The 72,089-nt window shown below is 46.4% G+C and overlaps 1 protein-coding gene across 1 annotated transcript; it reads right to left on the minus strand.

Annotated features, from left to right (window-relative positions):
• Positions 1–1,420: 1,420 nt before the first annotated feature.
• LOC143767244 (uncharacterized) lies at positions 1,421–45,548 on the minus strand. Its single transcript, XM_077255440.1, has 7 exons — positions 45,379–45,548; positions 43,130–43,279; positions 42,821–43,000; positions 42,613–42,736; positions 42,432–42,529; positions 41,347–41,437; positions 1,421–3,106 (listed from the first exon to the last, which is right to left on the minus strand). Exons 2-7 carry the CDS (start codon positions 43,205–43,207, stop codon positions 1,599–1,601), a joined length of 2,079 nt encoding a protein of 692 aa, XP_077111555.1. The 5' UTR covers positions 43,208–43,279; positions 45,379–45,548; the 3' UTR covers positions 1,421–1,598.
• Positions 45,549–72,089: the final 26,541 nt, after the last annotated feature.

Below are 72,089 nucleotides of genomic sequence, written 5' to 3' on the forward strand. Positions count from 1 at the left end.
TTTACACACTGATTGCCATCCAATCTACTCTATAAAATGATGGATCTCCTTTTCTTTTTGTTCTCCTTACTTCCCATCATTGAAGTGTCTTGCTTATCCATATACTACATCAGCTTCTTGATATCTGTGTCACGATTATCCCTCTTTGTTCATATGCCTTGATGCTTTATGTATAAAGGTTTAAACTGTGGCACAACTGTTGCTGGTGTACAAGTAGGGTCCCAAACCGTAATCCAATTGTAAATAATATGTTCTTCCTGTCAGTGCACGCACAGAACTTCCGGTCCTGGAATGCACACTACATATGAACCGCAGAGCGATACATTTCCTGCATCCGGAATGCAGGGCTGCATCATATCCGGTACAAAAGACAAAAAACTGACTGGCACATCCAGACTAGTGTGAATAGGTGCATACTAGGAGGAGCTACCTCCATATACAATATACAAAAAAAGGTTGCACTCTATCATGCTAAAGCATGTCAATTTGGAATATGTGAAATTTGAATAGCAATGCGGCTTTGGAGGATTAGGAAAAAATATGAGACACTTAGCATAAAATTTGGCCAAATATTATGTGCCCATCAAGCATTGTCAAGGTGGTCCTCCAAAGCCATATTGCTGTTCAAATTTTACATATTCCAAATTGACATGCTTTAGCATGATAGAGTGCAACTTTTTTTTGTCCATCATATCCGGTGACATCACTTACGGTCACGGCGTCACACACCGGTAACACCTCCACTCCTCCCCAAACATATATATACCCAGCGTGACAACCACTATACCCACGACTAACGGTGGACACCGCGTCTGGATTCGGTTTCCAGTATCTCATCACGATAGGGTAGGTACTTAATTTAACTGTTTGCCAGCCAGATATCAACACTTACTATCTACCTGACCACAGGCAAAAAGAAGTAAAATTGTGTATCCCAATTTTACTAGGCCAGTCACAACGACAAAGCACCTACGGGTAGGCACTTCCATAGTTCAGTCCTGTACTCTTATTTTGGACAACACAGACGTTATATGGTTAGCAACATACATGTGCTGTTTTTCCCATAGGACAGGCCAGCAAGAGACTCTTGGAGTCCTGTGACAAAATTCTATACTACCACCTATCAAGCAGTAGGGTAGGTCTTTTTCCTTCCCTCTTTCCCCTACCCCTTTTTTTGTTCAGAGATGTTATGGAATAGTCACTACATATTTCTTGCCCCCTGACTGAAGGGTGTTATACTATTTGACCAATAATACTTTAATGTTCTCTGCAAATATACCTATATCGAAAATGCGACCGATAAGTCTATTGAAGTATATACTTTATTTTTTTGTTTCTATCTTTACTGTAGTACACTGAGGAAGGTCGGAGGGACCGAAACATCTGTTGTACATACACTACTTACTCTGGACTGCATTAAAAAAATTTCTACGCATCATTTAATTGAGTGCCAAGTTTATTTACAAATTGATGCTTTATGTAATGAAGTCTATGTATCGCTTTTTTCTGTTCTTCCTCTTCTAGACTTTCATTTTCTGTTTATTTTTACATAATGCTGTTACAAAATCAATAACACTTTGAATTTGAAAAGAAACTGGCTACCTTCCTGTGTGTGTTTTTAAATGTGCAACAAGATTTGCTTTCTGATTAAAACATTTCCCACATTCTGAACATGAAAATGACTTTGCCCCTGTGTGTATTTTCTGATGTCTAACAAGTACTGATTTTATTCTAAAACATTTCCCACATTCTGAACATGAAAAAGGCTTCTCTCCTGTGTGAATTCTCTGATGTGTTAGAAGTTTGGATTTCTCACTATAATGTATCCCACATTCTGAACATGAAAACGGTTTCTCCCCTGTGTGAATTTTCTGATGATTAAAAAGTACAGATTTTTTACTATAACATTTTCCACATTCTGAACATGAAAATGGCTTCTCACCGGTGTGATTTTTCAGATGTGCAACAAGATTTGTTTTCTGAATAAAACATTTCCCACATTCTGAACATGAAAATGGCTTCTCACCTGTGTGATTCTTCAGATGTGCAACAAGATTTGTTTTCTGATTAAAACATTTCCCACATTCTGAACATGAAAATGTCTTCTCACCTGTGTGATTTTTCAGATGTGCAACAAGATTTGTTTTCTGATTAAAACATTTCCCACATTCTGAACATGAAAATGGCTTCTCCCCTGTGTGAATTCTGTGATGTGTTACAAGTCTTGATTTTGTTGCAAAACAGTTTCCACATTCTGAACATGAAAATGGCTTATCCCCTGTGTGAATTCTCTGATGTATAACAAGGTGTTGTTTCATTGTAAAACATTTACCACATGCTGAACATGAAAATGGTTTCTCCCCTGTGTGAATTCTCTGATGTATAACAAGGTGTTGTTTCATTGTAAAACATTTCCCACATGCTGAACATGAAAATGGTTTCTCCCCTGTGTGAATTCTCTGATGATTAAAAAGTACAGATTTTTTGCTATAGCATTTTTCACATTCTGAACATGAAAATGGCTTTTCCCCTGTGTGATTCTTCAAATGTGCAACAAGATTTGTTTTCTGATTATAATGTTTCCCACATTCTGAACATGAAAATGGCTTCTCACCTGTGTGATTTTTCAGATGTGCAAAAAGATTTGTTTTCTGATTAAAACATTTCCCACATTCTGAACATGAAAATGGTTTCTCCCCTGTGTGAATTCTCTGATGTCTAACGAGGTGTTGTTTCATTGTAAAACATTTCCCACATGATGAACATGAAAATGGTTTCTCCCCTGTGTGACTTTTTTGATGTCTTACAAGCATTGATTTGTGTGTAAAACATTTTCCACATTCCAAATATGAATATGGTTTCTCTCTTATGTCATCAATTTCATGTTCAGCAGCCTTTCTGTGACTTTTGTTTTGCATATTTGTCTTTAACGGAGCAGAGAAAAGGACCTGATGAAAAGTATTAGATGACAGTTTTTTTCTGATAAAGTCTTGAGGTGTATCTGATATATTGACACGTTCTTCATAAGTATCGGGTGTCATACCAAGATTATCTGCTGAAAAATCTGACAGTATCAGATGTCTCTCTGTGCTCCTGGTACAGTCACCTGGTAAGAATACAAATTATTTTATTATTTGTCAGTAACATTGCAATCATATTACTATTTATAATCATATATTTTATAGCATTTTCAAGCAAACTGTAATACAATTAAATCGACAGACTAAGACATTCTCTGACAGGTACAAGCACCCTAATACAGAGCAGAGCACATTGGAGTAGACTGGTCATGTATACAAGTCATGGCTTTTGATAAAAAGTAGTTTTGTATATATATTTATTAATGTAACTAAACAATGGATTCAAGAAAGGATAACAAGTCCTACATATTCTTATACATGTCATACAAGCCAACAGAAACATTGTCTGAATATGGGAGCACTGGGAAATCTGAAAAAGTGTTTGCAGCAGTGTCCTCTGCAAACATAGTTCTCCATCCTTGGTTCTTTTGTAGATTGCTTAGCCTTAAGGCCCCGTCTCACATAACGACGCTTAAGCGATCCCGACAACGATACGACCTGTCCGGGATCGTTGCTGCATCGCTGTGAGGTCGCTGGTGAGATGTCAAACAGTGCGATCTTCACAACGACGCAGCAGCGATGCGGCGACCTGTAGCGACCTGTACAACGATGTCGTTGGTCGTTGTGACCCTGTCACATGGCTGCTATTATAACGATACAGACCTCGATGAGGGATGTCTTGTGTGACGTTGTAGTCACACAGGCGTGCCTTTGCGTTGTCTGTACCGCCCCCATTCAGTTACGATTGGTGGTCGCTACTGCGTTCTGATTGGTCGGCGGCCTTGCCATATGAGGCGACACGATAGCTCTTCCGTCGTTTGTTCCTGAGCGCGTGGTGGATTGCAGATCGTTGTAGAGTTCTCCGGCCTGCACTCTTCCGTCCTTTGTTCCTGAGCGCGTGGTGGATTGCAGATCGTTGTAGAGTTCTCCGGCCTGCACTCTTCCGTCCTTTGTTCCTGAGCGCGTGGTGGATTGCAGATCGTTGTAGAGTTCTCCGGCCTGCGACTTCTATTCGTTTGTATTCTTCAACGGTTCTTCGGATATCGATTATTTGTGCACGGTAAGTATCTTTGGGGTCTCAAATGCGTTTCCATTTCCTTTCCATTCCCTATGGTACACTGGGTACCTATTAATCTGCTATCTTTGTTCTGGAAGGAGGGAGGGAGGCCTTTGTTGGTATGTGTGTACATATACTTTTCCACATGGAGCCATTTTAGGTAGTCTTGTGGGCACAGAGTGACCGCAGACAGGGTTACAAGGCCTTATTTTTTAAATAATAGATTTGGCTCTATGCCGGTTCCATTTGCATGGCAGGGGTACACAGGCAGCATTGGTGTGGTCAGTGGAGGACTATTGGAAGGAGGGACTGCAGACTGGCAGATATTATTAGCAGTCCAGGCACATTGTTCTCTATTTTACATTCACAGTAGTGTGGCTCATACATAACTCTTAAAAATGTTGTTAAAAATTTTCCATATATGCTCACTGTATGCTATTCTTTCTTTCAGATGTCTTTCAATACCGAGGAGTTTGTACGGGAACTAATTGATATGTATCGATCCCTGCCCTGCCTTTGGCAGATTAAATCCGCTGACTACAGCAACCGAAATAAGAAGAGGGAGGCATTTGCACAACTGGTTGCTCTATTTAAGCAGCATGACCCCAGCGAGAAGGTGGATGAGAGTGTTGTCCGCAAAAAAATCCAGTGTCTACGCACAGTTTATAAAAAGGAGCTCAACAAGGTGGTGAAGTCCAAGAAGTCTGGTGCCGCCACAGACGAGGTTTATGTGCCATCATTATGGTACTTTGACTTGCTTGGCTTCACCCGTGACCAGGAGCTCCCGCGCAGAATGGCATCTTCAATGCGGCAGACCACGGATGTAGACCCTGTGATCCCAACTGACACCCCTGTTGGAGATGTAAGTACCTTCTTTGCTTGCTTCCATGTAAAAAGCTTTTAAACTGTGTCTCTCATGCCATAGTAGAGTAGAAAATAGTAACCAAGTTTTTCCCTCTTTTATTATGCTGCATTTTCTCCAAGTTATCCCTTCCACTTCAGATAAGTACAATCCTTTACTTTTTGGCCCCACTCAGTGCTCATACCGTTGAATGAAAAATCCTATCCTGTACTACTAGTTCCTCCCCTTAATTCTTAATTTTCTGTTCCTGCAGCAAGATCGGCATGATGATCTATCCACCCCGTCCAGTGACGACCTGCTGGGAGATGAACCGAGCCGGGCGGAGGCTACTGAGGGGTCTAGTGAAGACCCTGCACCCTCAACCCCCAACTCAGCTTATGTACCACGGCGGATTAACAATGGTTGTCGAAGACAGGACACCGTGTCGCCATCAACAGAGTTGGTCACTTTGGCAACACAAATGTTAAGCCAGCAGAGCAACAGGACTGTGGACACCTTTGCCAACTTTGCCGCTGATCGGCTAGGGAAGCTGCAAGCCACACAAAGGGTCCATGCCGAGAGGGTGATTTTTGAAACTTTGAGCAAAGCGGCAGCAGGACAGCTGGATGAAAGGTCAAGTGTGCACAGTTTGATGGACCGTGAGCCTTGTTCATGGCAGCCAATGAATGAAACGCCTGAGGCAATGCGTGGCACACCAGCACACCATCAATTTAGATCTCATCCAAACATGCCGCTTGCCCCTCCACCACAATATCCCCGGTTTACCCATTCTTTCCTTGGGCAATTAGCATCTCCGTCCAGCCAAGGATTTTCGAATGGTGAAAACCATTATGAAGAACTTTAGTTCCATTTAATATTTCGGGTTATAAGTATAATTGTTGTATAGTTAAGTTTTTTTCTATTAGAGAGTTAAATTAAAATGTTAATTTATGTTAATAATTGTTATAAATAAAATTGTTTTGATGATTCAAACTTGTAGCCTGCTTTACTGAATTCAGCATATAGTTATTTGCAGGTCTAGTAGGCGGGGTAATGGGCTGCGTGCATGTATACAGTTGCATATATATTATGAGTGTGAGTGATGAAACATGTTTGTTGTTTTTAACAAAGCGTACACATCAGGGGATATAAACTGTAATTTTTTTTTATAAACAATATAAAGATAACAACAACCTAATAAACGTAAATAGTAAAAAACCCTAAACAAAAAAAAAATTAATGGCTGCCGCTCTGCTGTTGTGCAGCCACAAAACGAGCCAGCATCACTCCGTGCTGTTTGACTGTCGCCATCATCCTCCTGTGTGATGCCTGGAGGTCCTCTAATGTTGGGATTTCTATGGAGTGAATGGTAAAACTTAGTTTGTACTTGCATCTAAAGGCCCCGTCTCACATAGCGATTTACCAACGATCACGACCAGCGATACGACCTGGCCGTGATCGTTGGTAAGCCGTTGTGTGGTCGCTGGGGAGCTGTCACACAGACAGCTCTCCAGCGACCAACGATCAAGGAAACGACTTCGGCATCGTTGAAACTGTCTTCAACGATGACGAAGTCCCCCTGCAGCACCCGGGTAACCAGGGTAAACATCGGGTTACTAAGCGCAGGGCCGCGCTTAGTAACCCGATGTTTACCCTGGTTACCAAAAAAAACAAACAGTACATACTCGCGTTTCGGTGTCCGTCAGGTCCCTTGCCGTCTGCTTCCTGCTCTGACAGTGCCGCCGTACAGTGAGAGCAGAGCGCAGCGGTGACGTCACTGCTGTGCTGTGCTCTCACTGTACGGCCGGCAGTCAGTCAGAGCAGGAAGCAGACGGCAAGGGACCTGACGGACATCAGATGGTGAGTATGTACTGTTTGTTTTTTTTTACATTTACGCTGGTAACCAGGGTAAACATCGGGTTACTAAGCGCGGCCCTGCGCTTAGTTACCCGATGTTTACCCTGGTTACAAGCGAACACATTGCTGGATCGGTGTCACACACACCGATTCAGCGATGTCAGCGGGACCTCAACGACCAAAAAAAGGTCCAGGCCATTCCGACACGACCAGCGATCTCACAGCAGGGGCCTGGTCGCTGCTACGTGTCACACATAGCGAAATCGCTACTGAGGTCACTGTTGCGTCACAAAACTTGTGACTCAGCAGCGATCTCGCTAGCGACCTCGCTATGTGAGACGGGGCCTTTAACTATCATGTACGTGTTTGTTATTTAACACTTACGGTTTCCGGGTAAATCGGGTGATGAAGAACTAAGGGACCACCCGGATCCTCTGGCATCACCGCCTAGGGAAAGATACAACACTTTATAGTACATGACAATCCTATCCTTTACGAGCTGTATGGACCTTTTTTTTAAGTGCAAGAATTACCGGGGGACAAGGCTTCACCCATGTCACGGAGTGATGCTGGTGACCCTGTTGTTGACGAGCCTGTCGTTGACTCCTGCTGGGGCTCTGGGTCAGCTGGGGCTGGAGAAAAAATAAATTATAACATTATTACATACCTGAGGTGCTGCACTGTAATTACTGTTGTAACAAATGTGCCGCCATATACTGGGCCGTATTTTGGGTCATATGATCAGAGGCCTCATTGTATGCAGGACTGTGCAGTGCCGGGTGTGCACGAGAAACACAGAGCGTAGCCGGGTGTGTCCGAGGCGTGTGGAGCCTAACCGGGTGTGTACGAGGCGTGCCGAGCCGAGCCGGGTGTGTACGTACGGGGCGTGCGGAGCCGAGCATTATGTGCTGCCAATATACAAGATGGAGCACTGTGAGGTGTATACGTATATGTGTGTATACATGCCCCTCATTTTACAGCCGGGCGTGTACAAGGCGTGCCGAGCCGAGCCGGGTGTGTACGTACGGGGCGTGCGGAGCCGAGCATTATGTGCTGCCAATATACAAGATGGAGCACTGTGGGGTGTATACGTATATGTGTGTATACATGCCCCTCATTTTACAACGGTGTGTCTGACGTTGGGTGCACGCCACCCAAAAACTGTTGGATCTGCCATGAATGTGCTGACAGTCTGTGCATACTCATCAACTGGGGAGGCAGCACAAAAATTGCCAAGGGCAGCAGAAACACTCAAAACGGTCGTGGCCATATACTATGCTAACCTATCTTAACAACACTCACCACGATGTGGAAGGCTCTGTGACCGGATGCTGGCTAGGCGTTCACTGGACCTGTGCTGCAGATCCGCCAGCTTCTTCCGGATCTGGGTACTGGAGCGCTGCACTCCAAATCTCTGTGCTAGGCCCCAACTGATCCTCCGCAGCACAGCCTGCTTATGGAGGACGGGATGTTCTTGGTGATTATGACACGCATAATCACGGGCATCTACCTCAGCTATTAGGTAACACACTTCTGCGTCACCCCAAGGTGTTGCACGTCGCCTGGCCGCCATTTTGCCGCCACTAGGTAAAAGCAAGGCCGCAGCACTGTCATTTAACACGCCCACAAAGCATCAGCGCCGTAAACCACGCCCACGACGCATCAACGTCACTGCGGTTATTAGAGGACGCTACTGCGGCCTGTATTGTAATCTCCAGGTCACACCGACGACGCTACTGCGTTCTAATTGTAACGCATAAGCAATATAGCGTCTCCGGTTGCACTGGAAGACTGGAGTGTTGGTGGTTTCATGTCTGGATATGTATGAATGTTTAGATAGGTATTTATATTTGTATGTCTGTGAGCAGCGTCGGACTGGGGTGTCTGGGGCCCACCAGAGGAATGGACTCTAGGGGCCCACCCTACAGCTATATGCAAATATCTGTCATTATAGTGGAGCATCGGCTGTAAACTGGGATGTATAATTACGGTAGTTTACATTAATGTGGTTCTTGGTAAAACAAGTTATCACTGATCCATGGGCTCCACAGGATAGGTGGTCGCTTAGATCCGACCATTAGAAACTGGGGAAGTTTTATCCCTGACAGGACACTTTTATCACTATTTTAAAATGCAGCGGCAGGTGGGATTTCTGCCCCAGTGTGTCTCCAGCATTCTGCCCCAGTGTGTCTCCAGCATTCTGCCCCAGTGTGTCTCCAGCATTCTGCCCCAGTGTGTCTCCAGCATTCTGCCCCAGTGTGTCTCCAGCATTCTGCCCCAGTGTGTGTCCAGCAATCTGCCCCAGTGTGTCTCCAGCAATCTGCCCCCAGTGTGTCTCCAGCATTCTGCCCCAGTGTGTCTCCAGCAATCTGCCCCCAGTGTGTCTCCAGCATTCTGCCCCAGTGTGTGTCCAGCATTCTGCCCCAGTGTGTCCAGCAATCTGCCCCAGTGTGTGTCCAGCAATCTGCCCCCAGTGTGTCTCCAGCATTCTGCCCCAGTGTGTCTCCAGCATTCTGCCCCAGTGTCTCCAGCATTCTGCCCCAGTGTGTCTCCAGCATTCTGCCCCAGTGTGTCCAGCAATCTGCCCCAGTGTGTGTCCAGCAATCTGCCCCCAGTGTGTCTCCAGCATTCTGCCTCAGTGTGTCTCCAGCATTCTGCCCCAGTGTGTCTCCAGCAATCGGCCCCCAGTGGGTGTCCAGCATTCTGCCCCCCCCCCCCAGTGTCCCCCACTGCTCCGGGGGCCCCCCGGCCGCCACCCTCCTTGAAGACGATACTCACCCTGCTGCCTGCTCCAGCGATGGTCTCGGCGTCTGCTCTGCACTGCATCTTCTTCCTGCTTGTGCTTGTGCGGTCATGTGATACTGATTAAGGTCATGAATATGCGCATATTCATGGCCTTAATGAAGCGGTACCACGTGACCGCAAAAGCAGGAAGAAGATGCAGTGCAGAGCAGACGCCGAGACCATCGCTGGAGCAGGGTGAGTATCGTCTTCAAGGAGGGTGGGTGGGGGGCGGCCAGGGGGCCCCCCGGAGCAGTGGGGGCCCCTGGAGCAGTGGGGGCCCTGCCAGCAGGTGTCAGTGCCTGGGCCCACCGGAGGATCCTCCGGTTCTCCGGTGGGCCAGTCCGAGCCTGTCTGTGAGTATGTATGTGTATATGTAGGTATATGTGTAGATTTCAAAGTTGATGTATATGGATGTATATGTATACATAGGAATACACATATGTATATACGGGCCCTTACTGCAGAAAGAATGAGAAACAAAGCTTTTGCAAAGTAAAACACACAGTTTATTAGACAAATCAGTACAATAAGTAAAACAGTGTATAAATGTCAGTAGTAGCCCACTATAAGTTCTGATGCTGCCAAGTAACAGCACCAGGACCGTTAAAATATTGGCTGTAGTTGTCTCGGCAGGTCTTCGCATCGTGGGTGTTTCTGCCAGGTCCCAATGGTTGACGGCCTGCAATTGCGGGATTGTCTGCGCGCCATTCACCTAGCTGCACTTCCCCATTTACTAGGCCCACAGAGTCCACGAAGCCAGGTGGACTGTACGCCAAAGCATCGCGACGGCGAAGGAAGTTGTGAAGCACACAACAAGCCAAAACAACGGAGTCTATCGATTCAAGCTTCATGTTAATAGGCGTGTGGAAAACTCTGAAGCGATTAGCCATGATACCGAAGGCATTTTCTACAACCCGACGTGCCCTTGACAAGCGGTAATTGAAAATTCTTCTTTCCTCTGTTAGACTTTTTTGGGGGAACGGTTTGATAAGATTGGGATGAAGCGGGAAGGCCTCATCACCGACAAAAACAAAATTAAGGTTGCCTCTAGTCTCAGAGTTGGGGGGCAAGTGAAGGTCACAGTTGTTCAAACGCTCTCCAAAGAGTGTGTGCTCTAAAACACCACCATCGGAAACCCTTCCGTTCATGCCAACATCTACATTTATAAATTCGTAATTCGCGTTAACAAGGGCCATCAGGATTATGCTGAAATAGCCCTTATAATTATAGAAATAGGATCCGCTGTTAGGTGGTTGAGTGATCCGGACATGTTTCCCGTCCAAAGCCCCACCACAGTTAGGGAACTGCCAAAGCTCCTCAAAATCGGAGGCAATCTTTTTCCATTCCTCCTCCGTATTGGGAAACTGCATGTAGCTACGTAGACTGTGGAAAATCGCATTACAGGTCTCTGGAATTAGAACGCTGAGCAGGGGCCTTGAAATGGCTGAAGAAAAATGCAAGTCTTGTAGCGAGCGCCCGGTGGCCAGGAATCGCAGCGTGACTGCCAATCTTTCATCTGCCGGGATGGCAGCACGCATCGCTGTATCCTTCCGTTTAATCAGTGGAGTAATGCTTTCCAGTAAATGTTTGAAGGATTCCTCAGACATCCGCAGATAGTTGCGGAAATCATGAGGATTGTTATCCTGAAGCTCTCTTACAAGTTGCATGTGGGACAAATCAGATCTCTTCTGCAGCCACTCTCTGGTCCACATGCGACGCTTTCGTTTGGAACGCCTCTCTAGCATCCGTGCCTCATCTTGACGCCGAGCTTCCTCAACCAGCAATGCAGCAAACACAACAGCACACTGCGCATTGTTCATGATGCTGCAAACTGAAACACATAAAATTATAAAAGATGAGAAAGTTATAAAAAAAAAAAAATATATAAATAAATAAAATAATAAAAAAATAAATGCACTCCATTCCGTTACCATGCATGGCAGAAAACATGCTGTATGGGTGTGCACGCAGAAGACACCCCAAAAATAGCAGCCTGTGTAAAAAGTATATGTACACAGATAGCAGCCAAGCCCTCACTCCCTCCCTCCAGAGCAATAATAGCAGGTAATTAGTAAGTGCCCTTTAAAAATTTAGGAAAAAATGAAAACGCATTTGAGACCCCAAAGATACTTACCGTGCACAAAGTATAGATATCCGAAGAACCGTTGAAGAATACAAACGAATAGAAGTCGCAGGCCGGAGAACTCTACAACGATCTGCAATCCACCACGCGCTCAGGAACAAAGGACAGAAGAGCTATCGTGTCATCTCATGGCAAGGCCGCAAACCAATCAGAACGCAGTAGCGACCACCAATCGGAACTGAATGGGCGCAGAAAAGGCACCGCAAATGCACGCCTATTGTCGGTGTGTGAGTCGTCAACGAGGTCGTTGGTAAGGTGTCAAACACTGCGATGTGTGCTACCCAGCGGGACCTCAACGACCAAAAAAAGGTCCAGGCCATTCCGACACGACCAGCGATCTCACAGCAGGGGCCTGGTCGCTGCTAGGTGTCACACATAGCGAGATCGCTACTGAGGTCGCTGTTGCGTCACAAAACTTGTGACTCAGCAGCGATCTCGCTAGCGATCTCGCTATGTGAGACGGGGCCTTTAGGCTGGCGTCACACCTAGCATAGGAAAATACGGTCTGTTTTTTACGGCCGAGATATGCAGAAAAGTTCCTGAACAGTGATCCGTATTCAACGCGAGGATGCAATTTTTTCTCAAAAATTTTTCTGTGTGTCATCCGTATGGCATCCGTACTGCGAGATTTTCTCACCGGTTTGCAAAATGGACATAGAATGGATCCATGGGCTCAAATATTCATGAAAACATATATACGTGTGTCAGTGAGACATATATATATATATATATATACATATATATATATATATATATATATATATATATATATATATATATATATATATATATATATATATATATATATACATACATACATACAGTGGGGCAAAAAAGTATTTAGTCAGTCAGCAATAGTGCAAGTTCCACCACTTAAAAAGATGAGAGGCGTCTGTAATTTACATCATAGGTAGACCTCAACTATGGGAGACAAACTGAGAAAAAAAAAATCCAGAAAATCACATTGTCTGTTTTTTTATCATTTTATTTGCATTTTATGGTGGAAAATAAGTATTTGGTCAGAAACAAAATTTCATCTCAATACTTTGTAATATATCCTTTGTTGGCAATGACAGAGGTCAAACGTTTTCTGTAAGTCTGCACAAGGTTGCCACACACTGTTGTTGGTATGTTGGCCCATTCCTCCATGCAGATCTCCTCTAGAGCAGTGATGTTTTTGGCTTTTCGCTTGGCAACACGGACTTTCAACTCCCTACAAAGGTTTTCTATAGGGTTGAGATCTGGAGACTGGCTAGGCCACTCCAGGACCTTGAAATGCTTCTTACGAAGCCACTCCTTCGTTGCCCTGGCGGTGTGCTTTGGATCATTGTCATGTTGAAAGACCCAGCCACGTTTCATCTTCAATGCCCTTGCTGATGGAAGGAGGTTTGCACTCAAAATCTCACGATACATGGCCCCAATCATTCTTTCATGTACCCGGATCAGTCGTCCTGGCCCCTTTGCAGAGAAACAGCCCCAAAGCATGATGTTTCCACCACCATGCTTTACAGTAGGTATGGTGTTTGATGGATGCAACTCAGTATTCTTTTTCCTCCAAACACGACAAGTTGTGTTTCTACCAAACAGTTCCAGTTTGGTTTCATCAGACCATAGGACATTCTCCCAAAACTCCTCAGGATCATCCAAATGCTCTCTAGCAAACTTCAGACGGGCCCGGACATGTACTGGCTTAAGCAGTGAGACACGTCTGGCACTGCAGGATCTGAGTCCATGGTGGCGTAGTGTGTTACTTATGGTAGGCCTTGTTACATTGGTCCCAGCTCTCTGCAGTTCATTCACTAGGTCCCCCCGCGTGGTTCTGGGATTTTTGCTCACCGTTCTTGTGATCATTCTGACCACACGGGGTGGGATTTTGCGTGGAGCCCCAGATCGAGGGAGATTATCAGTGGTCTTGAATGTCTTCCATTTTCTAATTATTGCTCCCACTGTTGATTTCTTCACTCCAAGCTGGTTGGCTATTGCAGATTCAGTCTTCCCAGCCTGGTGCAGGGCTACAATTTTGTTTCTGGTGTCCTTTGACAGCTCTTTGGTCTTCACCATAGTGGAGTTTGGAGTCAGACTGTTTGAGGGTGTGCACAGGTGTCTTTTTATACTGATAGCAAGTTTAAACAGGTGCCATTACTACAGGTAATGAGTGGAGGAAAGAGGAGACTCTTAAAGAAGAAGTTACAGGTCTGTGAGAGCCAGAAATCTTGATTGTTTGTTTCTGACCAAATACTTATTTTCCACCATAAAATGCAAATAAAATGATAAAAAAACAGACAATGTGATTTTCTGTTTTTTTTTTTCTCAGTTTGTCTCCCATAGTTGAGGTCTACCTATAATGTAAATTACAGACGCCTCTCATCTTTTTAAGTGGTGGAACTTGCACTATTGCTGACTGACTAAATACTTTTTTGCCCCACTGTATATATACTAGACTGTGGCCCGATTCTAATGCATCGGGTATTCTAGAATATGCATGTCCCCGTAGTATATGGACAATGATGATTCCAGAATTCGCAGCAGACTGTGCCCGTCGCTGATTGGTCAAGGCAACCTTTATGACATCATCGTCGCCATGGCAACCATTATGACATCTACGTCGATACTGTGCCCGTCGCTGATTGGTCGAGGCCTGGCGGCCTCGACCTATCAGAGACGGGCACAGCATGGCGACGATGATGTCATAATGGAAATCCCGAGTCTCTGATCAGAGACGCGGGATTTCCAGGACAGACAGACAGACAGAAAAACCCTTAGACATATATATACATACACACATACATACACAGTTATATAAAAAAGTTTGGGCACCCCTATTAATCTTAAGCTTAATGTTTTATAAAAATTGTTTTTTTTGCAACAGCTATTTCAGTTTCATATATCTAATAACTGTTGTTGTTAATGTTACTGCCTTGAAATGAGGTCTATTGTACTAACAGAAAATGTGCAATCTGCATTCAAACAAAATTTGACAGGTGCATAAGTATGGGCACCTCACCAGAAAAGTGACATTAATATTTAGTAGATCCTCCTTTTGCAAAAATAACAGCCTCTAGTCGCTTCCTGTAGCTTTTAATGAGTTCCTGGATCCTGGATGAAGGTATTTTTGACCATTCCTCTTTACAAAACAATTCCAGTTCAGTTAAGTTTGATGTTCGCCGAGCATGGACAGCCCTCTTCAAATGATCCCACAGATGCTCAATGATATTCAGGTCTGGGGACTGGGATGGCCAATCCAGAACAGTGTAATTGTTCCTCTGCATGAATGCCTGAGTAGATTTGGAGCGGTGTTTTGGATCATTGTCTTGCAGAAAGATCCATCCCCTGCGTAACTTCAACTTTGTCACTGATTCATGAACATTATTGTCGAGAATCTGCTGATACTGAGAGGAATCCATGCATCCCTCAACTTTAACAAGATTCCCGGTGCCGGCACTGGCCACACAGCCCCAAAGCATAATGGAACCTCCACCAAATATTACTGTGGGTAGCAAGTGTTTTTCTTGGAATGCTGTGGTTTTTTGCCGCCATGCATAACGCCTTTTTGTATGACCAAACAACTCAATCTTGGTTTCATCAGTCCACAGGACCTTCTTCCAAAAAGAAATTGGCTTCTCCAAATGTGCTTTTGCATACCTCAGCCGACTCTGTTTGTAGCGTGCTTGCAGAAACGGCTTCTTTCGCATCACTCTCCCATACAGCTTCTCCTTGTGCAAAGTGCGTTGTATAGTTGACCAATGCACAGTGACACCATCTGCAGCTAGTTCATGTTGCAGCTCTCTGGAGGTGGTCTGAGGATTGTCCTTGACTGATCTCACCATTCTTCTTCTCTGCCTTTCTAATGTTTTTCTTGGCTTGCCACCTCTGCCCTTAACAAGAACTGTATCTGTGTTCTTCCATTTCCTTACTATGTTCCTCACAGTGGAAATTGACAGGTTAAATCTCTGAGACAGCTTTTTGTATCCTTCCCCTGAACAACTGTGTTAAATAATCTTTGTTTTCAGATCATTTGACAGTTGTTTTGAGGAGCCCATGATGCCACTCTTCAGAGGAGATTCAAACGGGAGAACAACTTGCAAGTGGCCACTTTAAGTAGCTTTTCTCATGATTGCATACACTTGGCTATGAAGTTCAAAGCTCAATGAGGTTACAAAACCAAAAAATGGTGCTTTAGTAAGTCAGTAAAAAGTAGGTAGCAGTATTTAAAACAAGAAAATGATAAGGGTGCCCATACTTATGCACCTGTCAAATTTTGTTTGAATGCAGATTGCACATTTTCTGTTAGTACAATAAAACTCATTTCAAGGGAGAAACATTACTGTGTCCAACAGTTATTAGATATATGAAACTGAAATCGCTGTTTCAAAAAAAACCAACAATTTTTATAAAACATTAAGCTTAAGATTAATAGGGGTGCCCAAACTTTTTCATATAACTATATATTTATTTATTTAATACAGAGCTAGATGGCTTTTGCTATCTCCTTATCAAACCCGACAGGATATGAGACATGGTTTACATACAGTAAACCATTTCATATCCCTTATATTTTTACATATTCCTCACTAATAATGTTAGTAGTGTGTTTGTGCAAAATTTGGGAGCTCTAGGTGTTAAAATAAAGGGTTAAATCACGGAAAAAACTGGCGTGGGCTCCCACGCAATTTTCAGAGTGGGAAAGCCAGTGACTGAGGGCAGATATTAATAGCCTAGCGAGGGACCATGGTTATTGCCCCCCCTGGCTAAAAACATCTGCCCCCAGTCACCCCAGAAAAGGTGCATCTGTAAAATGTGCCTATTCTGACACTTAGCCTCTCTCTTCCCACTTCAGAGTAGCTGTAGGATATGGGGTAATAAAGGGTTAATGTCACCTTGCTAATGTAAGGTGACATTAAGCCTGGTTAATAATGGCGAGGTGTCAATAAGACACCTATCCACTATTAATCCAATATTAATAAAGGGTTAAAAAAAACACACACACATTAGGAAAAAAGTATTTTAATGAAATAAATACACATGGTGTTGTAATAGCTTTATTATACGCTCAATTCAAATGACGACCCTTGTCTTCTGATAAAAAGTTAAAATAAAAAAAACAACAATATTCCATACCTGTCCGCTGTACAGTCACGTAGCTTCGTGGACTTGCGGTGCTGCACCCCCTGCTGTCATAACCTCATATGAACTCTAGCATGGGAATTTTTAAGAATATTTTCTCACGCTAGAGTTAATATGAGGTTATGCCAGCAGGGGGCGCAGCACCGCAAGTCTAGGTAGCTACGTTCCCCTGCATTCCATTAATTCCCCAGTTTTTACAGTCAGGGACAGCTGCATTAGCAGGCTCCTGGTTGTACAATTATTTAACCCCTTCAGATGGACTTACATCGTGGTACATGACTGTACGGCCGACAGGTATGGGATATTGTTGTTTTTTTATTTTAACTTTTTTTCAGAAGACAAGGGTCGTCATTTGAATTGAGCATATAATAAAGCTATTACAACACCATGTGTATTTATTTAATTAAAATACTTTTTTCCTAATGTGTGTTTTTTTAACCCTTTATTAATATTGGATAGGCGTCTTATTGACACCTCTCTATTATGAACCAGGCTTAATGTCACCTTTCATTAGCAAGGAGACATTAACCCTTTATTACCCCGTATCCCACCACTACTCGGGAGTGGAAAGTGAGAGGCTAAGTGCCAGAATAGACACATCTAACAGATGCGCCTTTTCCGGGGTGACTGGGGGCAGATGTTTTAGCCGGGGGGGCGCAATAACCATGATCCCTCTCTAGGCTATTAATATCTGCCCTCAGTCACTGGCTTTCCCACCCTTTATTTTAACACCTAGAGCTCCCAAATTTTGCAAACACACACACACACACACACACACACACAACTAACATTATTAGTGAGGAATATGTAAAAATATAAGGGATATGAAATGGTTTACTCTATGTAAACCATGTCTCATATCCTGTCGGGTTTGAGCTAAGGAGATAGCAAAAGCCGGCAATTGAATTACCAACCAGCTTTTCTGCTACAAATATATATATATATATATATATATATATATATATATATATATATATATATATATATATATATATATATATATATATATTTGTCTCACTGACATTATATATACAGTGTGTAGAGATACCTGTACTATGTGTAGACATTTATTTTATGTATTCTATTCTAACCTGTCAGTGTGATTTTACTGTACACCGCAGTGAATTACCGGCTTTTCTATAGAGCACCGATGTGTATGTCTCGCAAGTCACACGCATGGTCCGTGTGTAATCAATTTTTTTCGCCACCATAGACTTTCATTGGCGGATTTTTTGCGCAATACGCTGACAAACACAGCATGCTGCGATTTTCTCAGCCTGTAAAATACGGCGGAGAAATATACGCCAGATAGGAGCTGCCCCATAGAGAAACATTGGTCATTGTGCAATGCGTTGTTTTTGCGCCTCTCTCTAGTGTGACCCCGGCCTTACACTGGTGCTTGAAAGTTTCTGATGAAAATGTGTGCAAATTGTAAAGCGCTGCAGAATATGTTAGCATTATATAAAACTAAAGATTATTATTATTGTGAATTCTTCAAAAATGTTTTTATTTCTGAAGGTTTAATTTTGCTCTCCCCTGGGTTATGGCGTGGTGTTATGACACAAGACGCCGGAGTCAAATTAATGCTGGCGTCACCGTCTCAGTCTTTGGACAAATCGAACATGAAGAGGAAGTCCGAGATGAGCTGCAGCCCAGACTACTTCTTCATGTTCGATTTGTACGAAGGCAGAGACTGATGCCAGCGCTGATTGGGCACTGTGGTCACGAGTCACAACACCGCACGAAAGCCCCAGGTAGAACGACTGCTGACACTGCAGGAATGGCGCTAGCATGGGAGGTGAGCAAAAGCTTTATTATTTTATCCAGGGCAAGAGAGGGGTATGAGAAGTTGTCCATTACTTCTTTAATATTGTCTCAAGTACCCTATGTTATTTATATATTATTACTTTTTATTTATTTACTGCACTATCTGCTCATTTTTTTTTAAATACAAAGCTCTGGTTGAAAGGCTACATCCAGGGCCGCCATCAGGACATTACTGCCCTTACTGCTGTATGGGGCCTCATGTGCTTCTACTCATCAGGCCCCGAGTGCTGTGCGCTGCGGGCCTGTGGCACACCCATCAGCACACACATCGGCACCAGGGCCAGGAGCTTTCTCGGAGCTGTGCACGGCCATCTAACCTTGACAGCTGCGCAGCTCCCGCTCCCTCTGTGTTCTCTGTATTTCCGGTCAGGTGACGGCACGTATGCAAAGATGTCATTGAGTACGCGATGACATGGACCGGACACTGGAAGCAGAGCTGCACTGCTGGTGAGTGACTGTGAGGTAAGTATGTAAAACGTTTTTGTTTTCTTTATAAAATGAATTCAATGGGTGAGGGGTTGAGGGTAACTGCAAGTGATGAAGTGGGGAGTGTAAGGGGGACTGCACATGATGGAGTTTTGGGGTTAAAAGAGTCTGCACACGATGTAGTGGGGCTGCACATGATGAAGTGGGGATGTTAGGCGAGGTGCACAGGAAGGGGGAGTGGGGCTGCACATGATGAAGTGGGGGGTAAGGGGGACTGCACATGATGAAGTGGGGGGGAGGGGGACTGCACATGATGAAGTAGAGGGGGACTGCACATGAAGTGGGGGAAGGGGACTGACATGAAGTGGGGCCATTTGATGCATAAAGAGTTCATCCATATCTTCAGCTTGCACAGGCGGCCTGTAGTAAATGCCTACAATCATGTCCTTTCCATTGTTCTGTTCTTGTATTCATTTCTTACCCAAAGAGTTTCCACAGAACTCCCAGTCTCTGAAGCTTCAATCTCTGGGCAGATATACGCTTTTCTAACATACAGTGTGACACCTCCTCGTTTATCAAGTCTGTATCTTGCAAATAAGTTGTATCCTTCTAGCCTTGTATTCCAATCATGTATATCGTCCCACCAAGTTTCAGTGATTCCAATGACATCATATTTCTTTTCCGGCGTTAGCAGTTCCAATTCTCCTTGTTTGTTGCCTATGCTTTGTGCATTCGTATAGAAACATTTTAGTTTGTGATTGGTTTCTCTTTCTCTAATATTTTTATTATTTAGATTTTTTTGTCTTTGTTCTTCATTGAATGATAAATTATCAATTTTTATTGTTATACATTACAGGGGTCTCCCCATTATATTCACATACCTGATGTAAGCTATATTAATACAGGCAGCATCTTATGAATCTTGAACATGGACAAACTAGGGAGAAACAGGGAGAGCAACTGCTGAGTGGGAACGCCACATCTCTTATATCTAGGGTGCCAACCTCTGCAGCTAAGCAGTACCAGCCTAGGTATTGATCTAAGGTGCCACAGGATATTATTTTGATGTTGCCTTGGGACTTTTATATAACTCAGTATCTCTTACCTAGATATACTATCTACAGGTCTTTTGAATTTATATATCACATTATCTTGTACACATATTTGCCAGCTGTAGGTCATCCAGATATACTATCCTGTTTAGGTCTACTGGATTTATATATCACAGTATTTTGGACAGATATATATAATTCAAAATCTATTTATATTAATAGAATTTAATAAACTATTTCAAGGGTATACCCATACCTCCAAACGTTTGAAGAATGGAAAGAGGGGCAAAGGCAAATTTTAGGCCACGCCTCTGACCATTTCACAACTACTCACACCCATGTCCATGCTCCAACCACACCTATTTAGCACTGCTGATCACACGGTTTCATAAATAATTATAAAAAGAAAAAAAATAAATGTATTTACAAGTAATGAATTAAAGTACATGCTACGCCCCCACTACTCAGTTTCTATTCTGTGCCCACTCATTTTTCTCCCCCTGTACTGTCTCCTCACACTCTTCCCCTCCCTCTATACATATACCCTGTACACTATATATAAAACTACTACTCCCAGCATGCTGTGCTTGTAATACATGATAAAACTACTACTCCCAGCATGCTATGTCAGTAATCTGTGGTAAAACTACTACTCCCAGCATGCTGTGTCAGTAATCTGTGGTAAAGCTACTACTCCCAGCATGCTGTGCTTGTAATACATGATAAAACTACTACTCCCAGCATGCTATGTCAGTAATCTGTGGTAAAACTACTACTTCCAGCATGCTATGTCAGTAATCTGTGGTAAAACTACTACTTCCAGCATGCTATGTCAGTAATCTGTGGTAAAACTACTACTTCCAGCATGCTATGTCAGTAATCTGTGGTAAAGCTACTACCTCCCAGCATGCTAGGCCAGTAAGCTGTGGTAAAGCTACTACTCCCAGCACGCTGTGCTTGTAATCCATGATAAATCTACTACTCCTAGCATGCTGTGTCAGTGACACATGATAAAACTACTACTCCCAGCATGGTAAAAACTACTGAGTAGTTTTACCATGCTGGGAGTAGTAGTTTTATCATGAATTACAAGCACAGGATGCTGGGTGTAGTTATACTACAGATTACTGACACTGCATTCTGGGAGTAGTAGTTTTACCACAGATAACTTACACTGCATGCTGTGCTAGTAATCTGTGGTAAAACAACACTGATGTTTACACCATATGACCCCGGATATGCTCACACACCTCACTCCAGGTTGTAAGCTTCTTCATTTCAGGAGGGAGCGCGTCATGAGTGGCTCCGCTAACTACACCGCACCCCCGGTAAGAGACAGATGCCACAGGACGGGCAGACCAGGACCGTGTGAGGAGAATGAAGACTCCTCATCAGTGGCTCCGAGCTCCTACAGCTTCCGGATGCAGCGGAAATAGGTGAGTGACGTCACTAGAAGGGGCGGGGTTCATGTTCCTGACTAGACAAGTTCTGGCAGTCATGTGACCCATGTGTCCGTGCGCTGCTTCTGCAGTTTCTACTGAGGCTGGTACAACCTCAGTGCAGTGCCAGAAAAGTAAGATCCCAGCTGGGACAGCAGGACAGAGTCTCAAAATCGGGACTGTCCCCCTGGATCCGGGACGGTTGGGAAGTCTGGGTATACATGGTCACCTTGTCTAATGCACCCTTACTCGTATCAATAGTGGTTAAAAAAAATCATTGCACTGAATCGACACGTCAAAGACACTTGTGCATAACGTTTTGTGAAAAAGACATAAACCTCAGACAGAGTGCTCAGTGCACCACACTTCAGAATGTGAATATAGCTTTAGGCCTCTATAAATCAGTTTTTTGGTCATGCTTGAATGACTGTGCTACATCCATTTTCAGTATATGTAGCAATTATTGCCATCTTTGTGTCATTCATTTTCTTCTCACATGAAAAAATTGTGAGAGCCAGTGTCAGTGAGGGCCAGAGGGGCAGTTACAGGGGCCGCTATGTATAGTCAGAGTGGTGACTGAACCAGAGGCACCCCCGCCTCCATGACCGAAATCGAATGCTGGCTGGGAGAATAAAGCTCATTTTTTCCCACTGCATTCGGTTACGTGCAGGCACCAGGCAGCATAATAACGCTGATAACCTGCAGATTAACAGTATATCTGCAGGTTTACAGCGGTATTATTGGTGACAGGTTCCCTTTAATTTTGCCTTCACTGATAGATCGTTTATTTCCTTTCCTTGTTGAAAAAATGGAAATGGATTACGGAATCTTAACCTTTCACGCCACAGCCCATTTTAGTTTTTTCTTCACATAACATTTTTATTTTTATGCCAATATAGCCTGTCACGGGAATATGCCATGTTTGAGTATCACCCTAAAAGTTCCATGGCTTCCAGATACATGCTGTGGGCCTTCCGACCCCCCTCTTCCCACTCTGCCTGTATGTGTGCGATTCCTAAACCCCTCATTTCACCCCTTCCTCAAGAATTTACATGGTTTTATGCTGCGGGCAGACCAGTCTCCCTACTCATTCCCCAACCCACCTGGTACTGGTTAACACTGGTACAGAAGCATGGGCTTCTATTGTTCTTTCAAGGTTATATATTGGCACTGATCAGGGCTAGAGATAAGAATTATATATTCAAGGGATCTATAACTCCCTGAAACCGCTAGAAGCTAAACCCAATGAGTGCTAAGTGGGGGTTTATCCGTAAGCGGTTCATGTAAGTATGTCGTGTTTACACTTAAAAGAATCGCCCCGACGTTGTGCACCTCGTGATCCTGGTGTATTTCATATACGAGATTCATACAGTGAGCTAGGTAGACAAATTGTTGCCATAACACTAAGTAAAAGGGGAGGTTTCAGCCTCTAAGTGAGGTCATCACGGTGGAAGTGCCTTGGGATAAGGCTAGCAAATAAGTAAGGGAAGCGTACAGTCTTGACATCTTTGTCTGGGGTCTAGCTGCTATACAGAGATGCTATGCATCTAGATGTGTACCTTCGTCCCAGCATATGGTCGGCCATGAGATAAGTTGACATAAAGAAATGTAAGTTCTTTTTCAACTTTAATCCCATTTTATTTGTAATTGTATTGTACATATGATAATTGTCTTCTTTATAATATCTTTTTATACCTCTGTAAACACTGCCTACCTTTTTTGGAGTAAAATATAAAATTACTAGCTTTTCTCTCCTTGTTCTATAATGAACTGTCGCGTCTTCTGAAGTGAATTACGCCACTAATCTGGGTTGGCTCCAGACCCGGTAATAAGTAAGAAATCGGAGCTGGTGGCAGCATAATTTGTCCTGTGCAATTGGGAGTCTTTGCAGCGACCTGCGGCGTTGATAATTATTGTTCCCGCCTGAGTGGGAGAACTTATATCGCCCTCGCTGCAGCGTGCCCAATAGCCACTACATAGCAGGCAACCTTTCTGGCAACTAATTACCCTAGGTGCAGTACCCTGACTGACCTGAGGGTAAGGGGGCGCCAGAGAGCTGCAAGTTCCAAACCGGAACTGGGAAGTGGGATATACTGTAGATAAATCCCCTTCAGAAAGAACCAGGGGCAACCAAACAACCCCGGTTCATGACAAATTGGTGTGAGTGGTGGGTGTTGTGAACTATATTTCTTGGCTCCCTCTTGTGGTCACTAGCGGTATTACACTTGGATCATCTTTCTCCAGGTTGGTACCCACCTGGTTCGTTAGGCCTTGGGTGTTCCTATTTAGACTTCCTGGAAACTCAGTCTAGTGCCTGGAATCGATGTAGTCAGTCTATGTCTGTTTGCTCCTGACTCCTGGTCTCCTGTTTGGTGCAAGATAAGCTAAGTCCTGCTTTCTTATTTTTGCTTATTCGCATTGCTTCTATTTTGTTCCAGCCTGTTCATAATGTGATTCCTGATTTTTGCTGGAAGCTCTAGGGGGCTGATATTCTCCCCCCACACCGTTAGTCGGTGCGGGGGTTCTTGGATATTCAGCGTGGATATTTTTGTAGGGTTTTTGCTGACCGCATAAGTCCTCTTCCTATTTTCTGCTATTATTTAGTGGGCCTCTCTTTGCTAAATCTAGTTCATACTTACGTTTGTCTTTTCTTCTTACCTCACCGTTATTATTTGTTGGGGGCTTGTATTATAACTTTGGGGTCCTTTCTCTTGAGGCAAGTGAGGTCTTATTTTCTCTGAAAGGGTTAGTTAGTTCTCCGGCTGGTGCGAGACGTCTAGAATCAACGTAGGTACGTTCCCCGGCTACTTCTAGTGGTTGTGCTAGGATCAGGTATACGGTCAGCCAAGTTACCACCTCCCTATGAGCTGGTTTTTGTGTTTGCGGACTTAGCTGGAACTTCTGCGATCCTCTACCACTAGGATCACAACAGGTGGGGATGATAAAGGTATCCTCTCCGTGAACCCTGACATATTGGTGGCAGCATGGTGGGATTCCAGACATAGCCGTATGAGGGATTGTTTTTTGCGGGACGAGATGCACATTTGAACAACACCATTGGTTTTACCATACAGTGTACAGGAAAATGGGGAAAAAATTCCAAGTGCGGTGAAATTGCAAAAAAAGGGCAATTCCACAATTGTTTTTATCATGTTCACCAATTGCTAAAACTGACCTACAATTTAAATGCTCCAGGTCATTATGAGTGCCTAGATACCATATATAGGTTCTTTTTCGTAATTTTCCGAGACCTCTGTAGTGTCTCCATATATCGGGATCTAGGGCTGGGTGAGGGCCTATTTTTTGTGCGTCGAGCTGACGTTTTTATTTATACCAATTTAGTGAAGATACGATCATTTGATCACCCGTTAATGCAATGTTGCAGAAACCAAAAGAAAACGTAATTCATGCGTTTTTAATTTTTTTCTGGTTACATCGTTTATCGATCAGATTAAATCGGATTAAGTCATTTTATATATTGATAGATTGGTATCGTCGCTTTCAGAATCACCCAAATGTGTGTATTTATCTATTTTTCATTGTTTAATTTGAATGGGGGGCAATTTAAACTTTCATATTTTTTAAAAACTTTTTTTTACTTTACACTTGCTTCAATAGCCTCCATGGGAGACTAGAAGCTGCGATCATCCAATAGCTTGTGCTACACAGCGCAGGGCTTCAGCTCACTTGTTATGAGTGCTGACCACTGGTCCGCAATCCTGCAATGACAATCACAGGGATCTCCTGCAGAGCCCGGATTGTCATGCCAATCCATCGGTGACCCGCGGCCATGTGACACGGGCGCTGATGGGCAGGATTAGAGACGATCTGACGGCGGCATTTAATAGGTTAACAACCACAGGTGTATCGCGATTCCACCCCTGGCTTTTAGGGGCACATGTCAGCTATTCAAATCAGCTGACATATGCAGGGAACGATGTGGGCTCAGCGCCAGAGCCCACCTCAAAGGAGGAGACCCGACATGCGCCGTTCTAATCACTGGTTGGGCAACCCTTAGCAGCAACAATTCCACAGTGTCGGCACATTACATATCAACCTGTTGACTGGCATAAACAAAGACCTCTATATCGATGCAAGTTGATGACCTGAGGGGTGCGAATGGCAAAAGTGAGCACTAGTGATGAGCGAATATACTCGTTACTCGAGATTTCCAGAGCACGCTCGGGTGACCTCCGAGTATTTTTTAGTGCTCGGAGATTTAGTTTTTATTGCCGCAGCTGAATGATTTACATCTGTTAGCTAGCATAAGTGCATGTGGGGGTTGCCTGTTTGCTAGGGAATCCCCACATGTACTTATGCTGGCTAACAGATGTAAATCATTCAGCTGCAGCAATAAAAACTAAGTTTCCGAGCACTCAAAAATACTTGGAGGACACCCGAGCGTGCTCGGGAAATCTCGAGTATATTCGCTCATCACTAGTGAGCACACAGCTTCCATGCTTTCTGCAGCAGCTTACCCAGGCCAGGACAGTGGCGGGGAAATCGATGTACTACCAAGTTGAGGGCGTAAGCCATGCAAGGCATGTGTGTGAGCTTGCCTCAGCATAGGGCCACCACCAGGTTAGCACAGTTATCGGACACGGACTTCCCTGGATGCAGGTTCAGCAGAGACAGCCATTGCTCAAACTCAGCCTGGTGAGCGGTCCACAACTCTTCAGCTGCCCGATTACGGTGAGCCCTGGATATGCAGTACGGAGGTGGTTGGATTTCGTTCTGCACTGTTGGAACACGTGTCTCATTAGGGCAGAGATTGAGGGCGCAGGTGTAGGCCCTAGAAGAGGTGGAGGAGGCAGAAGCAATGGAGAAAGTATGAAATACAGAGGTTTGCCCTGCAAGCCTCGGGGATTCCAAGACTTGCGAAGCTGCCACTTCCCCGCCTGCCCCCACAGCTACTAGAGTCATCCAGTGCCCAGTCAGCGATGTAGCACCTCCGTCCCGCTCTGCTCCCCTATCCTTACCTGTGGTCTCAGGGTCGCTGCTTCTGAGCGGTACATGGTGGGGACGCCAGTCTTCTGGGGCTTTCCTCCCATCTCCCTCATCATCTACCTCTGCTGCTGCTTCCTGGACTCTGTGCGCGCCCTGCAGGTCTCCGGGCTCATCTGTAAGGGCGCGCGCGTGCACTCCCGGTCTCTTAGAGAGACAGAGCACCATTTTCAAAATTGCTATCAGCCAATGGCTGAGTGTTTCCAGTTGCTCGTTCTCAGGTTCTCTGTGCCTGTGTGTTATGCCCTGCTAGAACTTTGCAAAAAACTGGTTTGTTTCCTCTGAACTTCCACCGTGCTTTCTCACGCCTTCAGGGACTACACCAGCACCACCTGCTGCTCTCCATGCCTGCTGTCACCCACTAGAGCTGCATATCTTCTGTCTGGTTTTCCGCTACTTGCAGTACGTGCCTGCCCACCAGTCCAGCCGAGCCAGCTTCCACGCACCTCCAGTAGCACCTTGCGTCTTCCGAACTTTCCATTCTGACCCTGTTCGAGGTGTCTTACTATGGGAGTCCAGGGTTCGCTTAGTCACGCCCCCTTCTGAGTCCCCTGGGTAGTGGTCTGTGGTTTCACAAAAATTTCAATACACGAATGTGCACTTCACCATCTGTGCCACCGTTTCCATTCGTTACAAGCGAGATGTAACGCCCTTGGCCATGCTTACTCGTCCAAGTGTCTGTGGTGAAATGCACCCTGGCAGACAGAGATTTTATCAAGCAATGGGTGATGATGTCTGCGACATGCTGGTGTAGCACAGGCACAGCTTTTTAGAGAAGTAATGGCGACTGGGTAACTGGGGGACTGTGATGGCCTTCAGCTTTCGGAAACCGTCTGTATCTACCAGGTGGAAAGGCAGCATTTCCATGGCCAACAGATTGGAGATGATGGAGTTCAACCTCTAAGGCTACATCAGTTTTTCGCCGTCAGGCTCTATCCGGCGAACTTTGAAGAAAATTGATCCGTCGCAAATTGTGAAAAACTGATGCGACGGATCCGTTTTTTTTGCTGGATCCGACTAGCTGATCCGAGGGGAAGGCGAAGAGAGGGAGAGAGACCAGAATGGAAAACGCCAATGCACATACCCTAAAAAAAAAAAAAAATCGGAGCATGCTCAGTTTAGAAAAACGGAATCCATAGCCGGACATAGGCTTCCATTCTACCAAACGCCAGATGGCGCCGGATCCGTCGCGGTCTGTTTTTCCAATGGACACAAAAAAGTTAGTATATCCATTTTCTCCAGCCGCCGGAGAAATAATTTTTGGCGGATCTGGTGAAAAATGGATGAAACGTGAGGCTATCCGTCGCTAATACAAGTCTATGAGAAAAAAATGGATACGGCAGCAATTTTCGCCGGATCCGTTTTTTTCAAAATTCGCCGGATTGTACCTGACTGCGAAAAACTGATGTGTGAAAGTAGCCTTAGTTTTGTCATGTGTAGGAAGAAACAAACTTTTACGTGACCACAACTGTTGGACCGTGGGCTGGCTGCAGTGCTGAGAGGGCGGAGTACAGTGAACCAAATAAATTGCTGGACTGTGAGTGAGGTGCAGGCGGAGATGAACATTGATAAAGTTGTGGTGTGCTCGTTTTCGGAGATCGGTCAAAAACAGCAGGCATGCCCGCTTCCGTTACAGTTGACGGGCTCTTATTCAGCCTGACTGGAGCAGGTAAAGAGCTGGAGGTTCTGTAGTCAGAGACCTGCGTGACAGTACTTGGCACGGTAAAAGAGGAAGAGGAGGAAGCAGCAGATGTGGTTGATGGAGCGACTGATGGTTGTTGAGGTCCACATTTTATCGCAGTGTGATTGCCAGAGTAATGCATGTTGATTGCGCATGTGTAGGTTCATGCATGTAGTAGTCAAATGATTGCACTTGTTCCCTCTTCTCAGTTTTTTTTAGCAAAGTTGGCAAATAACATAAGTTGACTCATCCTTTGCGGTGTCAAAAAAAGGCACAGGCTATGCAACTCTTGCCGTCCCTGCGAGCGTACACTGCTGGCCACAGCCACAGTTGTGGCTAAGAATGCAGTGCTCATAGTGGCTGCATCACTCTGTGTCGGTGCCGTACGGCGCAACATAACCTCCCCATCTTCCTCCTCTTCCACCTTCTCAGATGACCAACTCAGCTGCATGCCTCTGTGTTCAAGCCAAGTGAGATCTACAACCTCATCAGCCATCCTCTGTGTTATCACATTTCTCACCCTAAGGGTACCGTCTCACAGTGGCACTTTGATCGCTACGACGGCACGATCCGTGACGTTCCAGCGATATCCATACGATATCGCTGTGTCTGACACGCAGCAGCGATCAGGAACCCTGCTGAGAATCGTACGTTGTACCAGATCGTTTGGAACGTTATTTCGTCGCTGGATCTCCCGCTGTCATCGTTGGATCGGTGTGTGTGACACCGATCCAACGATGCGTTCGCTTGTAACCAGGGTAAACATCGGGTTGCTAAGCGCAGGGCCGCACTTAGTAACCCGATGTTTACCCTGGTTACCATCGTAAATGTAAAAAAAACCAAACAGTACATACTCACATTCGGGTGTCCGTCAGGTCCCTTGCCGTCTGCTTCCCGCACTGACTGACTGCCGGCCGTAAAGTGAAAGCAGAGCACAGCGGTGACGTCACCGCTGTGCTGTGCTTTCATTTTACACAACATGAGAAACAAAAAGCCAGCTCACCAGGCAGCCTCAGCAGGTGCACGGAACTTCCACGTTGATGTGCGTGGTGTTGAACAGACAAAGGAAGAAAGGATTCGTTCCAGCTCCAAATTGTAAAATTCCGATTCTTTATTGATCCATATTAAAAACACGGGCTGAATAACTCTTCATGGCACGGTAGGAAACGAGCTACGCGTTTCGATCTTAGCAGATCTTTGTCAAAGCTATACATACATAAAAAGTTCCAAAGGGACAAGGCAGACTTTGAACAACATTTGGCATATAAATGGAGGCATACGGGCAATACTCGCCACCTAAGATCTATTAGGAGCAATTCATCAGCATTGGCCAATATCCCCTCACGAAGAGAGGAAAGCTCTAGCGATTTTTTGTCTTCCACTGGGAGCGAAATAGATCACGGGCCAGACGGGGGGGAAAACGCAAGAAGCGTACAGAAAAGACTGACACGATACAAGGGCCAAGCGTCTCCCTATCGACACAAATATCCGACCAGACGGAAGTAACCGTTTCGGGGTCTTCTGGTCAAAACATCTCTGAATGCGAGCCCGAATCTGGTACATTACAGGTAATTAATCTCTCTGAGCACCATCTCACACCTTTTGAGTTATCAGTTCTCCGGAGGGGTCTATCTTTTGTTCCCACACATTCAGTAGACAAATTTACCCTCATAAAAGATTTATATCTGTTTTGCAGAAGACTTACTTTTCAGATCATGTACAGGAGACCGGACATTCTACAAACTATGCCTAGTGATGAACGTGGCGCCTTTCTAGATCTACTGGAATTATTGGAAGAGAACGAGTCGGGTTCAAACAGGAAAAGGTTTCCACACAGGAAGAAGTCCCTCAAAGCACCATCTTTCTCCCTGATACCGGCAATTAAAATATTCTTTGAAGTTGTCAAGCGAGACATACAGACCATGCCCATTAGGGTAAGTGGCCCTACGAATTTGAACAAGGAGGAGAGACGAGCTCTCTCTGCCTTAAAAAATAATAGGGATTTCACCATCAAAGAGGCAGATAAGGGGGGTAACGTAGTATTGTGGTCTTATAGTTTATATGAGGCCGAGGCCAAACGTCAGCTTAACAACATGCAATATTACCAAAAACTTCCCTCTGATCCCACTCCCTCATTCCTTCTAAAATTTGAACGATTCCTTTGTAGGGCTCTACAGCACGGTATCATTACTTCACAGGAGAAACAATTTCTATGGGTGGACAATCCAGTCACGGCAACATTCTACATGTTGCCGAAAATTCACAAGGACAGCACCAGGCCTCCTGGTAGACCTATTGTGTCCAGTGTTGGCAGCATGTGCGAAAAGGCGGGTGAGTACCTTGACTTTTTTCTCCAACCTATCGCCTCATCTCTTCCTTCGTATGTTCATGACTCCTCACACTTCATTGACATATGTAGTCAGATTGAACTCTCTGGCGACTATCTTCTTGTTACGTGTGATGTGGAGTCGCTTTATTCAAATATCGGTCACAAGGAAGGAATTGGGGCGGTAACCTATTTCTTGGACAAGAATACTTCTATTGACAGAGGACATGACTCCTTTTTGGTTGATTTACTATCTTTTGTCCTCCATCATAATTTCTTTCTTTTCGATAGGGTTTACTACCTTCAGCGATCAGGCGTGGCGATGGGCGCAAAATGTGCACCAGCCTACGCTAATATCTTTTTGGGCTGGTGGGAAGAAAAATTTGTTTATCCTTTACCATCATTTGCTGCCCACATACACGCCTGGTTTCGCTTTATCGATGACGTATTCATACTATGGAAGGGTACAGAGGTAGAATGCATTGACTTCTTTAACAACTTGAATTCTAACACTCTCAATATTTACCTTACCTATTCCTTTTCCGTTAGTGAGGTTACCTTCCTGGACCTGAGGATCTTCCCATATGAGAACCATCTGGCGACAAACCTATTTCGCAAACCTACGGCAACAAACGTGCTTCTGGAATTCTCAAGTTTCCATCCCTGGCATACGAAGGTGGGTGTGCCCACGGGACAATTTTTACGTATAAGACGTAATTGTACCCGTGATTGTGACTTTTTAACTCAGGCACGGGACCTCTCGGACCGTTTCCATCAAAGGGGTTACCCGAAACGTGTCATCTCTACAGCCTATCAAAGAGCTAAAGGCCAAAATCAGAGGTCACTTCTTTCCTCTACGAGACCATGTCAGGAGTCACCCATTAGGTTTATCACTGACTACAATAATAGTTGGAAACAGGGTCAGTGATATACTAATTAGACACTGGCCAATTCTTCGAGCTGACCTACAAACTATGGATGTCACGAGTGAAAGGCCTCTCATGACAGCTAGACGGGCACCAAATCTGAGGGACTTACTCACCCGAAGTCACTTCCGAAGACCCACGGTTAGGTTGAATAGAGGGATCATTTTGAGAGGTTCGTTCCCATGTGGGGACTGCAACATCTGTCCCCACATGATTTCGACTCGTGATTCGTTCATTCACCCCACACTCCTTAGTCAACATCCGCTTAGGGGATATATCAATTGCAAATCTAGAGATGTAATCTACACCCTTATCTGCCCGTGTAAATTAATATACGTTGGGCAGACCTCGCAGGAGTTGAGGAGACGAATCCAGAAGCACATTTCCACGATACATCTGGCTGCCTCAGATTTGAGAAAAGGAAAGGTCCTTACTCCAGTGGCTGAACATTTTTTCAGTAAACATGGTGGTTCTTCAACCAACCTCAGGGTGGTGGGCTTGCAAAAACTCACCCCTAATGAGAGAGGAGGGGATAGACGCAAACTACTTCTCCAAATTGAATCCAGATGGATTTTTCAGCTCAAATCAGTTGTCCCCTCTGGACTAAATGAAGAACTTCTTTTCACTGGTTTTTTGGGCAGTTGATCTATTTTATGGATGTGGTTTCATATTTAATATCTTTATCATTGTCGTCCTTCTTTTAGTTTACCCATTGGACATGCTTCAGCACCTTTAGGCTATATTGGACATCGGATGTCGTCTGTCCTGCTCCTCTGTACATGATCTGTTGAAGACCTGTTTAGGATATTCAGCAAATTGTCGGATTCCATTCTGGATCGGTTTGGACTGTGTCGATTCTGGAACTGGACCCGTAGGAGCGTCCATGGACACTACACGGGAATTGGGTGGAGGAAGATGCTCTAGCTCTCTACATAGGTCCTTCAGTTGGCCTATGTTTGGACTATATGTCCACGAACTTTTGACTTTGTCAACTTTGGAACTGGAACCGTATGAGTGTTCATGGACACTATACGGGAATTGGGCGGAAGAAGATGCTCTACCTTTCTATACAGGTCCTGTAGTTGACCCATGTCTGGACTATATGTCAATGAACTATTGGCCTCAATATTTGGTTTCCGGAATATGCCCTTGGGACATGTTTCATGTCTTTCTCCACACCAATTTTTGTTGGTTATTTGGAAGCCTGAAGAAAGACAATTACAGTAATTCTCTGGGCAACATCACACGTATGTGACATTTTGTCATCTTTTTTTCGGTTCCACGATTGCCATATCCTACAGACTCCATTGGTCAAATTGATCTCAAGACGTGGACTATGAACATTTATTTGTCCATGTATTGGCCTTTTTCTGTAGATGTGTATATAATTTATAAATTATCTAATTTGGTAGTCATTTGCATTTATGTTGTTGAACTGCGTAATTAACATGAATTAATAACATTGCCTTTTTCCTAGGTAACTCCTCTAATGATTTACGGTCCGGTCATTCATACTCACACATGCTATCAGCTTTCACTGTTATGTGCCTCTTTTCCGAGCACCGCTATGCGCTCCCTGCTCTGACCCTCCTGGACGCGTGCGCAGTGCGGCTCATCTTTGAGGCGCATCTGCGCATGCGCCACCCGTCTCCATGGAGAAGCCCAGCGTTTCCGTCAATTGTTCCCTCCCCACTCAGCCATGTGCGTCTTCCGGTTCACTTCAGCCACGCAGCTGCTTCCACTATGGAGGATCAGTGCTTCTACTTAAACGTGAGTTTGACACCATCTACCCACTTTCCCTGACGAAGCCGCTGCGGCGGCGATACGCGTGGGTTGTTTGCATACACCCCTTACTGTCCTATTGCCGGCTATTCAAGGCACAGACAGCTTTATGGCCACTTTCAGGCCGGAGCATCCTTGGGTTTGAGCTGCTGCTTTCCCTGCTTCCCCCTGCTAGCTGCATATTTACGGCACGGAATTGCCTTGCACTGATCTACACTTTCTCTTGGCATGCTACTCAATTCCTATATGCGAGTCTGATGGTGAGATCTATACCCTTCATTATGTGCTATATACATGCACACCCTCTATATTCATAGGATTGTTCATGCTAGTTTGGTGGGTCATATTACATTTCTCTACCTATTTATGTATTGGATAAGGGGTGTTATGGTTACACTGGCTGTATTTTAATTGTTTTTATGTGTTTTTTGTGGTGTCTAATAAAATGTTATTTGCTTATTTTCTACATTATGTGGTTGTGCAGGCCTATTCATAGTCCAATCTGTTCTCTTCGTTCTTTATGAAAGCTATACATACATGAACATTTGACTTCATATAGCTACCATCAGCCAATGACCAACTGACCCAAAATCACATGACAGAGAAAGGTCCTGCTGATGTAAAAAATACACACATAAAAGCAAAAATCAAAACATTACATTTATACAAATATGAACATAATTAAAATAAACTTTATCTTCAAATATTCATGACACAAAAAATCCTAATAATGGTACATCAATTCATTGCGTTTATTAAGCCCTGCAGGGGAGCGAGTGTTCAGGTGATAAATCCAGAACGCCTCCCGCATCAGAAGACAGCGTCTGAAATCACCTCCTCCTATAAATGCGGTGGTAATAGATGTATAACATGTGCTCATGCACTAGTTACCAAGACATACAAAGATTCTACGGCTTCTCAGTGTTTCAACATAAAGCAATATATCAATTGCAACACAGCCTTTGTAGTTTACAAGATAGATTGTACTATATGTAATTTGTCTTACATTGGCTGTACCTCTCGTAAATTAAAAATACGAATCACGGAGCATTTGCGGGATATAGGGAGGTCGGGTGATTTAGGTCGCTCTATGTCGGCAGCATCCAGACACTTTAATGTTCAACATGCTGGTAGCACTGATTGTTTTCGTGCATATGGTATTGAACGAGTTAATAAATCCTTGCGAGTAGGTGATTTCAGACGCTGTCTTCTGGTGCGGGAGGCGTTCTGGATTTATCACCTGAACACTCGCTCCCCTGCAGGGCTTAATAAACACAATGAATTGATGTACCATTATTAGGATTTTTTGTGTCATGAATATTTGAAGATAAAGTTTATTTTAATTATGTTCATATTTGTATAAATGTATAAATGTAATAATGTTTTGATTTTTGCTTTTATGTGTGTATTTTTTACATCAGCAGGACCTTTCTCTGTCATGTGATTTTGGGTCAGTTGGTCATTGGCTGATGGTAGCTATATGAAGTCAAATGTTCATGTATGTATAGCTTTGACAAAGATCTGCTAAGATCGAAACGCGTAGCTCGTTTCCTACCGTGCCATGAAGAGTTATTCAGCCCGTGTTTTTAATATGGATCAATAAAGAATCGGAATTTTACAATTTGGAGCTGGAACGAATCCTTTCTTCCTTTGCTTTCATTTTACGGCCGGCACTCAGTCAGTGCGGGAAGCAGACGGCAAGGGACCTGACGGACACTGGAATGTGAGTATGTACTGTTTGTTTTTTTTTACATTTACGATGGTAACCAGGGTAAACATCGGGTTACTAAGCGCGGTCCTGCGCTTAGTAACCCGATGGTTACCCGGGGGACCTCTGCATCGTTGGTCGCTGGAGAGCTGTCTGTGTGACAGCTCCCCAGCGACCACACAACGACTTACCAACGATCACGGCCAGGTCGTATCGCTGGTCGTGATTGTTGGTAAATCGTTTTGTGTAACGGTACCCTAAGAGTCACCCTCCTCCTCCTTTTCCGACTCTAACAGAACAGCACAGTCCGTGTAAGCCTCAGATATCTGAGTCTCATCAGGTTCACCCCCCCGGTGGTTAACATCTGCTAATGAGGATCAGGATGCTGCTCGGAACCCAACTTCGTCCTGACCCGGTTCCAAGCTAAAAAATTTGGGACATCAGTGCAGATGATTTTCTCCTCTTGACTCTGAATCTTTGGGGTACATATTTGATGCCCATGACATAGAATGTGTTTACAGCTCTGCAAACTCACCCTTCTGTGGTTCCCTACTTTCAGTTGGGCCCTTTGAGAGTTGTGATATGGGGGGGAAGCAAGGTCAATTCGGGTGCCACCTCTGTGGACTGTACTGAGCGTGATATTGAGGTGGAGGAAGAGGAGGAAAGGCCACTTGAAGCTGTGCTTGACCTCTACTGGAGCACATACTCTTTCTGGGCCTCATCAACAAGGCGTACCGCTGTGCAGCTGCCAAACAAAGGTAGTGGAGTAGCCCGTACATTAACAGAAGTTGTCAGTTGTGTTTGTATAGGACGTGACGTTTTTTGGTTCACTAATGCTTTCACTAACATTACCACCTACCCCATGTACATGTTGAACACCAAGCCTAATTCCCCTTCCACCATGACCTCGCTTTTTCCCAGTCATGTTGCTCAGCTAGTGTGGCAGGATTACAGTATTAGCAACAAAGAATTAGATTATTTATTCTGCACCAGCTCTACACACAGCTGAATGTGAGCAACACTAAATGACAAGGTGAAATGTGGCGTGCTGCATCACATTAGTCTTAGAAGAAAGAAATGTTTCAGTGTGGGTGAGGCCTATATGATAAAGAAGATATGCTCCAAACAATTTTAAACTGAGATCTCCCTTACTGTATCACGTTAGTAATACAAGAAGGCATTTTTTTTTTTTAGTGTGAATGAGGCCTGTGTAATCTAGAAGATAAGCCCAAAACAATTTCAAACTCTGATCTAGTCTGCTGTATCACATTTGTCACAGAAAAAAACTATTTTTTTTTTACTGAGCAACAAGTCTGCACACAGAACTATTTCACCACGACTAAATGACAAGGTGGGATATGGCGTGCTCTATCACATTTGTAACAGAGAAAAACATTTTTTAAATCTGCATGAGCTCTGCAGACAGCTGAATTTTACCACCACTAAATGACAAGGTGAGATATGGCGTGCTGATTGACGTTAGCAATTGCAAAAAAACATTTTTTTCTTTTATTACTGTGCAACAGCTGTACAGAAAGATGAATTTCACTGCCACTAAATGACAGGGTGAGATATGGTGGGCGGTATCACATTAGCAACTGCAAAAAAAAAAATCTTACTGGCCAACAGCTTAAATCACAGAACAATTTTACCGCCTCTAAATGACAAGGTGACAAATGCCTTGCTGTATCACATTTAGCAACTGAAAAAAATAAGATTTGGAAAGGTGCATGGAGCACAACAGAAGCAGTGCACAACACACTTCTTTGACATGTGCTCTGCTGTCTTTGTCTGAGGACCTCAGTAATGGCAGGCAGAAAAAAAAAATACAAAATCTGCTGGATTGCTGGAAGGTCAATTTCACAGCCACACAGGACATTAGCTATCTAATCTATCTGACTTAGAAATAACTGCCTAGTTAACTAAATAAAATCTATCAGCACCCAGACCAGTATCAGGAGCAGCCTCTCTGTGCTGCTATAATGGAGCTAAAAAAAAAAGATGTCCGCTCTTTATATAGAGAGGGACATGTGATGTCACAAGCCGTTGTGTCTGGACATTGTGGATGTTAAAGAAAGAAAAGAGATTGTTCCAGCTTCCAAGTAGTCCGAAAGGAATAATTTATTGCTTGCATATAAAACCAAACTTGTGGAGGCAAGTTTACATGACCAAATAGCAGAGTATAGCAGCTACGCCTTTCAAACACACTAGGAGTTCTTTGGCAAAACCGTTGTCAAATTGTGGATGTTGCCTGCGCCCTGATTGTGTGCACACTGCGGCTAGGCAAAGATAGAAAAAAAAAAGAAGCTCTTCTGGGCTCTCCCCACCCCCTCCCCTTATCAAACATGCCGCACGCTCATCATACACCACCACTATCCTAGCCAAAGTGCTCAAAATACCTTAGTGTCAAAATTTGTTTGCGTTTCACGAATCCGAATGTGCCATATTCATGCCGAATTTATGTTTGGCGAAAGTTTTTCAAACATATTTGGTCATCTCTTTTAAAGACGTACTTAAAATATTTACATTATTTTTTTACAGCGGATGTTTCAAACCACCGTATCTCATCCATAGGAGACAACTGTTTAACATATGCATCATGGTGAATACGCTGGACAGAGGCCACTTGGTCTTAAAGGGTTATTCCCCCAAAAAGCCAAGTTACCCCCGATCTTGATGATAAGAGAAAACTTAGTGATTGTTGGGGGACCGACCACTGGGACCCCAAGCAATCCTGACAACATGACTGGGCAGCTCTGTCATGAATGGATTGGAGGTGTGCATGCTTGACTTCTGCTCTGTTCAATGTCTATAGAACTGATGGAAATAGCCGCGTAGCGCTCAGCAGCTCTATAGAAAATGGAGAGAGCAGAGGCCGAACATTCACAACTCTGCTCCATTCAGGATGAGATTGCAGACACCTGTTCTCAGAATGTCTGGGGAGCTCAGCAGTCGGACCCCCAGTGATAAGCAAGTTAACCATGATCCTGGATATAACGTGATTATTTGGTGAATAAACCTTTAGGGTATGTGCACACGTTGTGGATTTGCCTGCAGATCGGCAGCAGTTTTCCATCCAGTGTACAGTACCATGTAAACCTATGGAAAACAAAATCCGCAGGGCACATGCTGCACAAAAAACGGTTTATTTTCCGCAGCGTGTCAATTCTTTCTGCAGATTCCGCAGTGTTTTACACCTGCTCTTCAATAGGAATCCGCAGGTGTAAAACCGCAGGTGAAATACGCACAAAAAATGCTGGAAATCCGAGGGTAATCCGCAGTGCATGTTACCTGAAGATTTTTCAAAAAGTGAGTGGAAAAATCAGCACAGAAATCCGCAACGTGGGCACATAGTCTTAAGGAGCCAGGTCCATTTTCCTATTCTTTACAATTTCAGTATCATACATGAACTGAAAACAAATATGCCCACATGCATTCATATACATGCACATACACACACATTAAATACACACAGATACACAATCATATATACATGCATGCACATAGATACACATACATACACAAACACATACATATATACACCCTTACATATATGCACACAAACACACATACTAATCTTCTATATCAGACGTCCAGCAATGGAGGAGGTCTGCCACATTGTTTATAGATCAGGTGGAGAGGGCTGCACAAACCAGTGTGGAGGATTAGGACACAGTGCAGTGAAGGCAGCCCTCCTCCCCGGACTCTAAAGTGATGCTGCTGAGAAGGCAACAGTGAAGAGTGCAGAAGACGTACTGCAGTTATGTGCACACGTTGCGGATTCGGCTTAGGAATTTCTGGTGCGGATTCTGTCTCTCCTGGCAGAAAACACAACTGCGTTTTTTTGTGCATTTTTGCTGCGGTTTTGTTGTGGATTTGCTGCGTTTTTTTACCCCTGCGGTTTTCTATAATGGAATGGGTACAAAAACGCTGCAGATTCACAAAAAAGAATTGACATGCTATTTCTTTTAAACCGCAGTGTTTCCGCAGCGGATTTCCCGCAAAGTGTGCACAGCATTTTTTTTTCTCATTGATTTACATTGTACTGTAAATCAATTGCGGATCTGCAGCGTTTCTGCACTGCAAAAAACGCTGCGGATCCACAGAGAATCCGCAACGTGTGCACATACCCTTAGTCCTGCTTTTCCTCCACTAATGTCCATGTGTGCTGTGCAGCCCGCTGTAACAGGCCAGTTTAACCCCCCCGCCCAGAATATACCCGGGGTTAAAGTGGCCTAGGCCAGATTAAACCCCGGGTATATTCTGGCCTAGCCCAAACTATACCCCGGGGTATAAATTGGACTAGTCCAGATTTTACCCCTCCAGGTCAGAATATACCCCAGCTGCTGTAGATCAGGCAGCACACAGGGCCCCAGGCAGCACACAGGGGCCCCAGGCAGCACACAGGGGCCCCAGGCAGCACACAGGGGCCCCAGGCAGCACACAGGGGCCCCAGGCAGCACACAGGGGCCCCAGGCAGCACACAGGGGCCCCAGGCAGCACATAGGGGCCCCAGGCAGCACACAGGGCCCCAGGCAGCGCACAGGGCCCCAGGCAGCGCACAGGGCCCCAGGCAGCGCACAGGGGCCACAGGCAGCGCACAGGGGCCACAGGCAGCGCACGGAGCCCCAAACAGCGCACGGTGCCCCAGGCAGCACACAGGGGCCCCAGGCAGCGCACAGGGGCCACAGGCAGCGCACAGGGGCCACAGGCAGCGCACAGGGGCCACAGGCAGCGCACAGGGGCCACAGGCAGCGCACGGAGCCCCAAACAGCGCACGGTGCCCCAGGCAGTGCACAGGACCCCAGGCAGACCACAGGGGGTCCCAGATAGCGCACAGGGGGGCAGAGACAGTGAGCAAGAGGGTAAGAGATAGCACACAAGGGAGGGAAATAGACAGAGCGAATGTCCCCTGTGCGCTGTCTGGGTCCCCCTGTGCGCTATCTGGGACCCACTGTACGCTGTCTGGGACCCCCTGTGCGATGTCTGGTGCCCTGCTCTTGAGTATATCACTCAATCCTAGTTTCACATTTGCGTACAGCCGTGCGCATGCGTACGCTCTCAGTGAAGGCTTGACCACTGCTGCGCCCCGCCAGTTAAGCTCCGCCGACGTTCTTTTGACGGTGCTGCAACCTGCGGCGAAGGCAACAAGTTGGATTTTCTTGCGTTCACCGAATCGTCAAAACAACACATGCGGACGCAAACGCAAACATCTGCAGGGCCTGCGTACCCAATGATAAAGATAGGGTACGCAGGCCACATGCGGCCGCATGCGCACCTGGGCGGAGCTTAATTGGCGGCGCGACAATGGGCTGCCTGGGGCCCTGTGCGCTGCCTGGGGACCCTTTGTGCTGCCTGAGGCCCTGTGGGCTGCCTGGGGTCCTGTGGGCTGCCTGGGGCACCGTGCGCTGCCTGGGGCCCCTATGGGCTGCCTGGGGCCATGTGGGCTGCCTGGAGCCATGTGGGCTGCCTGGGGCCATGTGGGCTGCCTGGGGCCCTATGCGCTCCCTGGGGCCCCTGTGTGCTGCCTGGGGCCCTGTGCACTGCCTGGGGCGCCTGTGCGCTGCCTGGGGCCCTGTGCGCTGCCTGGGGCGCCTGTGCGCTGCCTGGGGCCCTGTGCGCTGCCTGGGGCGCCTGTGCGCTGCCTGATCTACAGCAGCTGGGGTATATTCTGACCTGGAGGGGTATAATCTGGACTAGTCCAGTTTATACCCCGGGGTATAGTTTGGGCTAGGCCAGAATATACCCGTTGTATAATCTGGCCTAGACCACTTTAACCCCAGGTATATTCTGGGTGGGGGGTTAATCTGGCCTGTTACACCGGGCCTCCTAACTCTAAAGTGAACACTCACCATTGGGGCGCCATACAGGAAGCAAGAGCCAGTAAGCGCTTTCATTGGCCAGCGTCTCTCTACCTGCATGACACGCCCCCTTTTCAGTGCCCTCTATCCAACTTGGTGTACCCGAATGATTACAGGTGAGAGTGGGAGGGGCCCGGTCTCATGGAGCACTGGGGTCTCTGACTAAGGGGCTCCATAGCAGATGCGTATACTTTTGTTTGTAAGGGCCCCCCTCCACCTTCGTGCCACGGTGCAGCTGCACTTTACATTGTAGTGGGGACTTGTCTTTGTTGTCTATACATTACAGCATAACAATAATCACATAAATCAACAGATACCAAGGGGAATGAGGGCCCTGCTCGCAAGCTTATAATCTATGAGGAAAAGGGGAGACTCAAAATGGATGAATAGAACCTGTGACTTCTCTGCATTTAGTGGTCACTACTCACCTGTGCGGTTATCTGTAGTAATCTCCTCTTTACACCACTCATCGCCCCTCACATATGTCTCTGTAGTATTAATATGGGGCAGATCTTTAGCCTGAAAAAGATTGTATAAGTCACTGGCAGATGAAGACTAGTGATGAGCGAATATACTCGTTACTCGAGATTTCCCGAGCACGCTTGGGGGTCATCCGAGTATGTTTTAGTGCTCGGAGATTTAGTTTTCTTCGCTGCAGCTGAATGATTTACATCTGCTAGCCAGCATAAGTACATGTGGGGGTTGCCTGGTTGCTAGGGAATACCCACATGTAATCAAGCTGGCTAACAGATGTAAATCATTCAGCTGTGGCAAAGAAAATTAATCTCCAAGCACTAAAAAATACTCGGGAGGACACCCGAGCGTGCTCGTGAAATCTCGAGTAACGAGTATATTCGCTCATCACTAATTAAGACGTTTGAGAAGATCCAGACAATATCTAATGTATATGATCACCTTTATCCTGTCATCTCCACCAGATATGAAACATACACTGAATGGCCACATTACTAGAGACACCCATCTAGTAACATGTAGGATCTTCTTTGCTATTCAGAACCTCAGATATTAATCACGTCTTAGATTGCACACGGTGATAAGATTGTTCCCCAGGAATACTGGCCCATGCCAACAGGATAGGTTCTTGTAGTTGCCGCATATTAGATGAAGGTGCTGAGATGCTCTGAACAACCAATTCTACCTCATCCCAGAGATGTTTTATAGGGTTAACATCTGAGGACTGTGAAGGCGAGAAAGCAAGGAAATCCTACGTAGGGCTCTGTAGAGCTAGGTTATGGTATTGTTTATTGTTGGCACTTGATGCATGATATTAGTTGTGTGGCCCGAGTGTTATAGTTGCATAGAAATACATGCTGTCATGCTCAGGTAGGGACAGCCACTGACCAGTACAGGCATTGTGGTGCAATCGCCGTCCAAGTTATACGGCTGTTTTACTGTTTCCTTACACTGGTAGATAAAACAAGACTGAACATAAGAACTGCACAAGCATTTACACATTATAGGGAAGATCTCTTAACACCTTCTCTCCATCTACCTGATGATCCTGAGGAACATTGTGATCTTCGTGTTTACAGTCCTGTGGAAGAAGAGGACGGGGACATCTCTCTGGTGTTGTCCTCTCACTGGATAGACCTGAAAGAAACACATACAGGGACTGAATCCATTCTTTACATACAGATAATTATAGGCCGTGTGTATTTAGCCCTGTCTATTACCTGGTGATGTGAGGGGCTGGGGAACCTCCATCATGGCGTCCTTGTAAAGATCTTTGTGTCCTTCTAAATACTCCCACTCCTCCATGGAGAAATAGACGGCGACATCCTGACACCTTATAGGAACCTGATACATACAATGATACCGTCATCCCCCCTGATCTCTCCATAGCGTTACGGTATAATGTCCCAGCATTCCCAGCAGTGTCACCTCTCCAGTCAGCAGCTCAATCATCTTGTAGATGGGTTCTAAGATCTTCTGGTCATTGATGTCCTCATGTATCAGGGGGTGAGGTGGAGGTCCTGTGATTGGGATCAGGGGAGTTCCCCATCCCTTAGACAAAGGGGCCTGACAGCGCTCACTAGAGGTCTTCTTCACTACTGTGTAATCCTGGTTATGGAGAGACACATTAATAAATCTCACTACAGACATTTCCAGAGTCCTCATCTCTCCAGTTCTGTCCATCTGTTATTCCCATAGATAAGAATGATGTAATGTGACGTCATCAGAATCTCTCACCTCTCCAGTAAGCCGGAAGAGGATCTCTAGGGTGAGGTGTAATATCCTCTCCGCCATCTTGTCCCTGTCCCTCTCCATCCTTGTAGGGTCACTCAGGAGAATTCTCTTATATAGAAGATCTCCACTGAGAGGATCCAATATTGTAGGAACCTGAATGGGGAGAAGATGACGATGTAAAATAACTTTCCCCTGTAAGAAATCTCCGGAGCGGTTACCGCCTTCACATGATCATTGCATCCCGTCATGGCCCCGTCCTGCTGTTTGTCGCTCTCTAGTGTTTTCCTTATTTTTAAACTACTTGTCTTTTATGTACCATTTCTATACAATCATATATAGTAATTTTGCACCTTTTCTTGGCTGTACTCAAATACCATATTTTCCGGTGTATAAGGTGACTTTTTAACCCCTGAAAATCTTCTCAAAAGTCTGGGGTCGTCTTATACACCGCTGTCATCTTATAGGGCGGGTGTGGAGCAATCTGCGGTCACCATATATGGTGGGGGGAGCGGTCCTGATGATGAGGTGAGGGGGAACCTCACCGGGAAGGTGTAAGTGAAGCAAGCTGCAGGCGTCCGTGACGACCGGGGTATGGAAAAAAGAGAGTGGTGCTGTGCCCAGAAAAACATGCCTCTTTCACCTGTCTGGCCCGCCTTTGTATCCTATTACCTCCTTCTCTGCCTCTCAGATCTCACAATTGCGTGCCTGCACCGCTTCACTGTAGCCAGCTATACCCTAATGTGCAGAGTCCCGGTGCCCCCCAGGACTGAGTCCTGTCCCGTCTATCACACAGTCCCTGCTCCCCCATTACCGCTCACCAGTGCAGACTTCTCCCTTCAGCACTTACATGTGGAGCCGGCTGTACCCTAATGTGCAGAGTCCCGGTGCCCCCCAGGACTGAGTCCTGCCCCCTCTATCACACAGTCCCTGCCCCCCATTACCGCTCACCAGTGCAGACTTCTCCCTTCAGCACTTACATGTGGAGCCGGCTGTACCCTAATGTGCAGAGTCCCGGTGCCCCCCAGGACTGAGTCCTGCCCCCTCTATCACACAGTCCCTGCCCCCCATTACCGCTCACCAGTGCAGACTTCTCCCTCAGCTCTTACATGTGGAGTCGGCTGTATCCTAATGTGCAGAGTCCCGGTGCCCCCCAGGACTGAGTCCTGTCCCCTCTATCACACAGTCCCTGCTCCCCCATTACCGCTCACCAGTGCAGACTTCTCCCCTCAGCTCTTACATGTGGAGCCGGCTGTAGCCTAATGTGCAGAGTCCCGGTGCCCCCCAGGACTGAGTCCTGTCCCCTCTATCACACAGTCCCTGCTCCCCCATTACCGCTCACCAGTGCAGACTTCTCCCTTCGGCTCTTACATGTGGAGCCGGCTGTACCCTAATGTGCAGAGTCCCGGTGCCCCCCAGGACTGAGTCCTGCCCCCTCTATCACACAGTCCCTGCCCCCCATTACCGCTCACCAGTGCAGACTTCTCCCTCAGCTCTTACATGTGGAGTCGGCTGTATCCTAATGTGCAGAGTCCCGGTGCCCCCCAGGACTGAGTCCTGTCCCCTCTATCACACAGTCCCTGCTCCCCCATTACCGCTCACCAGTGCAGACTTCTCCCCTCAGCTCTTACATGTGGAGCCGGCTGTAGCCTAATGTGCAGAGTCCCGGTGCCCCCCAGGACTGAGTCCTGTCCCCTCTATCACACAGTCCCTGCTCCCCCATTACCGCTCACCAGTGCAGACTTCTCCCTTCGGCTCTTACATGTGGAGCCGGCTGTACCCTAATGTGCAGAGTCCCGGTGCCCCCCAGGACTGAGTCCTGTCCCCTCTATCACACAGTCCCTGCTCCCCCATTACCGCTCACCAGTGCAGACTTCTCCCCCCAGCTCTTACATGTGGAGCCGGCTGTACCCTAATGTGCAGGGTCCCGGTGCCCCCCAGGACTGAGTCCTGTCCCCTCTATCACACAGTCCCTGCTCCCCCATTACCGCTCACCAGTGCAGACTTCTCCCTCAGCTCTTACATGTGGAGCCAGCTGTACCCTAATGTGCAGAGTCCCGGTGCCCCCCCAGGACTGAGTCCTGTCCCCTCTATCACACAGTCCCTGCCCCCCATTACCGCTCACCAGTGCAGACTTCTCCCTCAGCTCTTACATGTGGAGCCGGCTGTATCCTAATGTGCAGAGTCCCGGTGCCCCCCAGGACTGAGTCCTGTCCCCTCTATCACACAGTCCCTGCTCCCCCATTACCGCTCACCAGTGCAGACTTCTCCCTTCAGCTCTTACATGTGGAGCCGGTTCGACCTGCACAGAAAGCCCTTCAGACTTCCTAGTAAGTGCCCATCCTCCTCCTCCCCCCATGTGACTGATCACATGACTGTGACATCATCACAGGTCCTGGAAGCAGAAGTCCAGAATAGAGAGGGAGAAACTGTGCTCCACAGAAGGCAAATCTTTCTTCCCCTCTAGCACGCCCCCTCCTCCGGCCACAGACATTTCCTACCTCTTTCTGATCTGAATGCAGCAGCGGAGACATCAGGTCAGATCAACAATCTGCTTCTACTTTATTAACTTAACAGGGTTACGAAAGCTTGGTCTCAGTCGCAGGTCGCGGGTTCTGCAACAGGGTAATGACTCAAAACACACAGCAAAAACACCCAAGAATGGCTAAGAGGAAAACATTAGACTATTCTGAAGTGTCCTTCTATGAGCCCTGACCTAAATCCTATTGAGCATCTCCATGGCCTCATTGGAGGAAGACAAGGTAAAAGACTTAGGTGAAGTACAACCCAAGTAGTAGGGCCTTTTGACGATGCTGAAGTTGGTTTCTTATTCGTTCAGTTTCTTATTCGGGCTGAAGTTGGTTTCTTATTCAGCAGTTTCTTATTCGGCTATTTTTTATTTTCTGTTTTTTTCCGGTTTTTGTATAAAAATAAACCATTCTGAGTATATAATAATATGCGGTCATGTGTCCTTTTGTGAATACACTTAAAAACAGATACAAAATTTAGAAGGCTGGCACAAAAATGGGCATCAAAGTGGGCACTGAGGTATGGTATTAAAGGTGTTAAATGGCTTTGTGCCACTGATCTGACACCTGACTTGCATACCTTGTGATGCCACACATCAAGTTCCTGTCAATCCAGCCTGGCACAAATGGGTTCTGGGCATCAGAACTGGCATCAAAGAGGGCAGAGAACCAATTTTCACACATGCGAATAAGTAACAGCTATTTTTAAGGGGTTAAATGCCTTTGTGCCACTTATTAAACACCTGATTTACATACCTACTGATGCCCCACATGAAATGCATGTCACTGCAGCCTGGCACAAATGGGTTCTGGGCATCAAAACTGGCATCAAAGGGGGCAAATCGCCCATTTTCACTGATTTGAATAAGTAACAGCTATTTTTAAGGGGTTAAATGCCTTTGTGCCACTGATCTAACACCTGATTTACATACCTACTGATGCCCCACATGAAATCCATGTCACTCCAGCCTGGCACAAATGGGTTCTGGGCATCAGAACTGGCATCAAAGTGGGCAAATTGCACATTTTCACAGATTTGAATAAGTAACAGCTATTTTTGATGGGTTAAATGCCTTTGTGCCACTAATCTAACACCTGATTTACATACCTAGTGATGCCCCACATGAAATCCATGTCACTTCAGCCTGGCACAAATGGGTTCTGGGCATCAGAACTGGCATCAAAGTGGGCAAATTGCACATTTTCACAGATTTGAATAAGTAACAGCTATTTTTAAGGGGTTAAATGCCTTTGTGCCACTGATATAACACCTGATTTACATACCTACTGATGCCCCACATGAAATCCATGTCACTCCAGCCTGGCACAAATGGGTTCTGGGCATCAGAACTGGCATCAAAGTGGACAAATCACCCATTTTCACAGATTTGAATAAGTAACAGCTATTTTTAAGAGGTTAAATGCCTTTGTGCCACTGATTTAACACCTGATTTACATACCTACTGATGCCCCACATGAAATCCATGTCAATACAGCCTGGCACAAATGGGTTCTGGGCATCAAAACTGGCATCAAAGTACTCAAATCACCAATTTTCATAGATTTGAATAAGTAACAGCTATTTTTGAGGGGTTAAATGCCTTTGTGAAAAAACACCATTGGAGGAAACCCTCCACTAAACTAAACAAAAAAACACCAGAACACAGGCAGGGATGCTTACCTGTTCAAGGCCTCCAACAATTGCACTACCCAGGGTGCACCAGGCCCAAATGGTGTTTTTTTAGATTAGGACTGCCAAGATACAAGGACCCTTGACGTGGGTTGGCAGCTTCAATATTGTGGCCATAATATCAACCAATACCTTGCATACATTGTTATGTTTTTGGTGCACTGTACATTTTTCCAGGGTGCGCCTGGGCCCTAGATGGCTCTGTACACTGTGGCCTCTGTTCACACAGGATGCATCATGGTTAGCCCGCTATATTTATGGCGTCATTAATAGGCTTTTCACCATATACTTTGCAGTCCTGTGTGAACATGCCACATACAGACTATTTTTTTGCACGGGTGCTCCAAGCAGCCAATTTCTGAATGTAGGTTGGCTGCATCGGTATTATTTGCACCTGTGTTTTCGCTATCTTCATTTGGGCCTGGTGCACCCTGGGTAGTGCAATTGTTGGAGGCCTTGAACAGGTAAGCATCCCTGCCTGTGTTCTGGTGTTTAAATGCCTTTGTGCCACTGATATAACACCTGATTTACATACCTACTGATGCCCCACATGAAATCCATGTCACTCCAGCCTGGCACAAATGGGTTCTGGGCATCAGAACTGGCATCAAAGTGGGCAAACAGTCCATTTTCACAGATTTGAATAAGTAACTGATGTTTTTAAGGGGTTAAATGCCTTTGGGCCACTGATACGACACTTAAAATTCACAAACAGTGATGCCTTGCATCAAACCCAGGTCCCTCCAGCCTGGCCCAAATGGGTTCTGGGCACCAGAACTGGCATCAAAGTGGGCAAGCGGCCCATGTTCACAGATTTGAGTGTTATGGACCTGGTGGTTAGGTGCACCCGGAATGACCTGATAGTTATACACAGAATCGGGACTAGCACTGGGAAGTGGGAACTCTGCTGACCGCAAACCCTACTCCTATCAAACACACTAGAAATAGCCGTGGAGCGTGCCTGACTCTGCCTAGACGCCTCTTCACAGCCTAAGAGCTAACTACCCCTAAAGATAGGAAACAAAGCCTCACCTTGCCTCAGAGAAATTCCCCAAAGGTAAAGGCAGCCCCCCACAAGTATTGACTGTGAGTTAAGAGGAATATACAAACACAGGAATGAAATAGGGTTCAGCAAAGGAGGCCAGTCTTCACTAAATAGTCAGAGGATAGAAAAGGGAACTATGCGGTCAGCACAAAAAACTACAAAACCACGCAGAGTATGCAAAAAGACCTCCACATCGACTCACGGTGTGGAGGTGCAACTCTGCACCCCCAGAGCTTCCAGCTAGCAAGGAAATATCATGATAGCAAGCTGGACTAGAATTAGCAGTAACAACAAATGAACTAGCAGGAACTTAGCTTCTGCTGGAGTAGACAGGTCATCTGAGAAGTCCAAGAGAGATCTGAACCAATACTGAGACATTGACAGCTGGCATGAAGTAACGATCTGAGTGGAGTTAAATAGAGAAGCCAGCCTAGCAATAAACGAGGCAGCTGAGAAATCCAACCTCAAGGACCAGCAGTTCCACTCAAAGCCACTAGAGGGAGTTCAAGGACAGAACTCACCGAAGTACCATTCATGACCACAGGAGGGAGTCCGAGAATGGAGTTCACAACAGGCCACCCAGGGGTTAGAGGTACTTTGGAGTTGGTGTCACGTCAGTTTTGGTGGCCCAAAATCCGACAGGACGTGGTCTCATATGTGTCAGCTTGCACCACGTGCGCTAGGGCGAAGACGCCCCGCTCCCGTCCTGTTGGCACACTACTTCCTCTGGAGGTACCTAGTAAGCCATGGACGGAAATCTCCATGGATTTCATCACTGATTTGCCCTCCTCAGCTGGGAACACGGTCATTTTGGTGATTGTGGATCGGTTTTCAAAAATGTCGCACTTTGTGTCTTTGCCTTCTTTACCTAATGCTAAGACTCTTGCTCAGATGTTTGTGCAGGAGGTGGTCAGGCTTCATGGAGTTCCGTCTGACATCGTGTCAGATAGGGGTACTCAGTTTGTAGCAAAATTTTGGAAAGCATTTTGCTCACGGCTGGGGATCAAGTTGTCTCATTCGTCTGCGTTTCATCCCCAGTCAAATGGTCAGACCGAGCGTATGAACCAAAATTTGGAGCAGTACTTGCGCTGCTTTGTCTCTGATAACCAGGAGGAGTGGTCTACCTTTCTTCCTTTGGCTGAGTTTGCCATCAATAATCACCGCCAGGAGTCGTCTGGGGAGTCTCCATTTTTTTGTGTTTACGGGCTACATCCTCAGTTTTGTACGTTGAGTCAGAGAGGCTCTTCCGGCGTTCCGGAGGAAGACCAGTTAGGAACACAATTGTCATCAGTCTGGAGGAGAGTTAAACAGCGCCTGTTGAGTGTGGGTGCTAGGTACAAACGTGTGGCTGACAGTAGGCGTGTGCCAGGTCCGGACCTGAGTGTGGATGACTGGGTGTGGTTATCCACAAAAAACATAAGACTTAAGATACCATCCCTTAAATTGGGTCCACGGTTTATTGGTCCATTTAGGGTCACCGCCGTCATTAACCCAGTAGCGTACCGACTGGAGCTCCCTACGGTGTATAAAATACACAACATGTTCCACAGGTCTCTTCTTAAGAAGGTGGTGGGTTCTGTGGACGCGGCGCCTATGCCACCTCCAGTCTTGGTGGATGGTAACCTAGAATTTGAAGTCTCCAGGGTGGTTGACTCTCGTGTGGTGCGCCGCACTTTACAATATTTGGTACACCGGCGTGGTTATGGGCCTGAGGAGAGGTCCTGGGTACCAGCCTCGGACATTCATGCGGATCGGCTGGTCAGGTGTTTTCATCATTGCCATCTGGACAAGCAGGGTCCTATAAGCCGCGAGGGCCCTGGGGTCCCTCGTAGAAGGCGGGGTACTGTCATGTCAGACACTGTTCAGACCAGGTCGTCTGACAGACAGCGGTAGTTCCGCGTTTGACCACTGTTTGCTCATTGGCGTCGGCTAGTTTTCGTCTGGCTGCTCCGGGGTTAATTTATCTGATCCTCGGATTGGAAGCTGAGCCATGCCCATTTCCTTTAAATGGTTCTCCTGATCTTTGGGCGTCGCCGATTATAGCTTCTGTCTTATCCTTAGTTATCTCGGTCCGGAGTGGAGAGCTGGTTGTTGGAGAATCGTTGCTGGTGGTGTATTTTCCTTTGTCTTATTTACTCCTTTCTATATTTGTATTTATTTTGCCCTGCACTTTTATAGTGTATTCCTGATTGACTGCTGGGTGGTGTATATTTTCCTTTATCCTTGTTTGTTACTCTGGGAATTGGTCTATTGCATTCACTGGGTGGTGGGCGGTGGTATTCAGTCTAGGGCTGAATCAGGAGTCAGGGTGAGGGTGGAGGCCTGAACATGCACACCTTCAGTGTAAACTTCAGGTAGAGGGTCAGACAGGGTTTCCCTATGTGACGGGGTGTTCGGCAGAGCAAGAAGGGACAACAGGCCAAGGGATGATTCCACAGATTTATTATCAAGAACGCTGGAACAACACATGCAGGTAGATCTACAGAGTCCACAATTAGTCCAACGGAACAGGTTCGGGGGCACCTCCCGATAATCCTTGTGCCAGCTAACAAAACAATAGTCCACACGAGTCCAAGCGATCACAAAACAATCCCTCGAACGACGAGATATGTCCTCAGCTCAAGTCTCGCCCCGTTCGCTTCCGCAGTCCCAGATGGACATGGGGCCTTGCCTCAGCTAAGAATCCCCACTCCTTCTCCTTCCAGCCTCAACTCACATCTGATCTCAAAATAAGAATGGATTGTCTGAGCTCCTGGGATCCGCCCCTGAAGGGGGTAGGGGTCACACCTTCTATTCAATGGCTGAGTTTACCAGAAGATTCTATTCTGGTCGGCTCCACTTAGTCTAGGTTGTATGTACATTTGACTAGCCACCTGCTGTGAGGAAGAATGGCACTATTCTGCACTAGTGGTGTTTACAAAGCTTAATTACATTATAGCTTAGGGCTGCAAGTATTGGGGGAAGGAGACATTGTTACAGGTGACTCCCAGCACAAGAAAATACAATACATAAATTACAGCTAATAGAAACCAGAAAACAGTTACATACATCAAATGGCATATTATTCAAATGCAGGACAGGGCAAAAGTACATATCATGACACCCTAGTCTGAGGGAAATTGCAGGGGCCCGGGTTATTAGCTCTCGCCATCCTTGTCTCCCCGTGACAGATATGCCCCTTACGAAGACTCTCGGCAAAATACTCCTTCATGGCCAGCCGCTCAGGACAAGACAGATTAAACAAACGGGCCTTGGGCAATTTAGCCCCAGGAATTAAATTGATGGCACAATTAAAAGATGGCTGTGGCGGTAGAACCTCAGTCTCGCTTTCAGAGAACACGTCTTCAAAGTCCTTCAGGTACTCCGGAATAGCTTCCAGACCGACAGACAACACAGATACAGACTTCAAGGACTTAGATAAGGACCATTGAACAATTTCCTCAGTAACCCAGTTAATAACAGGGTTTTGATGCTGTAACCAAGGCATTCCCAAAACCAACCCACTATTTGCCCACTTTGATGCCAGTTCTGGTGCCCAGAACCCATTTGGGCCAGGCTGGAGAGACCTGGGTTTGATGCAGGGCATCACTGTCTGTGTATTTTAAGTGTCGTATTAGTGGCCCAAAGGCATTTAACCCCTTAAAAACATCAGTTACTTATTCAAATCTGTGAAAATGTGCTATTTGCCCCCTTTGATGCCAGTTCTGATGCCCAGAACCCATTTGTGCCAGGCTGGATTGACATGCATTTAATGAGGGGCATCAGTAGGTATGTAAATCAGGTGTTAAATCAGTGGCACAAAGGCATTTAACCCCTTAAAAATAGCTGTTACTTATTCAAATCTATGAAAATTGGTGATTTGAGTACTTTGATGCCAGTTTTGATGCCCAGAACCCATTTGTGCCAGGCTGTATTGACATGCATTTCATGTGGGGCATCATTAGGTATGTTAATCAGGTGTTAAATCAGTGGCACAAAGGCATTTAACCTCTTAAAAATAGCTGTTACTTATTCAAATCTGTGAAAATGGGTGATTTGTCCACTTTGATGCCAGTTCTGATGCCCAGAACCCATTTGTGCCAGGCTGGAGTGACATGGATTTCATGTGGGGCATCAGTAGGTATGTAAATCAGGTGTTATATCAGTGGCACAAAGGCATTTAACCCCTCAAAAATAGCTGTTACTTATTCAAATCTATGAAAATTGGTGATTTGAGTACTTTGATGCCAGTTTTGATGCCCAGAACCCATTTGTGCCAGGCTGTATTGACATGCATTTCATGTGAGGCATCATTAGGTATGTTAATCAGGTGTTAAATCAGTGGCACAAAGGCAATTAACCTCTTAAAAATAGCTGTTACTTATTCAAATCTGTGAAAATGTGCAATTTGCCCACTTTGATGCCAGTTCTGATGCCCAGAACCCATTTGTGCCAGGCTGAAGTGACATGGATTTCATGTGGGGCATCACTAGGTATGTAAATCAGGTGTTAGATTAGTGGCACAAAGGCATTTAACCCCTCAAAAATAGCTGTTACTTATTCAAATCTGTGAAAATGTGCAATTTGCCCACTTTGATGCCAGTTCTGATGCCCAGAACCCATTTGTGCCAGGCTGGAGTGACATGGATTTCATGTGGGGCATCAGTAGGTATGTAAATCAGGTGTTATATCAGTGGCACAAAGCTATTTAACCCCTCAAAAATAGCTGTTACTTATTCAAATCTATGAAAATTGGTGATTTGAGTACTTTGATGCCAGTTTTGATGCCCAGAACCCATTTGTGCCAGGCTGTATTGACATGCATTTCATGTGGGGCATCGCTAGGTATGTAAATCAGGTGTTAGATTAGTGGCACAAAGGCATTTAACCCCTTAAAAATAGCTGTTACTTATTCAAATCTGTGAAAATGGGCGATTTGCCCACTTTGATGCCAGTTTTGATGCCCAGAACCCATTTGTGCCAGGCTGGAGTGACATGGATTTCATGTGGGGCATCAGTAGGTATGTAAATCAGGTGTTAAATCAGTGGCACAAAGGCATTTAACCCCTTAAAAGTAGCTGTTACTTATTCAAATCTGTGAAAATGTGCAATTTGCCCACTTTGATGCCAGTTCTGATGCCCAGAACCCATTTGTGCCAGGCTGGAGTGACATGGATTTCATGTGGGGCATCAGTAGGTATGTAAATCAGGTGTTATATTAGTGGCACAAAGACATCTAACCCCCTCAAAATAGCTGTTACTTATTCAAATCTGTGAAAATGTGCAATTTGCCCCCTTTGATGCCAGTTCTGATGCCCAGAACCCATTTGTGCCAGGCTGGAGTGACATGGATTTCATGTGGGGCATCACTAGGTATGTAAACCAGGTGTTAGATTAGTGGCACAAAGGCATTTAACCCCTTAAAAATAGCTGTTACTTATTCAAATCTGTGAAAATGTGCAATTTGCCCACTTTGATGCCAGTTTTGATGCCCAGAACCCATTTGTGCCAGGCTGGAGTGACATGGATTTCATGTGGGGCATCAGTAAATATGTAAATCAGGTGTTAAATCAGTGGCACAAAGGCATTTAACCCCTTAAAAATAGCTGTTACTTATTCAAAACTGTGAAAATGTGCAATTTGCCCACTTTGATGCCAGTTCTGATGCCCAGAACCCATTTGTGCCAGGCTGGAGTGACATGGATTTCATGTGGGGCATCAGTAGGTATGTAAATCAGGTGTTAAATCAGTGGCACAAAGGCATTTAACCTCTTAAAACTAGCTGTTACTTATTCAAATCTGTGAAAATGGGTGATTTGTCCACTTTGATGCCAGTTTTGATGCCCAGAACCCATTTGTGCCAGGCTGGAGTGACATGGATTTCATGTGGGGCATCAGTAAATATGTAAATCAGGTGTTAAATCAGTGGCACAAAGGCATTTAACCCCTTAAAAATAGCTGTTACTTATTCAAATCTGTGAAAATGTGCAATTTGCCCCATTTGATGCCAGTTCTGATGCCCAGAACCCATTTGTGCCAGGCTGAAGTGATTTGACTTTGATGTGGGGCATCACTAGGTATGTAAATCAGGTGTTAGATTAGTGGCACAAAGGCATTTAACCCCTTAAAAATAGCTGTTACTTATTCAAATCTGTGAAAATGGGCGATTTGCCCACTTTGATGCCAGTTCTGATGCCCAGAACCCATTTGTGCCAGGCTGGAGTGACATGGATTTCATGTGGGGCATCACTAGGTATGTAAATCAGGTGTTAGATTAGTGGCACAAAGGCATTTAACCCCTCAAAAATAGCTGTTACTTATTCAAATCTGTGAAAATGTGCAATTTGCCCACTTTGATGCCAGTTCTGATGCCCAGAACCCATTTGTGCCAGGCTGGAGTGACATGGATTTCATGTGGGGCATCAGTAGGTATGTAAATCAGGTGTTATATCAGTGGCACAAAGCTATTTAACCCCTCAAAAATAGCTGTTACTTATTCAAATCTGTGAAAATTGGTGATTTGAGTACTTTGATGCCAGTTTTGATGCCCAGAACCCATTTGTGCCAGGCTGTATTGACATGCATTTCATGTGGGGCATCAGTAGGTATGTAAATCAGGTGTTAGATTAGTGGCACAAAGGCATTTAACCCCTTAAAAATAGCTGTTACTTATTCAAATCTGTGAAAATGTGCAATTTGCCCACTTTGATGCCAGTTCTGATGCCCAGAACCCATTTGTGCCAGGCTGGAGTGACATGGATTTCATGTGGGGCATCAGTAGGTATGTAAATCAGGTGTTAGATTAGAGGCACAAAGGCATTTAACCCCTTAAAAATAGCTGTTACTTATTCAAATCTGTGAAAATGGGCGATTTGCCCACTTTGATGCCAGTTTTGATGCCCAGAACCCATTTGTGCCAGGCTGGAGTGACATGGATTTCATGTGGGGCATCAGTAAATATGTAAATCAGGTGTTAAATCAGTGGCACAAAGGCATTTAACCCCTTAAAAATAGCTGTTACTTATTCAAATCTGTGAAAATGTGCAATTTGCCCACTTTGATGCCAGTTCTGATGCCCAGAACCAATTTGTGCCAGGCTGGAGTGACATGGATTTCATGTGGGGCATCAGTAGGTATGTAAATCAGGTGTTAGATTAGTGGCACAAAGGCATCTAACCCCCTCAAAATAGCTGTTACTTATTCAAATCTGTGAAAATGTGCAATTTGCCCCCTTTGATGCCAGTTCTGATGCCCAGAACCCATTTGTGCCAGGCTGGATTGACAGGAACTTTATGTGTGGCATCACAAGGTATGCAAGTCAGGTGTCAGATCAGTGGCACAAAGCCATTTAACCCCTTCAATACCATACCTCAGTGCCCACTTTGATGCCCATTTTTGTGCCAGCCTTTCAAATTTTGTATCTGTTTTTAAGTGTATTCACAAAAGGACACATGACCGCATATTATTATATACTCAGAATGGTTTATTTTTATACAAAAACCGGAAAAAAACAGAAAATAAAAAATAGCCGAATAAGAAACTGCTGAATAAGAAACCAACTTCAGCCCGAATAAGAAACTGAACGAATAAGAAACCAACTTCAGCATCGTGGCCTTTTGTCTCGTTTAAGCTCCTTGGCACATTTCTGAAAACGCAGATCTATTCGGGTTGCAAGGGATATCAGGTTGTCCAAGGTGGTAGGCTTGTCCCGTCCCGTCCCGCCAGCTCATCCTTGATTCTTCCTGACAAACACTCCCAGAAGGTAACCAACAAGGACTTGAGAGTACGGAACCGAACAGCATACTGAGGCACCGTGAGCGTTCCTTGATGTAGGCGGAGCAGGGCTGAACCTGTCTTCGTGACCCAACCAGGTTCATCTAAGGTCCTGCAAAATGCTTCTAGGAAAGACTGGAGATCATTAACCAGAGGGTCCTCTCTCTCCCATAGAGGGTTCAGCAAGGCGAGGGCCTCTCCGGCAAGGTGTGACATTATGAAGCCCACCTTGTATCGGTCAGAAGCAAACATATGCCCCAGGATTTCGATGTGCAGCGTGCATTGATTGATGAAATCCTGACACTGAGTGGGATCACCATGGAAGTGAGTAGGAGCTGCCGGGCGAGGACCTTTACTTGCCGTGCAGGAGAGTACCTGGGTGCTGGTAGACGAGTCACTTGCAGTTGGGGACAGCAGGGAATCCATGCGGGTAGACAAACTGTGAAGATAAGTCTTAACCTGTTGGATCACCTCTTGGCAAAGCTCCACAGTCAGAGGTCTCGGATCCAGGGGGTTCCATGCTTGGAGCAATCTGTAACGAATGAAAGCGGAGGCACAGGCGATGAAGTTCACATTCGTCTTTTATTTTTTGATTGGAACCTCTGGACCTTGGTCCAGGGGCTCTGAAGGGGGCATAAATAGTGAGCACAAGGTATCCGTAGTAAGATCCCTCGAACAGGACCAGAATGGTATATTTGGGGGACACAGGTGCTACCTCCCGTTAGACCCCGGACACGTGGCAGATGTTCCAGTGGGACAAACGGATAAACAGATATAACAGATATGGTGGAGCTGACCGGCAGATGTCGGGTATGAGATATGAAGCTGGCTCTGGTGAGGGAAGTCAGATTCCAGGTAGATGGGAGGAAGCTGGCTCCAGCACCTTTAGCATTGTCCAGGGGTTTGTATGGTGAGTGGCGGAAAGGGATGCACTTGAGTATAAAGGTACAGCTGTCGTCTTAGGATAGCCGAACCACTGGTCACTGATATTCTGCGGAAACAAACAGTATAAGCAGAGTGCAAAACGGAATGCTATAACAGCTCAGACAGAACAGGAACAGAACCAGCAAGAGTAGATACTCGTTTCTCTGGCACCCTCCCTATGACGGAGGGGCCAGAAGTAGTAATCAGTGCGCTGCCATTGGTTAATTGGAATTTTCAAAAAAATGCACGCTGTCCCTTTAAGAGACTGGAGGTAAGCGCGTGCCTGTCCTAAGCATTCTCCCTGGAGGCCTGCTGGCAGTGTGCCAAGAAGTGGAGAGAGAGAAGCAGCAGCAGGACGCTGAGGGACAGACAGAGAGCGAGGATCCCGAGAGGGACCTTGCAGAGGTACCGGGGCAGCCTCGGGAGCAGGAGCGGGTGAGGGACCAGAACTGGGGGCAGCGCCAGAACCGGGTGTAACAGGTACTTTTACTGCTCCTCAGAATCTCTTTCCTCCAACCGCTGCCTTGACTTCTGAACTATCTGATCTATCTTTGAGTCCCCTGAACCTGTTGTAGCACTCCCTGACAAATTTTAGGGGGAAAAAGACCAGTTCAGAATTTTCAAAGAGAGTTGTAAATGATTGTTTACCTTGCCCCTTTGGTCATCAGGGAATAAGTCACAGCGGAGTCACCCCCTTTTGCTCCTGAACGTGTTTATGCGGATGCCTTTTTTGACTCTTTAGAACAGATCTATGACGAACTTGACAGGGTCAAGGTAGCAGAAACAAGGATCATGAACCTGACATAGGGGAACCGCACAGCAGAAGACTATTGTACTGAGTTTCGTCAGTCGTCTACTGAGGTCCTATGAAATGACGCAGCTTCTCTTATGCCAATTCCTCTGGGGTCTTTCGGAGTCTCTAAAGGACACTCTGGCTCTACATGCTCCACCTGGTTGTTTGGTGAAGGCCATAACTCAGGCTATCCGCATGAATCAGAGGATGCAGGAGAGACTTGAGATTTTTTATTTATTTATTTTACACACCCCAGTGCTGCCACCGTGCTGCCACTGAGCCACCCCTGCTCAAAAAGAGGTTCCATTTTGCCCAACTGCCAGTTCGTTTACCTGAGATGGAACTGTGGTGCCCCAGGGTCCTGGTCGTCACAGTGGCATTGCTTTCCTCCAGGGGAGAGTGATGTTACATTTGGAGGCAAGGAAGGATAACTGTATCCAGGTACCACAAGCATGCAACACATTCACACTCCAGACAACCAGGGGGAGCATTTGATCCTATTTACTAGGTGTCTGCCCATATATATATATATAACTGGTAGTCTGTAGGGAGAGTTAGAAAGTTCGAGACAGCAGTCTGAGGAGGACAGAGGGTCCACGGAGCTGTGCATGCCCTAAGAGCTGCAGATCGCAGAAGGAGACATTTCAGAACGCAGAATACGTTGCAGTGAGCGTGCAGGAACACAAAGCACAGGAGAGGATACCAGAAAGGGACCAGCCCCCAGCAGGCTGCCTCCTTCTGAGGCGCAGATAACCGGTAGCCGGAACCAAGGTAGTAAGGACCTCTATGCCTTACTTCAGAGACAGGCAGGACAGCTAATTGCACGTTACCTGTCCGCACTTACACCCAGGAGGTACGGTGGCACCCCTCAGAGGCCGGGGCGTGCTAGAGTCCCTATAAACAGCCTCGAGCCACCAGCCATACGGGTTTTGTCCTATCCTACTATGGGGAACAGAGAGAGAAACACCACATCTGTGAGGACCTTATTTGAAGCTTATGTAGTAAGGGACTACATCACTACAGCGCAAGGGAATGCTATTGATTTCCACCTGGACAAGGGGACTCTGGACTTGCCTCCAAACCGGCCGGACTCTACCTTCCCTGTGATCTGGTGCCCTGGGCTGTGGCTGCTGAAACCAACAGTAAACAAGGTAAAGAGACTGCAATCCTGTGTCCTCGTTCTTCACTGCACCTCTCACCATTCCACCATCTACACACTGGGAAGCCCTGCAGAAATACTTCACCTGTGGGAAGGTTTACCATCTAGCTGCCATAACATCACTCCAGCAGACTCCTTAAAGCAGCGTCGGTCACCCTAACCGAATACCACAGGTGGCGACACGAACATAAACCTTATCCCTTTAAAGACCTTTCTCTTTTATATGGACGTCCCAGGGCCAGCAACCGTGACATCCCCCTGTGAACCGCAGGACCCGGTACCGAGTATCCCCCTTTGCCCTGACGGGGCGCTCCAGAACCTATGGAGGTTGGTGCTACCAGCTTAAGGATTAATGAGAGGAGACGCAGTTGGGAGCTTGGACTTTGTCTCTATTGTGGCCAAGCTGGACATTTCTTAAAGGATTGCTTGGCACGACCTGCAGCAAACAAGCCATTGAGAAACGCCTAAGTCTGGGTGATTGTTGATTCTCTTTCAAAATCAGTGTCTGTTAACATTTGCCTTTATTGACTGCGGATCTGCGGCTAATTTCATTGATTCAGGACTTGTTCTGAAGTCTGAATTAGTTCAGTTAAGCTAGAAAGCCCTAATCAAATCATGGCCTTTGATTGAACACCGTTGCTCAAAAATCTGTTTCAGTTAGTTAAGGTGGAGTTCACACTCAAGGTGAGGTCTCTTCATACGGAATTAATCTCCTGTTATGTTTTGGATAATTTACCTGCTGGAATTGTGTTGGGTATTCCTTGGTTGCGTATGCATAATCCGATTATTGACTGGAATCTGAAAGATATTGTCAATGTGTGAACATACCCCAAGCTTTAGAAATATTGAAAAAAAAATTCAACCCATAGTTTTCAAAGTTTTATTAAAAACCCAAAGAAAAAAGTCTAACAAAAAGGAGAAAAATATAAATATATTTATACTAATAAGTCTATAACAATAAGCTTTTCAAAACAATGTGTAGAACTAAGCCACGTTAGAGATAAGTAACAAAAACAAAAAGGACCCTCTTCCCCCCACAGCCCCACCAACATGCAGCCTCACGAGAGTGACATTACCCACTTGACGACACAGCACCACAGGATTTACAAATGTAAAGAAAATCCAGCTTCTTGGAAATTGCTAAATTTATTGGAAAATATATAAAAAAATGAAAACATGCTAAATTGCAAAGGCAACATAGAAATGCACTTCAGATGCACATGGCCTCGTGTGTTTGAAACGCGTTGCTACATCATTCCCCCCTTCCCCGCACAACCCCTCATCATCATCCCCCTTCCCCACACAGCCCCTCATCATCTTCCATTACCCGCAAAGCCCCTCCTCATCCCCCATTACCCGCACAGCCCCTCATCATCTCCCCTTTACCATACAGCCCCTCATCATCCCCCATTCCCCACAAAGCCCCTCATCATCCTCATCTACATACAACTCATCCTCCCAACATTCCCCAAACAGCCCCTTATCATCCCCCCCATTCTCTACACAGACCCTCATCTTCCCCCCATTATCCACACAATCCTTCATCATCTCCCTGCAATTCTCCACACAACCCTTCATCATCCCCTCTCCACACAACCTCTCATCATCCCTCCTTCTCCAAACAACCTCTCATCATCCCCCTTTCTCCACACAACCCATCATCCTCCCCCTTTCTCCATACAACCCCTCATCATCCCTTCTCCACACAACCCCTCATCATCCCCCTATTCTCCACACAACCCCTCATCATCTCCCCATTCCCCTCATCATCCCCCATTCTCCACACAACCCCTCATCATCCCTTTCACACAACCCCACATCATCACCCCTTCTCCATACAACCCCTCATCATCCCCCCTCTTCTCCAAACAACCTTTCATCATCCCCCCTCTTCTCCACACAATCCCTCATCATCCCCCCTCTTCTCCACACAACATTTCATCATCCCCCCCTCTTCTCCACACAATCCCTCATCATCCCCCTCTTCTCCACACAACCCCTCATCATCTCCCCTCTTCTCCACGCTCCCCCTCACCATCCCCCCATTCTCCACCCCCTCATCATCCCCCTTCTCCACACAGCCCCTCATCATCCCCCATTCTCCACACAGCCTTCATCATCCCCCATTCTCCACACAGCCCATCATCACCCAATTCTCCACACAGCACCTCATCATTCCCCCATTCCCTGCAAAATCCCTCATCATCCCCCCTTCCCTGCACGGCCCCTGATCATCCCCCTTTCTCCTCATAGCCTCACATCATCATCCCCACTTTTCCACACAACCCCTCATCATCCCCCATTCTCCACACAACCCCTCATCATCCCCTTCACACAACCCCACAACATCACCCCTTCTCCACACAACCCCTCATCATCCCCCCTCTTTTCCAAACAACCTTTCATCATCCCCCCCTCTTCTCCACACAATCCCTCATCATCCCCCCTCTTCTCCACACAACCTTTCATCATCCCCCCTCTTCTCCACACAACCCCTCAACATACCCCTCTTCTCCACGCACCCCCTTGCCATCCCCCGTTCTCCACACAACCCCTCATCATCCCCCTTCTCCACACAGCCCCTCATCATCCCCCATTCTCCACACAGCCTTCATCATCCCACATTCTCCACACAGCCCATCATCACCCAATTCTCCACACAGCACCTCATCATTCCCCCATTCCCTGAAAAATCCCTCATCATCCCCCCTTCCTTGCATGGCCCCTGAGCATCCCCCTTTCTCCCCATAGCCTCACATCATCCCCACTTTTCCACACAACCCTTCATCATTCCCCCATTCCCCACACAGCCCCTCATCATCCCCCTATTCCCCGCACAGCCCCTCATCATCCCCCTTTTCCCCACAGTTTCTCATCATCCTCCTATTCTCCCCACAGCCCCTCATTATCATCTTCCCTATGCAGCCCCATTCAAGTAACATCAACCGTTTCCAAAATACATCCTCAGACCGCTCACGCCAGTCCTGTGTCCACATTCCCATTTGTACAAGGGTCCATGGTACAGCCCCTCGATTCTCTCCTTACACTGCCCCATGGTGCAGCTCCTTGGTTCTCTCCTCACACGGCTCCATGGTGCAGCCCCTCGGTCCTCTCCCCACACAGCCCATCATCATCCCCCATTCTCCACACAGCCCATCATCATCCCCCATTCTCCACGCAGCCCCTCATCATTCCCCCATTCCCTGCAAAACCCCTTATCACCCCCCTTCCCCGCACGGCCCCTGGTCATCCCCCTTTCTCTCCATAGCCTCACATGATCATCCCCCCTCTTCTCCACACAATCCCTCATCATCTCCCCTCTTCTCCACACAATCCCTCATCATCCCCCTCTTCTTCACACAACCCCTCATTCCCCCTCTTCTCCACACAACCCCTCATCATCCCCTCATTCTCCACACAACCCCTCATCATCCCCCTTCTCCACACAGCCCCTCATCATCCCCCATTCCCCACACAGCCCCTCATCATCATCCTCCATTCTCCACACAGCCCATCATCTTCCCCCCATTTTCCACACAGCCCCTCATCATTCCCCCATTCCCTGCAAAACCCCTCATAATCCCCTCTTCCCCGCACGGCCCCTGATCATCCCCCTTTCTCCCCATAGCCTCACATCATCATCCCTACTTTTCCACGCAACCCCTCATCATCCCCCCATTCCCCACACAGCCCCTCATCATCCCCCCCATTCCCCACACAGCCCCTCATCATCCCCCTTTTCCCCACACAGCCTCTCATCATCCTCCCATTATCCTCCCATTCTCCCCACAGCCCCTCATTATCATCTTCCCTATGCAGCCCCATTCAAGTAACATCAACCATTTCCAAATGCCAGTCCTGTGTCCACATTCCCATTTGTTCAAGGGTCCATGTTACAGCCCCATGATTCTCTCCCCAAACTGCTCCATGGAGCAGCTCCTTGGTTCTCTCCTCACAGGGCTCCATGGTGTAGCCCCTCGGTCTTCTCCCCACACAGCCCCTCATCATCCCCCATTCTCCACACAGCCCATCATCCCACCATTCTCCACACAGCCCCTCATCATTCCCCCATTCCCTGTAAAACCCCTCATCATCCCCCCTTCCCCACATCACCCCTGATCATCCCCTTTTCTCCCCATAGCCTCACATTATCATCTCCCCTCTTCTCCACACAATCCCTCATCATCTCCCCTCTTCTCCACACAATCCCTCATCATCCCCCTCTTCTCCACACAACCCCTCATCCCCCCTCTTCTCCACACAACCCCTCATCATCCCCCCATTCTCCACACAGCCCCTCATCATCCCTCATTCCCCACACAGCCCCTCATCATCATCCTCCATTCTCCACACAGCCCATCATCTTCCCCCCATTTTCCACACAGCCCCTCATCATTCCCCCATTCCCTGCAAAACCCCTCATAATCTCCTCTTCCCCGCATGGCCCCTGATCATCCCCCTTTCTCCCCATAGCCTCACATCATCAGCCCCATTTTTCCAAGCAACCCCTCATCATCCCCCCATTCCCCACACAGCCCCTCCTCATCCCCCCATTCCCCACACAGCCCCTCATCATCCCCCTTTTCCCCACACAGCCTCTCATCATCCTCCCATTATCCTCCCATTCTCCCCACAGCCCCTCATTATCATCTTCCCTATGCAGCCCCATTCAAGTAACATCAACTGTTTCCAAAATACATCCTCAGACCACTCACGCCAGTCCCGTGTCCATATTCCCATTTGTTCAAGGGTCCATGTTACAGCCCCATGATTCTCTCCCCAAACTGCTCCATGGAGCAGCTCCTTGGTTCTCTCCTCACATGGCTCCATGGTGTAGCCCCTCGGTCTTCTCCCCACACAGCCCCTCATCATCCCCCATTCTCCACACAGCCCATCATCATCCCACCATTCTCCACACAGCCCCTCATCATTCCCCCATTCCCTGTAAAACCCCTCATCATCCCCCCTTCCCCACATCACCCCTGATCATCCCCTTTTCTCCCCATAGCCTCACATCATCATCCCACCTCTTCTCCACACAATCCCTCATCACCCCCCTCTTCTCCACACAATGCCTCATCATCACCCCTCTTCTCCACACAACCTTTCATCATCCCCCTCTTCTCCACACAACCCCTCATCATCCCCCCATTCGCCACACAGCTCCTAATCATTCCCCTATTTCCCACCAGCCTCTCATCATCCCCCATTTTCCCCACCGCCCCTCATTATCATCTTCCCTATGCAGCCCCATTCAAGTAACATCAACCGTTTCCAAAATACATCCTCAGACCACTCACACCAGTCCTGTGTCCACATTCCCATTTGTTCAAGGGTCCATGGTACAGCCCCTCGATTCTCTCCTCACACTGCTCCATGGTGCAGCTCCTTGGTTCTCTCCTCACACGGCTCCATGGTGCAGCCCCTCGGTTTTCTCCTCACATGGTTCCATGACTTCCCCCAGGCCATAAAGGTAAGGCAAATACACCTCAATCAATGGGACCTCATTCTCTGGGGCGGGGGGGGCAAAAGGCCTAGACCCTGTGTCTTCCAACTCTGAGTCCCGCAATTATCACAGGAGTGTAAATTTATGTGCAGGACCAGCCAGCTGGATTCCTTTGTTCGATTCAAGACACATGCAGACATCGTGGCACTACAGGTTCCACCACAAGGCTCTGAGATGCTGAATCTGGAAAATGACCTATAATAGCAGAATGCAATATCTCTGAACCTAGCTGAGCACATAATCAGAATCGGAATAACTTTCCCCACATGCCCATACCATTCAGCCACCTCCAGAACCCTGTGGTATGGAGTTATAAAGCATAGCTACCAGGAATTAAATACAGTAGCCTTATTTGGTCTCCCTGCACAGATAAAATCCAGCCGAATCCACTGGCGCCGCTACCATTCCATTTAGAGCTTCGGGCAGAAAGTTATGGACAACCACAGTTCTGACCTTGAAAACCATACTCTCAGATATGGGAGGCTGCCCAGGGGCTGGTGCAGTGTGTGGGAGGGAGCAGCCTAGAGGATAATAGGCAGCTCCTCATTTTGGACTGAGTCATTTCTACTGGCTGGAGACCCATTATCTGACGTGACCAGAGAATTATGTAACAAAGTGATCCATAAAGATGTGATCCATCAGCACCTCCCTGTGGTCACATGCTACATAACACGGTAATTGCAATCTATCTGTACCCTACTCTTGTACTTCACTCCTGACTGTATACTTGTATAATTGTTTTTGTATATATACCTGTATCTTTCTAGTGCGCTGTGATGGTGTGATATGCTATGTGGGTATCATTTTTGTGTATATTTCTATTTTACTGATTATCATGGTGTTAGGGTACTGTCACACAGTCACACTTTGATCGCTACGACCGTACGATCCGTGACGTTCCAGCGATATCCATACGATATCGCTGTGTCTGACACGCAGCAGCGATCAGGGATCCTGCTGAGAATCGTACGTCGTAGCAGATCGTATGGAACTTTCTTTCGTCGCTTGATCTCCCGCTAACATCGCTGGATCGTTGTGTGTGACAGCGATCCAGCGATGTGTTCGCTTGTAACCAGGGTAAACATCGGGTAACTAAGCGCAGGGCCGCGCTTAGTAACCCGATGTTTACCCTGGTTACCAGCGTAAACGTAAAAAAAACAAACAGTACATACTCACATTCCGGTGTCTGTCCTCCGGCGTCTCAGCTTCTCTGCACTGTGAGCGCCGGCCAGCCGGAAAGCGAGCACAGCGGTGACGTCTGACGTCACCGCTGTGCTTTCCGGCTCTGCTGCTTACACAGTGGAGAGAAAATAAATAAACCAAGATTGATACACAATACACAGTATGTAAAAAGCAAAACACCTGCGCCTATATGGGAGATTACTACCAAAAAAAAATTTTTTTATCCCATGCAATTAGAATAGATACACCCTATAAAGACAAACTGCACCAAAGGGAACCATATCAAAAAAATACTTTATTGAAAAACATACAGATTAAAATATTGATAACAGTAATGATTGGGATACTCTGAACGGTGACAGCTACACCGCACCGCAGGCAAGAGGAACAAACCATGCTACATTACAAAGAATGGGGAAAAAGACCTCTCTGTATAAACTCTGTATAGTAGCACTAGTACTAGTGATCCGTTAGGTATAAAACACTAGGCTGGTAAGCAAAGTCCAGCGGGCCCATCTAAACAGAATCAGAACCATAATATAGATTATAAGAGCATGTTTACCTCCAAACCTGCGGCGCCACCCCTACGCGCGTTTCGGCTAGCGCCCCCGGAAGAAGGCACGCTAGCCGAAACGCGCGTAGGGGTGGCGCCGCAGGTTTGGAGGTAAACATGCTCTTATAATCTATATTATGGTTCTGATTCTGTTTAGATGGGCCCGCTGGACTTTGCTTACCAGCCTAGTGTTTTATACCTAACGGATCACTAGTACTAGTGCTACTATACAGAGTTTATACAGAGAGGTCTTTTTCCCCATTCTTTGTAATGTAGCATGGTTTGTTCCTCTTGCCTGCGGTGCGGTGTAGCTGTCACCGTTCAGAGTATCCCAATCATTACTGTTATCAATATTTTAATCTGTATGTTTTTCAATAAAGTATTTTTTTTATATGGTTCCCTTTGGTGCAGTTTGTCTTTATAGGGTGTAACAGTGGAGAGAAGCAGAACGCCGGGGGACAGACACCGGAATGTGAGTATGTACGGTTTGGTTTTTTTACGTTTACGCTGGTAACCAGGGTAAACATCGGGTTACTAAGCGCGGCCCTGCGCTTAGTAACCCGATGTTTACCCTGGTTACCCGGGGACTTCGGCATCGCTCCAGCGCCGTGATTGCACCGTGTGACCGCAGTCTACGACGCTGGAGCGATACTCATACGACGCTGCGACGTCACGGATCGTGCCGTCGTAGCGTCCAAAGTGTGACTGTGTGACAGTACCTTTACTGTATCTTGTAAGATGAGTTGTTATTTGCCATCTGATATTCTCCCCACAGTTCTGTATTGTTATCTCTCCACAGGGTCAGTGAATAATGTTGTTTGCTAATATGCTAACGACATATTGAACTAGCTTGTTGAAACAATGACTCCCTGTAGGGCCTTAACCCACCAGGCACCTTTGTCAGGTGGGGGAGGCCTGAAACCACCCCAACCTGTTTGACTACTCCTGGACATAAGGGGAGGACAGGAGCTGGGGGGAATTCAGATCCTGTGTGGACCCATGAGGTGAGGACAGCACTTCAGAGAGAGAAAGAAGGGAATATGGACTGTTATCCTCTGTACTGGATTGTTGGACTTTTATTCTATAACTGAACGGCATTCGCTTTCTGGAATATTTAATCCTTTGTGTGATGGATCGTATATATGGAACTTTCGTGTTTTGCCTAAATAAAGGTCTTGGAATTATTCACTATTCTCTTGCTCTGTTGATTGTGTGATACCGGAGAAGGAACCCATGACATGCGCCTTTTGGCAATTAAATATAAAATTAATCTCGGGCTGCTCTTTTATCTCGGTTCACGAATCCCAACGTCTGCATGCTTGTTGGTTATATTATTCGCTATCCCGGGGTTGGTTACTGACCTGATATAAGTCTGTTATCAAATGAACTGGTGGCAGCATACTGTACTGTGTTAGTGAGGAACCCTGACAGTGACGGCTGGGAGGTTAATATATATATTCCCAGCCTGGTCTGGTGATATATATCCCCCCTCAGTAGGAGTGCCTCAATAATTCGTACCTATGAGGGAAGCCTTTCTGGTCACTATTTCCCCCGATGCAGTTCATTGACTGACCTGGGGTCATGCCAGAGAGCCAATCCCTGCTGAGTCCTCTCCCCTCCCCAGAGGTGAGTGAAGTCGACACACCCCTTCCCCTGTGCGATGCGTTACAGATTGGTAGCAGTGGGGTGGGATCTAGATACCGTATATACTCGAGTATAAGCCGAGATTTTCAGCCCAAATTTTTGGGCTGAAAGTGCCCCACTCGGCTTATACTCGAGTCATGGTCGGCGGGTGAGGGGGAGAGAGGACTGTCGCATACTCACCTGCTCCTGTCACTCCTAACGCTGTCCCAGCCTGTCCTATGGTCTCCCGCGCTGCAGCTCTTCCTCTATTGAGCGGTCACGTGGTACTACTCATTAAAGTAATGAATATGGACTCCACTCCCATTACAGGAAGAAGCTGCGGTACTATGGGACAGGCAGGGACAGCGTCAGGAGCTCCAGGAGCAGGTGAGTATTTCATATTCACCTGTCCGAGTTCCACCGCCGGGCGCCGCTTCGTCTTCCCGTCCTCTTGCTGTGACTGTGCAGGTCAGAGGGCACAATGACGTATGAGTGTGCGCACCGCCCACTGCCTGAACAGTCAGTGCGGAGAGACGGGACGCTGAGGAGCAGCGATGAGAGGTATGTGATTTTTTTTTGATTGCAGCAGCATTACATGTGGCACAAAGCTGTATGGAGCGTCTATTGTGCCATAAATAACTGCATGGAGCATTATATGGAGCATCTATGGGGCCATAACTGCATGGAGCATTATATGGGGCATCTAAGGGGCCATAACTGCATGGAGCATTATATGGAGCATCTATGGGGCCATAACTGCTTGGAGCATTATATGGGGCATCTATGGGGCCATAACTGTGTGACGGGGGCCAGGGTGGTAGCCGTACCAAGGGATTGCTGCTGCTTCCTCATCACACCCTGACGCTCCGCTACAGAAATATCATGTCCATTTTGTGGTGTGCTGTGTGTGTCAAGTAGTTCACCCACCTGTGAGTCAGAATCCTTCAGAGAATACAGGGCTTCAATCCGTCTCAGACACACACAAATGTTATCAAAGTCCCGATTCATTTTCAATAAAACTTTACTTAACTCATGCATCTTCATAACAGATTTAATCCAACGATCTTCAAAAGACATAAGAACTTCTGCCGCACTTTCCCTGGTCTTTTCCTTCAGCTTATCGTCTAGCACCATGGATTCCAGACCCGCAGTCCCCTGGGAATTCCAGCTTTCTGATACTAGGTGCTCCTTGTCCACTTTCCCCATCCTGGGTGAAAAATCAGGTTGCCTCTGCAATTCCTGTTCGGACCATAAGTCCCGGACGTCACGGGAGGTAACCCACAGACAAGCCACCGACCCTTCCAGACTGCCTCGCTTCCCACGTGCTTCAAGATCTAACATCTCCAGACCTGCTTCCCTCAGTGCTTCTTCTCTTTCAACTATAACTCACCACACAACTACTACCACTGCTTCTAGAACAATTCTCCTCACACTGCTCTAGCTCCTCCCACTACCTGAAAATTACCTCAGAAAGGCCCTCTCCCTGCCACTACACTGGCTCCGCCCCCTTTTCTCAACTGTCACTACTCTGACTGAAACCAGTTCTCAACACAATCTAATCTCCTACTCTACAGTGCCACCCTTAAAGGGAACCTGTCACCACGTTTTTGGAAGATGGGATAAAAATAGCGTTAAATAGGGGCAGAGGTGGGCGTTACATTAGTGTGTTTGTTATGCGTTTATTACCCACCTAAGTTGCCGAAATACCTTTGCAAAGTCTCCGTTTTCGCCTGTCAATCAGGCTGGTCTGGTCAAAAGGGCGTGTTGTCTTTCCCCAGATCTTGCGTAGTTTTCCGTTGGTGGCGTAGTGGTGTGCGCATGCCCAAGGTCCCGAATCCTCTGCCAGGGGATTTAAAAGAGCGCGCTGTTCGTTATTTCATTGGTGATCGGTGGGCGCGGCCATCTTCCTTTGGCCGCGCGTGCGCAGAAGCGGCGCTCTGCTGGCCGCGGCTTCAGGAAAATGTCCGCCGCGATATCCATCTGTGCACGCGCGGCATCCCGCGGCCATTTTCCTGAAGCCGCGGGATCTTCAGTAAAGAGGTAAAGAGACTGCAACCTGGTGTCCTCGTTATTTACTGCACTGCACCACTACAGCGTCACCACCATCATCCACACCTGTTATTCACTGAGCGCCCCACGGCAGGGTCACGGACCGGGGCCTAGCCGCCGTGACAACCCCATTAAACAGAGACTCACAGGCCCGGTACCGGGTACCCCTCGGCCCTGCGGCGGTGGGGGGCGCTACAAACTTGGCGTCACGAACAGGATCTACTTAAGCCTGAAGAATCAGGTCATGTGTGCCTTGGAACTGTGATTTACTGTACTTTATTGAGAGACTGTGTGCTGCGCCATTTACCGCCAAAATCCGCCGCCATTGTAGCGCTGGGGAGAGCGCGGGAGAGGAAGAAGGGCGTGGAGTGGGCGTAGGCAAGCTGAAAAGCGCGAAAAGCAATGGCCGCCCAGTCTAAATATTTCTGCACCGTGAGGACGTGTCCGTCAGCCGCAGAGATCCGCCTCCTAATCCTCAATGGAGGGCGGAGACCGAGAAGACGACACCGCCCACGAAGGAGAGAGCGGGAAAAAGACCAGGAAGTGACCCACGTGGAGGACGCTATGGCCAGCAGCTCCGAACCCGACAGTGGGGTTGAAGTGGAAGTCTCCCCTGTTGTGAATTTGGATTCTGGGCTCCCCCGGTGGCTACTGGTGGAATTGAACTGGTGTCTTCATCTTCTCTGTTCACCTGTTCCCATCAAGATGTGGGAGTCGCTATATAACCTTGCTTCTCTGTTAGTTGCTTGCCGGTCAACAATGTTATCAGAAGCCTCTCTGTGCTTGTTCCTGCTCCTAGACAACTACTAGATAAGTTGGACTCTTGTCCATGTTTGTTTTTGCATTTTTGTTCCAGTTCACAGCTGTAGTTTCGTTACTGTGTCTGGAAAGCTCTTGTGAACAGGAATTGCCACTCTGGTGTTATGAGTTAAGGCCAGAGTCTTAAAGTGATTTCTGGATGGTGTTTTGATAGGGTTTTCAGCTGACCATGAAAGTGTCCTTTCTGTCTTCTGCTATGTAGTAAGTGGACCTCAAATTTGCTAAACCTATTTTCATACTACGTTTGTTATTTCATCTTAACTCACCGCCAATACATGTGGGGGGCCTCTGTCTCCTTTCGGGGTATTTCTCTAGAGGTGAGCTAGGACTGATATTTTCCTCTGCTAGCATTATTTAGTCCTCCGGCTGGTGCTGGGCATCTAGAATCAACGTAGGCATGCTACCCGGCCACTGCTAGTTGTGCGTTAGGTTTAGTTCATGGTCAGCTCAGTTCCCATCTTCCAAGAGCTAGTTCCTATATATGCTGATGCTATGTTCTCCTGCCATTGAGATCATGACAGTTTGACCGGCCCACTAAAGGGTTAAAATCCTTGGCTGAGAAAGGAGAGAAATAAGAAGTCTGCTGAAATTTTTTTTTTTTTTTTTTCTCTCTCTCCTAATCTTTGAATGGCTCTGTGTCCACCTGTTTGTAATGGATCTTCAGAGTGTAACTGCAGGTTTGAATAATCTCGCCACGAAGGTACAAAATTTGCAAGACTTTGTTTGTCATGCACCTGTATCTGAGCCGAGAATTCCTTTGCCGGAATTTTTCTCGGGGAATAGATCTGGGTTTCAGAATTTTCGAAATAATTGCAAATTATTTTTGTCCTTGAAATTTCGCTCTGCCGGAGACCCTGCACAGCAGGTCAGGATTGTGATTTCCTTGCTCCGGGGCGACCCTCAAGACTGGGCTTTTTCATTGACACCAGGGGATCCTGCGTTGCTCAATGTGGATGCGTTTTTTCTGGCCTTGGGGTTGCTTTATGACGAACCTCATTTAGAGCTTCAGGCAGAAAAAACTTTGATGTCCCTATCTCAGGGGCAAGATGAAGCGGAAATTTACTGCCAAAGATTCCGTAAATGGTCTGTGCTTACTCAGTGGAATGAGTGCGCCCTGGCGGCGACTTTCAGAGAGGGTCTCTCTGATGCCATTAAGGATGTTATGGTGGGGTTCCCTGTGCCTGCGGGTCTGAATGAGTCCATGACAATGGCTATTCAGATCGATAGGCGTTTGCGGGAGCGCAAACCAGTGCACCATCTGGCGGTGTCCACTGAGAAGTCGCCAGAGAGTATGCAGTGTGATAGAATTCTGTCCCGAAGCGAGCGGCAGAATTTTAGACGGA

Source organism: Ranitomeya variabilis, chromosome 4 (genome assembly GCF_051348905.1).
Source record: "Ranitomeya variabilis isolate aRanVar5 chromosome 4, aRanVar5.hap1, whole genome shotgun sequence".
NCBI classification, from domain to species: Eukaryota; Metazoa; Chordata; class Amphibia; order Anura; family Dendrobatidae; genus Ranitomeya; species Ranitomeya variabilis.

Coding starts and splice junctions, on each gene's coding strand:
- LOC143767244 (XM_077255440.1), bottom strand. CDS start 43,207: ATGGAGAGGGACAGGGACAAGATGGCGGAGAGGATATTACACCTCACC. Junction 41,438..42,431: donor ATGTTCCTCAGGATCATCAG/GTAGATGGAGAG, acceptor AATCTTTTTCAG/GCTAAAGATCTGCCCCATAT. Junction 3,107..41,346: donor TACTACAGATAACCGCACAG/GTGAGTAGTGAC, acceptor TATTCTTACCAG/GTGACTGTACCAGGAGCACA.